Source organism: Mangifera indica, chromosome 7 (genome assembly GCF_011075055.1).
Source record: "Mangifera indica cultivar Alphonso chromosome 7, CATAS_Mindica_2.1, whole genome shotgun sequence".
Lineage (NCBI taxonomy): Eukaryota > Viridiplantae > Streptophyta > Magnoliopsida > Sapindales > Anacardiaceae > Mangifera > Mangifera indica.
This window is the reverse complement of record NC_058143.1, coordinates 2,762,711-2,829,567: the sequence shown is the minus strand read 5'-3', so window position 1 is coordinate 2,829,567 and position 66,857 is coordinate 2,762,711. Positions and strand designations below refer to the sequence as shown.

The window sequence follows — 66,857 nt, the reverse complement described above, 5'->3', positions numbered from 1 at the left end:
TATGCTGTTTTCTTTTAGTGTTTTCCTTTACACTTGGAACAAAACAATCTTCAATGTTAAATGGAAAGGTGACGTGAGTGCCAAAAATTGACCCATATTCATCCTAAGGGGACGTATTTGGGTACACAATTTGGTTAAAGTGTGAAATATTTTTATTAAATATAGAGTTAAGGGACCTAGATTCAACTCTAGATTTGTATACACATAACATCTTCCTTTGGTGGAGGTCTTAACAGTAAATTATTAGACCATTCTTTTTAGGACTAAATTCAAACCGAGTCTATTCGAGATCGAATTCAAACTCAGTTCGAATAAACCTGAAATGAGCCAATCTAGCCCTATACGAGCTCAAGCTACTTGCTAGATTTTTTAATTAAAAAATTTGATACAAAACGACGTTTTTTTGACTAATATGTATTAGAACGACGTCGTTTTAATAACGAAAAACAAATCAAACTAAATTCGAACTTGACTTTCATGAATTCGAGCTTAGCTATATATATACTGAATTGAACTGGAGATCAAATGAGCTCGAGCTCAATTCGATTCGAACTTAACCTTAATTCTTTTCAAAGTTTACCAATCTGGTGTCCCAAATGAGTTATTAAGCTCCATCAAAATGTTGGCGGCACCTTTATATTGCCTCGAAAAAGAACATGCTAACAGAAATGACTTTGTCAATTTACCACATATCCATCAAACTCCACAAACTTTAAACTTTAGTTTATATGTACAACCATTTAACATACTGTATGAAATGCCGAAGAAATAGAAACTCCGATTTTTCTATATTCTTAAATTGCTATTCATACCGAAACTTCAAATATTTTACATTTTAATTCAGTTTTTAAATATTAATTCAATCCGATTATTAGATAATTTTGCATGCCTCTAAATCTAACACCCATTCAATAAGATCTAACAAACCTAGATTTGTCATTAAATAATAATCGAATAATTGGTCTTTCATATCCGGAAAGCTCATAATATGATATGAGCTTGAGAAAGAATCAACTCAAGATCAAGATTAACAAGTTAAAATTCAAATCTAATCACAATAATTTAATTTTGAATTTAATCCAAATCATTTATAACTTAAATATTTGAGTCTAATACTTGAACTTGACTCGTTTGATTTATACCGAGAGTAGACTCAAAACAACTTGATCATATCTAATCTTAATAAACAGTATTATATACTATGGAATGTAGAATCTCATTAATATTGGAAACTCATGCAGGCTCCAGCAAAACACAGTAAAGTTTATGCACAACTCAAGCTCAAGAGTAAAAGACCCAAGATAAAAACAACTCACTTGATTTCGATTCAAAAAATTAAATTAAACCCAACAACTTACGTGTCTATCAATTACACTCCCTTTCACAATCAAGGATTAAGATTTTAAGAATGTAAATTCGATATTATACACTTTTAGAAGTTTTTAACATTATACTCAATCAAAACCACAATATGATAACTCAGTAAACCACACAACAATGAGCTTAAACTTAAACTCAAATCAACAATAAACAAGCCGAGCATAACTCAACATGAGCCAAGCTGCGAATAACTCACAAAGGACTCACTTGTTTGCAACCTACTTTTGAGCTTTATAGTGAGCTCATTGAGCTATAATAACAAGCTCATTGAGCCACACGATACTGAGCTCGACTTAAAAACCAAACTTGAACTGCTTGCCCTCAAGCTTAACTTGACGATAATCATGCCAAACTCACTCAACACAAGCCACAAGTAACTTGTGAACAGCTCAGTTCATTTGCAGTCATAATTTTTCCCTAATTTGGGCTATAATCAGCAAGGCTATTTAAACAAATTTTAAAAGGATAAAATCTGCATACTGTAAATCAAGTTTAAATTTCCATGAATCAACTGCCAGAATCACCAGCTTTCTCCTAAAATAAAATTAAAAAAACACACCATGCGCATAGCCGTGACACAGTCATTTGACCATGGCAAAACACCATGAAATGTAACATCTAGTTCTCATATCCTAGTACATGATGAACAAACTTCTTGGTAAAGCCTATATTCACAGGTCTTGAACGCTCAAACCTGCATACATGAAATCCATACACAAATTACAAACAGATACGGAAAACTATAACAGAGCTTCATCACATCAAAGAACAGTCCAGAAGAAAGAATATGTAAATTAGAAAATAAATTACCTGGGGGAAGAGACTGCTTCAACTTGTCGGCCTTCTCTGAGTCAAACACACAAAGTGTGTAGAGGTACTTGGAGCAGCGAACCTTGAACTTGACTACATCTTTGCTCCTCTTGATTTTCACAGAGCGTGCGTCCTTCCTTCTTGCGGTGAGAAGGAAATCCTTGATCTCGTGGATTTGCTTAGGCTGTGTAATGTGACATAAACAAAAACTTTAACAGAAAGGTAGAAAATAAAACTTAACCGTATACTTTAATTTCAATGTTTAGATTCAGTTCGAGCCCTAAACAGTCATCTAAAGGAAACTGCACAAAACTTTAAAAATTGAGAGCATTTTAATGGCAATATGAAAATGCCATGTGATGACACTGAGATCAAAATTTAGAAACTCAAAAATATTTCAGCAAAATTAGAATGCTCTCAGATCTAAGCCACACAAAATTTTCAAGGATAATGGAAAAGAAGCAAAACTGAAATGTCTAATATGAAATTAAGCATAAAAGGCATCAGAAATCTGTCACCAACTTTGACAGGCAACTAGTCAGAAATCTAAATACTGAAATCTGCAGTCACAGAATTCCCAATAGCCCTGTGTTTCCATCTCATCCGAAACAAGAAAAAATTTGCATCTTATCTAAATCATATCTGCTTACTGTAGATTTTATTCAATTCTAGATTCCCTTCAGAATCTTAACTCTCTATGAAACTTTCCAAGACCTAAGCAGGCCAATGAGAAAATCTGGCATAAAATAACATAATTTAACAAACCCACATATGCTCTCTTCCCAACTCTGAGATTAAACTTATTTCTTAGCTAGCTTAAGTTAATTTTAATTATAACAAGTGGAAATCCCGATCGGCTGCAACTTCACATTTTCAAAATCATTTTCTCATCATAAAACACAATATCCCTCTTCTAATCAAATTTTAGGTATCACTCAGACATCCTTTAAGCTACAAACAACTCTCCAATTGCTTCATCAACACTAAAAGTCCACCAAAACTTTATCCCAATAAACAAAATAGATAATTTAACCAAAAATAAACAAAACCAGACGATAAAACAAATCCAAGAGATGCAAAACAACACCAACCCTAAAATCACTCCAATAACACTATAAATACACACACATAAACTATTCAAAAAAAAAAAAAAAAGAAAAAATAAAAAATAAAACAAACCCAGATGAAAAAACAACCAAAACAGAGATAAAAATTCATCACCGCTACTTAACAAAAAACAGACGACACTGAATCAATCTTAAACGTTTAAAGGATCTCAATAAAGTCTTTAACTAAAAAAATAGCAAAGGCAGTAGATAAATAACGAAGTGAAATGAAAGAAAGTACCATTCTTGGCTGAGGATTTTGCTACTTCAAGTTACGAAGAAGAGCACGCCCAACACCCCCTGGAGCTTCGTTTTAACTTTTAACAATTTATATGCGCTGATTACAAACCCTAGAAATGTTATTACCTGATTTTCCGATTTTAACCCTGTTAAAAATTTTAGATGGCGTTTTTGTTCTTTTGATGGGCTGAATGGAATTTATGGGCTTTGGCCCAATAAGCTTGAATTTCAACCCAAAAGTAATTTAATATGACTTTTGAGAAGCGGTATGTTTTGAATATAAAAATAATTAAGATTTATTTTAATAAAGAAAATTTAAAAAGGGAAAATATAGTTAAATGAGTTTATTTTATTTTTATCATAATTAAAGGGAAAAAAAAAGCATATGTAGTAATGAAAATTTTGTATAATATAAAACAATAAGGACTAAGAATTTAAGCTTTTACAATTGTGTGTAATGTTGAATTCAATATGAGTTATTTGAGCTTGAATTCAAGTATAGATTAAACGAATTGAGTTTGGGATAAAAATTGAATTTATTTTCATAAAACTAGTTGAGTTTAAGTCAGTTTAGATTAAATCCAAAGTAAAATTATTTTCGGTCAAATTTGAGCATTGAGTTATCAATTTCAAGTTGACTCTTTTAAATTTAAATCGATTTAAAACGTAGCCTCATTCCATCTTGATCTGAATCAAATCTAACCCTAATTATATTTTTGTAATTGGGTTTTGTTTTTTGTGTGTGTGTGTGTGTGGATGCAATAATGCATTTGAATGGAAATAGGAATAGTAATGTTATGATCTTCAACCTACAATTCTATTTAATTGTCAATAAATTTAGTATCATTAGAATCATTCTTAAGCATCACTTGCTAAGTGAGTTGAGATAGTATCGTATAAATGGACTTTTTACGGTTAGAATTGAGTCAAGTTGGTTTGATCTTATTTTTTGGCTTGACTTAAATGAGTGCAAAATGAGTTTAGTTTCGGCAAGCTTAAGCCTAACACTTTTTTAGGGGCAAGCTTGAGCTCAAGCTTAACAGGTATGTGACTTTAAGCCTAAAATTTTTCTACTTGAATAAATTAAAATGACATTATTTTGATCAATATACATAAAAATCATATCGCTTTGGTTGATTATTTACTTGGATTGGTATTATAGATAAACTTGAGTCGAATTCAAGTTTCACTCCCCTTAAGCCAAGTCAAGCTCAAACTTTGGTTTAAGTTTGATTTTCAAGTCCAACAGAACTTGAATTGACCCAAGCTCAAACTCGATTAAATTGTAATATAATCCTAGGACCTTAATGCCTTTCATACTTCACACTAAACAACTCAAATTAGTATTATCAAAGTTGTCGTTCATTCCTATGTTAGGTTTGGATTTGATACAAGTTGCTCAAGTTTGAATTAAAGTGCAAATCGAATGAGTTGAGTGAGCAAACTATAATATTCGAATATGAGTCAGCTTGATCAAATTTCGAGTAAATCAAAATTGTTTTTTAGTTGTTCGAACATCAGCTTTTTAATCTTAAGTTGATTTCAAGTTGGACTTGATTTAAATTCGATTCAAATCTAATCTAACCCTACTTACAATGAACTAAGTAAATCAAACATTCACTTTGACTTAACTATGTAAATCAAAATAACATCAAAACAATACAGTCAAACTTGGCCTCTTCTCTTTTTAAAACTAATTAGGTTAATCAAAATAATACCATACTTCACAAGAAAATGTAAACCTTCGTATACTCAAAGTATGCGATTAAATGATTTTAAATTAAAAATAAAATAATATCTAATCACATAATGACACATTATAATTTATATCTATATTGATACTTATATTATGTGTACAACATTGGTTATACAAAAATATTGCTTGCATAAGAAAACATTTACAAGTCTATAAAACCATATGTATGTAGTTTTAAGTACTCAATATAGTATCCAGATGATAAGTTATCATGTGATTGAATGTTATTTATTCATATGATAACATCTCATCTGAGTACTCAATCAAATACCCTAACCTGGGTATACATAATATTACTTTATACGAGTCTCTATATATAGTTGCAAGAATTTTGTGTATGCATACAAATATAAATTGAAAAGCTATTGTTCTTTTTAACTACTTAAGTAAATCAAATCAATGAAAGACAAAAAGACAAAGAAAACACATTTATATTCAAATTGTCGCTAGTCAAATATTGTGCTTTTAATTTATATATCTATTTATTTATCTATATATTTCATATTCGCGTACTGAAATACTAAACTAAAGTAAATTGATTTGGTGAGTAAATCAAAATAATACCAAAACATGAAAAAAAAAGAAAAAAGAAAGAAAGAAAAACACAATCCTATGCATGTTATTGTTAGTAAAAACAAAGTATAAGCAAAAACAAAGTATAAGCAAATATCTATACGAAGTTTGTTCCATGAATTTCATCAATTATTCAACTTCTGGGAGATTAGCGTAACATTCCATCATCAAAATCTCTCAATTCAAAACTTGAATCTTCTTACTCTACACTTGAGATTCGGTATCTTAATCAACGATTTTACTCGTGGGTGAACTTCATTTGTATCCAATTAGTTAAGTAAATCGTAACAATATCAAAACATTAAAAGGGAAAAAAGAAGAAAATACAATCATAAAAAACTTCCCTAGTAAAATAAAGCATTTGCAAGTGCCAACATGCAGTAGTTCCTTGAATTTGGCATACATATATAAAAGATTTCCGTAACTATAACATGCAAGAAATATTAAAGAACATAAAGGAAAAATGCTCAAAGGATGTAAACTTGGTTTAGATTTCTTAAATGAAATCCTATAATTAAGATAGAGGAGATCCTCCAATCAAATCCACTTGGAAAGCAAATATTACAATTTGCCACTCTAGAGCCATTTTGGTCTATATAGTTAATAAATCTAGCACATGAGCTTCAACACAGGGAAATACTCTAAAATACAACAAGATTCTTCCCGGAAACTCACTCAAAACCGAAGAAATTAGAGGGATTTCTCAAAACACAACAAACCTTAGCAGAGAAAAAAGAGATGAATAGTATGTAGAATTCTCTTGAATTCTATCGACTGAGATAACTTGGTTTTTACTCTCAAAGTGTGTTTGGTTTGGATAATTTTCTATTATAAAAATAAAGATTACAACAAAAATAGATTATCTGAAAAATTGTTGGGTATATAATATACTATGTTTGATAAAATGGGTTAGGTGTAATAAAAAATTACTAAGATGTTATTTTATTTAAATATTATTGTGTATAATTATTTTGAAATATTTTTCATATTACTTGTTATATTATAAATAAGTAAATATAGATATATAATAAAATAAATATTACTTTAATAATATTTTAATATTTAAAGTAAAGGTGATAATAAAATTACCTATTATACTATCATTAATAATAGAAGATTACCGAATTTTTTTTTTACTTATTAACCAAATAAATTAGTGTAAACAATAAAAAAGAGATTATCATAATAATGTTTTTGTCCCTTGAGCCAAACCCTCCCTCGGGTTATTAAAATATCTCAACACAGCCAATAGGTTACTTAGGAAATAACTCATAATCCCTGCTATAGAGAATTACAGTTATACCCTTCGTTTAAAAGTTGAAGGCACTTAAATCTATGTGAACATAAAATCAAAATTGATGTTCATTCCTTTTCCTACTGTGTTGTCAAAAGGACCTTCGTTCTTTTTAAAATAATGAAGTAAATTCTAAATAATATCAAACCAGAAATATTAAAAAGAAAAATAAAAAAAAAGGAAGAAGGAATCAAATCATACACAAAATTATTGGCAGCAAAGTAAACCTATTGCAAGTATCTATTTGCAGTTGTGTGAAATTCATGCATGCATATGAACGTATTATGCATACATATAGATATATACAAGTGTTTGAAATATAAATTATTAGAAATTGCATACGCACATGATGATGTAAGCAAAACCTAGAAATTGCATAATTGTAAATGCTTTATAAAACGAGCATTTCTATACGCGCACATTTTTTAATATATAATTGAATAAATTAATTATATATTATTATACGATTAAATATTATTTTATTTTTAATTTAAAATCACTCAATTATATGATAATAAATTATATGAATATCTAATTAGATACTAAAAATAAATGCTTACACAGGTATAATTATAGTATAACCAGTGTGACCCTAATGAAATTTAAGATTTATAACTTTTCTATTAATATTTTATTTTAATTAGTAATTATACTCACTGAATATAAATGTGGGAAAAATCGAATATGAAATCGAATGAAAGATTAATTGTTGAATGATTGTTTTGTTACATATATTGAGAGATATATAGTTCATACTACTCTTAATGAACCAATTAGGCAATATTTTCAGAATATAAAGGATCGTCCACGACAATTATAGAAATAATAATCATATATAATCTTAAAGTTAAACTTTATTAAGTTAATTGTTTGGCCTTCACAAAGTGCACAAGGTTTCCCTCACACCAAAGGATAGTTCAAGTGGTGAGACTTTTCCTTGTGTGCACTTATATACTCATTCCTAATTCCATTCACTCATTGGGTCATTGAATCAACATCACTCACAACATACCTACACTCCCACAAATCAAACAAAGATCAAACCTAAGTTTACACACCCCAAGACGAGTGAAACCTCCCCTCAACTAGGCCTTGGGGATGAGCAAGGTTGGAGCTTACGTTTAGATGAACCGAAAACCTCATAAACTTCGAACTCTAATACCGTTTGTTAGACTTCTAAAAAGTACTATTGGGTCTCTTCTACTTTAAAAGTTAGGGTAAGACTTTTCCTCATACTTATACTGTGGATGTATGTAAAAAAATAATAAACTCAAACAAGAACAATCACGACAACAACAGTAGAGTCTTATCTAAATCAATTAGAAAAGCAGTATTTCCACTAGATAATGTTGGAGAAAAGTGAGAACAGTATTCATAAAAATGCTATTCAAATCGGTAGACATAAAGGCAAACTTGGGATCTAGTTGGTACTCTTATGTTTGCCACCAAGGTCTCTTTTTCGCCTCCATTTTCTTTCCTTCTTTATGTCAAATTATTTGATTCAGTGAGAATAAAAAAATATATATTATGTTTATGGTTGACATGCGTGTTCAGAGTTGAAAGCCAAAAGTCTTTGGAACTTTGAAAATGAAACAAGATAAAAAATTATTTTTTGATCACATAATAGATATGATAAGTTATGTTTTGGTATTGTTTTATCTTTTATTTTTATGCTAGACATTGATATAAAATTTTTTAAATCTTTTTCGGTGATATTGTTACATCTAAGTTTTAAATTATATATTAATCAAACAAATGTTTTGATTCAAGAAAACAGAAAAGTTAATTCGATTTGATTAAAAAATATTTTTGTAGTGATTTTATCATGTTTAAAATTAGGGCCCGATTTGATTGAGCCCATCTTTATTTTTTTAGAAATTAAGAAATTTATAGATAAAAAATCATAGCACAAAGATACTAAGAGATATAGTTCAAACAAATGTCATGAAAGACTCAATATAAAATAAATTAAATATGCTCCACCAAAAAAACTAACTAGATAAGTGTCAAATAACATAGAACTAAGGTGAAACATGCTTGTATTCTAGCAAATCCCAAATAAGATCCAATTCGAGATCGATTTATATCAAATGAGTTAAACATGAAATTAATAAGTTGATACTGGAACTCAATTTAAAAATAATTTAACTTTGAATTTGATAAGAGTCAACTCAAATTCGAATGTTTGGATTGACCCAAACTTGATTTGTTTATGAAAATGAGTTCAAATTTTGACTTAAACTTGATAAACACAACTCATATAATTAAATATAGCATAAAATATTTTGTGTATATTTTAGTGTATTTCATACAAATCATATTATTGATCTTATCTGATACTGTATCCTAGCTTACCATATATAGCTCTTGTGCATACTATTTATTCAAGAAACAAGTATCAATAAAAGTATTACAACCTCAACATTATCTTCATTATTTCATGGTATCTGAGTTGTCATGTTGTAGTAGACACGTCAATTGGGCTGAGTCAAATGAAGGCCCAATCTAAAACACGAATTTAAAACCTAACTTGATAAGACTTGACTCGATACTATAGCGTGTCAACCCTAACCTATAGACCTTTCGAGTTAGGCCATGGGCTTTAATATTAAGCTCATAGGCCAGCTCGACTTGGTCTATTACTATTTGAAAAAAAAAAAAAAGACGATAGAAGGGTAGAAGCCTTTAAGTCTTTTTTAAAATTTATTTATTTATTTATTTTTCTCTATATAAACCAATCTACCTCTTCATCAATTTTAATTTCTCTCAATCTCAATTCTTTCATTATATTCTCAATCTAATTTTCTCTTATCAACTCTTTTTTAAAAATTATCTAAATTCACAAATAATAATTCTTTGTATTTATAATTTCATTTTCATTTCAATTTTTTCATTACAAAATATTACAAATGGATCCAATGTCAAAAAAATTCAGAGATTTGGATGTTAAAAATGATTAGATAAATACCATAGTATATATATTTTATTTATATTTGTAATTTAATCAGTATGTAAATCAATTTATTTATACTATATTATAAACTTATAATATTTTTTATCATGTAACCATAATATTCTTTTGCCACAGATGATAGATTATAAATAAAATATTTGAGTTATTATTTTCGATTTTAATAATTGAAAAATAATTTGTATTTAAAAATTTTAAAAAAATTGTTTAAATAGGCCATTGATTTAAGGTCCGACCCATTTATATAGGGTCGGGCTTTGGACTTTAAAAAATATATGGGTTGGCTCAGCCCAAAGACCCATTACTATATGGGTTTTGGGCTCGATCCGACCCATAAGCCTGATAGACTGTGTATATCAAAACTCGACTCTATTAATCTGAATAGATTAAGTACTATCCAAATTAAAATACAGGCCGATTTTATAAATTAAGATAAATAATTAAACTCCGCTAGTTTTTTATAACTTGGAAAGCCATTGTATTATGTATTTAATTATTGGTTGCTTTAATTTGCTGCTTACAAGAATTTGATAGAGAATTTATAGGTTTATTATTTATGTGATTAATGTTTCATAAATTAGAGTGAGACAAAATATTCTCCTATGGAATGTGAGGGCAAAATGGATAGCTCTGAAATGGAGATGAGTATATCCCTTGGAGATCTATTCAGTTGTGGAGTGCTCCTACCCAATGCAATTATTTAAAAAAAAAAAGCCCCAAAGACTTATTCCCACCAAGGTTTAGTGTATTTTCAAATTTTCACCTGTTAAAATTTGAAAGTTCAAATATTTATCCATCAGTTATTAAACTTAATAAAATCAGTTAAATTTAAGAGTAAAAACATTATTTAATTAATAATATTAAAAAAATAAAATTATATCTCATTTCCCTTAAGTTTAAAAAACTAACAATTTTTTTTCATGTAAAAGTTTAAAAAGTTACATTTTTCCCTGCTAAAGGTTTACTTTTCTTTCTCCCATTTTTCAGTTACCTTCTCCATCTCCGATCGACAGTCCATGCCTAGTTTCTCTCCTTTCTGACAATCTCTCTCCCTACCCTATCACCCATTAAAAACTAAAAACCAATTGGACAAATCGTCCATCGGTGCCTTGTTTTTTATGGATGATTTATTTGATTGCTCTTCATCAATCAATAATATAACGGATTTTGTTAAGTTTAATAGTTGATGGGTGAATATTTGAGTTTTTAAAATTTAATAGATGAAAGTTTGGGAATACACTAAATCTTGAGTGGGAATAAGTCTTTCGGCCCAAAAGACAAAAAAAAAAAAAAAAGTGATTGACGATAAGTTAGATATATAGACTTGACCCAAAAAACTTGTAAATTCACAACAAATGTGCCTCCAAAATGTGATATATTGTACTTTAATAATACAAAACCCTAATTGCATAATTAATTAAGGTTTTCACCGGCTTACCATTAATCATGATTAATATAGTCTAAATCCTTTTAAGCGGTGGTATATATCCAAAGAGTAGTTTTACATGTATTAATTAAAGGGTATTAGTGAATTACATTTGAATAATCAAATATCATTGTCACCTGGTCAAGGGTTTGGTTTGACTGGTTGGACCAACAATATCACAAATGAAACTTGTGGCTTGATAGTGTTACACCATGTTTTGCAAAATGCTAGGATCAACATTTGCAAAGAAAAAAATATAATACACATGCTAACTTTAGCATGATCTTGAATTGCAAATCAAACGTAATTAATCTGGTTAAACTATAATTCAAAACAATCAAATCAGATCGTATTCATCACCAAATTTTGGTCGAAATGTTTCAATTAGTTAGTCTAGTCCAAAATTTTAAATCACTGCTAATTATGATACAATTTGAGGAAAAATCTATGGAAATTAACCAACACATATTCACCAACTTAACAAAATAAAACACTCATGCATTTAACATAATTATAAATTAATAAATTGAATACAAAAATTTCATCTTGAATTCATCATATATAATATATGTTGTGAAATAATATTTTACAATAAATTGCGCAAAAGGATGAGAAGAACCAATCTAAATATGAGAAACTGAATATATATATGCATATGCATATCACTAAAACTCAAGAAGATAGAGAGAAAGGAATAAATTTCAAACACCTTCAAACAACACAACAATGCTATAAAAACAAAACAAAACCCACACAAAAACTCCCAACCAAACATAATTCATAATATAATAAAATGAAAAATAGGCATGGATCCAACACCTAATTAATTATTAAAACTACTACAAATATGCATGAAAAAAATTTATAGTAAGATCTCCAGAAAATATTCTTCTTCTTCTTCATCATCCATAAAAAAGGAAAAAAAAATCATGAAATTCTAATTAGGGTTTCCATGCTGATGCCCACACCACTGGTTCCTTCTTCCATGTCAAATAAATCCCTGCATTTTCATGGTGATTATTATTAGTATTATCATAATTTTCTCCACCTTGCTGTTGTGGTAACGTTACCAATGCCCATCCTGGTTTGTATCTCTTCAACAATGCCTTCACATCATCCAGAACATCGTCACTGAACCCAGATGGTGAAAAATTATTAGCCATGAATTTTTCACTCCATTGTCTTCCTCTTTCTCTTCTTTCACATTCTTCTCCATAATTTTCATCTTCTTCTTCGCACGCCAAAACTCTAACTATGTTCCTCGAACATTCCCTCTCTAGCGTCAATCTTTCGTTGCTCGTCATGGGGAAGCTCTCTTGGAGCATCTCGAAGTACAATGTGTAGAATCTAAGGCATTCTTCAAAACACCAAACGAAGTCGTTTTTTGAGCTTGTGAAATCAGCTTCTTCTTCGACAATTGTTACGATTTTAGGTCCGAGTGAATGGAACATTTGGATTACGAGCTCTCTTTCGTCTATGGCGACTCTCCTCATCGCGCCGATGCAATTTACAGCAATGGCTTCATCGTCCTTGACGCCTAGTGTTTCTTTTGTTAACTCTGCTATGTGATTTAGCCCGCTTATTACATTGAACTCAAACGGGACGCCCATTAAGCGAGCGAATTTCTCCATTCTTTGTCCGATTTCTTTCATCACTGATCGGACGAGGGTTTCAGTCACCACGACGGTGAGTTTCAGGTGGGGGGTCTCGTCGTTTCTGGTGGCTAAAGCTTCAAGCAACGTCGGCCATTGGGTGCAAAGCGTGTTACTGATATCGATTATGTGAAGCTTTGTTTCTCCTTCTAAAGCTTCTAAAATTGCGCCGTTTGAGGCGACATGGCCGAAGGTTGTCCATGGGCTAACCTCTTGAAACTTGAGGATTAATTTGCGAGCTGAGTCGAAGGAGTGGCTCTTTTCGGTGACGGCCGTTAGGGTTTTGTAGCAACGTTGGCCGGATTCAGTTGCCTTGCAGAAAAGGGCTTGGAGAAAATAAGAAGCCAATTTCTGATCACAATCTCCATAGGGTGAAGCCAGCTCGTTTAACATCCATAGAAGGTCATGAATTTTGCTAGAGTTTTTGTCGGAGATGGCTCTAGCGCATTCTTTAAGAAGATTTGACGCCCATTTGTCACCCGTGGCGTCTCTGTAAGGGTCAGCGGTGTATTCTGCGGCGACACCGCCTGCTGACTCAGCTGATGAACGGCTGGTGGAAGTCAGGCTATGTTGGGGATGTTGTTGATTGGTGTTGTTGAGCATGTCTAGGGCTATGTGATCACCATTGTTGTTGGGAGAGAAGAAGGTGTAGGAGAATTGAGGTCCTTTAAGATTTGTGAAGAGGGTTATGTCCATGAGACAGTGAAGAAGAAGAAAGAAGAAGAAGAATTGGAGCTCCAATTTGATAACACCGATAAACCCTGAATTCAAATTGAGCTATTAGGTTTGAGGTTCATCTCGAGTTTGGCTTATTCGAGAAGAAGATTTAAGAGAATTGAGGCTCTTTAAGAGAGGTAAAGAAAGATAGTGAAGAAGAAGAAAGAATAAGGAGGAGCTGGAGGAGAAATGAGGGAGCCCCCCAATTGAGAGTTGGGGGCAATAACAAGACTTAGCAATGGAAGAACTCAATTTTATTTCAGATTCAGAAATGGCTTTGTACTAGAAATAAATTTTGAGGTCATTTTCACGATATTATATTTAATTTGATAATGTTATATATAATAATATAAAGTTCGTAAGGGTTTTGAGTGATTTGCTATTTTCACTTGCCATAGTATGTACCTAACATGCTTCCAACAGAGAGCAATACATCTTTATATGATTTGGTGAAACACATAATTAGGGACTTCAAAAGGTTTTGTTGTGCAGCTTCTATTTTATTAGTAATGACAGGGGTGTATACAAGCCTAGTAGCTCGCAAGTTGCTCACGACTTGAGTTTGTCTCTTGAGTTTCTGTCAGTCAATTTGGTGAGTTTGAGTTAAATATTAAAAAACTCTTAAAGTTCTAAAATTAACAATTACACTCTTGGAATGTTATATCTGATTTAAAATAATTTTTTTTTTTTAAGTTAAAGGTTTTAATGTTTCTTTCTTGTGAATCATCATTTCTTGAGTTTGACCCGTGAACTTACCAATTTGGTGAACTGAGCTTGAGCTCTATTTTAATGCGATTAAACCAAGTTTGAGCCCCACATTATTTAGTTCAACTTGGGGTTTGATTATATATAAAAAATGAAAAATTTAAAGAAAAAAAATAGTTGATTATATATATGGGTCAAATTCAACTAATAGTTGAAGAAAGACAAAACATGCACAATGCTATGAAGACCCAGAAGGTAGTAAAGTTATAAAGTTTGAAGACCCACAATGAAAAGAAGAGACCAGATTAATATGTCAAATCTGATCTGATTTTAAGGCCAAAAAAAAAAAAAAAAGTTAAATCTTTGGTATAAATTATCCATGATTTACTTTAAAGTTTCTTACATGTAAGTATACCCACCTTTAGTTTGTACCATTGTTTAAAACTTAGATTAAATTGGGTGATCAGTCTAGTTCAGGTATGGCAGAACTCGACAACATAATTAAAAATGAAGTCTTTCGAATATGGGTTTGTTTACAAATACCACTAGGCTTAATATATTTACGTTTAAAGTTGTTCATTAAATATATTTAATATATACAATATTAGTTATGTCACTGATATTATGTTGACATTACTAATCAAACTGATTGATAAAAAGCAACCTTTTGATTGAATCAACCCTAATTGAAGTATGAAAATATTGGTTTGTTCAATGTAAACTTTAGAACACTTACACCAAAAATAGTGTATTATGTATATATTAAAAAAAATTTCGTGTTCAAAATGTATCATATTATAATAAAATTATATACATACATTTTTAAGTACATAATTAGATATATAAATAAATTGTCACATGTATTATTATGTAAATTAGATGATTTTGAATTAAAGATAAAATAACATAAAATTATATGATAACACATCATCTATATATCTGATTATTGTGTACTAAAAAAATATAAAAACATAGCATTGCCCATTGTGTAAATCAAGGGTTAAAACTAGTGAAAGACTTGTACAAAATAAAAAATCAAAATTAGCTTCTATACGTAGTATGCAATTTCAATGCACCCAAAAGATAACGTAAACACAATATAAAATTTAATTAAATAAAGATTTATGATAATGAAAGTTGATCTTATCACCAAATTTATTGGCAGAGTAGAAGGTTTGGCAAGGAATAAAACATTTATTCCCAAAAAATAATTAAAAAAAAGTTAATGGAATCCCCATTATTGATTAGTAACAACTTGAATCCAAATAATAACCAACAAATAACATATTTTCTTTGCATAATCAAGGCAAAGAGATGATGACAAAGGCCAATGTTTTTGGACTCGAACTAGAGACATTGACACAATTAAAAGGCCGGTTCGGATCTTGATTACCCGGATCAACCATTGGACTAGTAATTAGAATTGAATTTGAATCAAGCCAATTTGGCTTGTTATGGTGTTCAACTCAATTCAACCTAGAGCTTCAACTTGATAGCTTGGTTCAAGTTCAACTCTAATCCCTATTTGATGACAGTGTTTATTCTGTTAGTGACATTTTCAACTAGTTTGAACAAGCTCAACTTATCTATTATAGATTAATTTAAGTTAAACTTAAATCAGTCCATATTCTGGATTAAATCTAACCCTACTAGTTAATAGATTAAATAAATATTAGATAATTTTCAACCAAACAAAATTGTAACCTAATCGTATGTGGTGCATTTTCCTTATTATAAGAACTCACATTTGAGTTCCAGCAAAATTTTACCCAAAAAAAAATGATGGACATCGATGATAACATTGTCTCAAACTACGCTAGCCACCAAGGTCAATTCAGTTTGGGTTTTAAAACACAGATAAAGGCTATAATATTTGAGATAGACAAGTTCATTATTTATTATTGGATAATTAATAATTATTATTGTAAAATAATTGAATGAAATAAACTTTGTTTATGTTTTGTCTATTGATACATGTGTGAATTTATACATGATAATACCCTATATAAGGAAATAAAATAATTATACAATAGGAAAACCAACGTACACAATAAACTAAAGTAGGAAAATGTATATTCTAGAAATATTCTAACATCCCTCCAAAACTCAAGTGGGCAAAAAGTTTGCTAACTTGAGTTTGTGATATAAGTCATAAAAACGTCCTTGAGAATAAGTTTTAGTGAAAACGTCAGTTATTTGGTTAATAGATGATACGAAAGCAAGATGAATGGTCTCATTGACTAAATGATGGTGAACAAAGGAACAATTAATCTTAATATGTTTGGTATACACATGATAAACATCATTGTAAATAATTTGAATGACACTTTAATTATCACAGTAGATGTGTGCATTGTGAGTAAAAGCCTTACCAGATTTAAACTTGGGTTGATTGTATTGCCTAGTATCTTACTTAGATTGTAACTTAAAATATTCAGAGATGATGTGACCTGGTTTGTGACAATACCAACAAATCACCCTATGTTGAGGTGAAGAGGATGTAGAGTAGTCAAAACAATATGAGTGGAAAATAAAGATTGTCGGGACTTTAAGATAGCTAAACGAGTTTCTTCAACATATAATTATGTAGCCACTTTTTCAAAAACAAGAAAAATATCCCTATGTAGGAAAGAGGATCTTATTGATTTATATTTATCTTTTAATGTTATAGTAAATTGATAAACTCTAAATTCATCCCATTCTTTTACATAAAGAATTGCATCCTGAATATCATGTCATTTCGGTTTAGACAGAGATAATTGGTCCCATAGAGCAATCATCTTAGATAGAAAATCATTAATCGATTGACCTAGCTTTTTATGCAAGTGACTAAAAGCACCATAGAGCTAGAATTGATGAATGACATTAGTAGAGGAACCTTAATATCCTTTTGCACACCATTAGTTTAAAAATTGCTTATTTCACCCCGTAAATTAGGGTTTTTGATGCAAATATCATGCTTTGTCATTTAATAATAACACTTATATTTCTTCTCATATTTTTTATCTTGAGCTACTATGAGTATAATATTTTGTGATTTTTATTGATGATTATTCTTGTTTCACTTGGATATATTTTATAAAAATCACTCTTAGTTACCAGAGATTTAAGCAATCTTTACTGCCCTTGTGAAAACTAAGTTTTCTTGTGTTATTGGACCTTGCCCACCCCCAAAAAATATGATGAAACTTTTCCTCACACTTGTACCCAAAATGCATTAGACCAATAATTAACTCAAACAACAACAACGATAAAAACATGGAAGTCTTATCTAAATCAATTAGAAAAGCAGCATTATTTTCCACTAGATAATGTTGGAGAAAAGTGAGAACAGTACTTATAAAAATGCTATTCAAATCAGTAGACATAAAGGCAAACTTGGGATACAGTTGGTACTCTTATGTTTGCCACCAAGGTCTCTTCTTGGCCTCCATTTTCTTCCCTTCTTTTATTATCTTCTTTATGTCAAATGATTTGAATCAATGAGAGAAAAAAAAAAAATGTTTATGGCTAACAAAATGGGTGGGCGTGTTCAGAGCTCAAAGCCAAAGTTTTAGGGAGTTTGAAAATAAAATGAGATAAAAAATTATTTTTGGATCACATATGTATAAGAAGTATGATAAAAAATGGTCTAGATCTGCCTGGTTAAACCAATCAAATTAGGTTTCAACTAAATGTAATTTGGATTTCATATTTAATTATTAAATAATTTAAATTGTTCTGAAAAAAAATTACTATTGATAGGACTTAAATCAAATTCCTCTTGAAATATGCATTATATACAATTATACTATAATTTTGTTTGATTAAATATTATTGGAATATTTATTTTATTTATCACTAATTCAATCATTAGTTGGATAAATTAAGACTCAAATGGTTAATAGTCCTATTTGATAATATTAAGTTAGTTTTGAGCTAATTTTTTAGTCAAATCATAGAGATTTGACGAATTAATAATTGTATGCTTGCTCAGTTATATTAAAAAATAGTTATTGAAGATAAGCTAGATATGTAGAGTTAAAAATGGTAATTCTGTGCTTCCGAAATGTGATATTGTACATTAATAATACAAACCCTAATTACCCCCATTTCATAATTTTAAGGCTTTCACTGAAATCCTATTGTGTGTGTGTGTTTTTTTTTTTTTATATATACACACACACACACTCACAAACCCTAATTACCCATATTAAACTTGTGGTATGATGGTGCTGCATCATATTTTGCAAAACATTAAGACTTGGCAAGAATAGCAAATCGACGTAGTTAATCCAATCGCACCATTCTTCAAAGCAGTCTAATGGCTGAAGGAAACATTTATCATGATCAGACTAGCCATTGAGTCTGGTTGAACCAATCTTACATGGCGAGAAAAATCATTTTGAATATGGGAAATTGGATTAATAATCGCATATGACCTTAAATCGGTCAAGGGTTTGATTTGACTAGTTAGAGTGATAGTATCACAAATGAAATTTGTAGTTTGATGGTGTTGTACCCTGATTTACAAAATGCCCTCGGATTAACATTTGCAAAAAAAAAAAAAAAAAAACATATTGTCATTAGTTTGACCTTGAACTATGAATCAATGAAATTAATTTGGTTAGATTGTGGTTTAAAACAATCAAACTGGATTGGATTGGTACTAGATTTTGTTTGAAATGATCCAATTAGCCGATCTAATTCAATTTTTAAATAATTGCTAACAGGTATTAACGATTGATTTGTTATTATATGACTGAAATCTATTAGTACCCTTCAAACTATGATATAATTTGAGGAAAAATCAATCAAAATTAACCAACGCATGTTCATCAAATTAACAAAATAAAACACATGCATTTAACATAATTATACATTAATTAATAGAATACACAAATTTCATCTTGAATTCATTATATATATAATATATATTAAGAAATAATTTGTTACAATAATTCCCCACATAGGGATGAGAAGAAGCAATCCAAATATGAGAAATTGAACACACACACACACACACACACACATATATAAAATAAAATGAAAAATAAAAAATATTCACTGATCCAATACTTAAATAATTATTAAAACTACCACAAATATGCATGAAAAGATCTCCAGAAAATATTCTTCTTCTTTATCATCCATAAAAAAGAAATAATTCACGAAATTTTACTTAGGGTTTCCATGCTGATGCCCACACCACTGGTTCCTCCTTCCATGTCAAATAAATCCCCGCATTTTCATGGTGATTATCATTATTAGTACTATTATTATCTGCACCTTGCTGTTGTGGTAACGTTACCAATGCCCATCCTGCTTTGTATCTCTTCAACAAAGCCTTAACATCATCCACAACATCGTCACTGAACCCAGATGGGGAAAAATTATTAGCCATGAATTTTTCACTCCATTGTCTTCCTCTTTCTCTTCTTTCACATTCTTCTTCATAATTTTCATCTTCTTCGCACGCCAAAACCCTAACTATGTTCCTCGAACATTCCCTCTCTAGCGTTAATCTTTCATTGCTCGTCATGGGGAAGCTCTCTTGAAGCATCTCAAAGTACAATGTGTAAAATCTAAGGCATTCTTCAAAACACCAAACGAAGTCGTATTTTGAGCTTGTGAAATCAGCTTCTTCTTCAACAATTGTCACGATTTTAGGTCCGAGTGAATGGAACATTTGGATTACGAGCTCTCTTTCGTCTATGGCGACTCTCCTCATCGCCCCAATGCAATTTACAGCAACGGCTTCATCGTCTTTGACGCCCAGTGTTTCTTTTGTTAACTCTGCTATATGATTTAGCCCACTTATCGCATTGAACTCAAACGGGACGCCCATTAAGCGAGCGAATTTCGCCATTCTTTGTCCGATTTCTTTCATCACTGATCGGACGAGGGTTTCAGTCACCACGACGGTGAGTTTCAGGTGGGGGGTCTCGTCGTTTCTGGTGGCTAAAGCTTCAAGCAACGTCGGCCATTGGGTGCAAAGCGTGTTACTGATATCAATTATGTGAAGCTTTGTTTCTCCTTCTAAAGCTTCTAAAATTGCGCCGTTTGAGGCGACATGACCGAATGTTGTCCATGGGCTTACCTCTTGAAACTGGAGGATCAATTTACGAGCTGAGTCGAATGAGTGGTTCTTTTCAGTGACGGCCGTTAGGGTTTTGTAGCAACGTTGGCCGGATTCAGTGGCTTTGCAGAAAAGGGCTTGGAGAAAATAAGAAGCTAATTTCTGATTGCAATCTCCATAGGGTGAAGCTAGCTCGTTTAACATCCATAGAAGGTGATGAATTTTGCTAGAGTCCTTGTCGGAGATGGCTCTAGCGCATTCCTTTAGAAGGTTTGACGCCCATTTGTCGCCGGCGGCGTCTCCATAGGGGTCAGCGGTGTGTTCTGCGGCAACACCGCCTGCTGACTCAGCTGATGAACGGCTGGTGGAAGTATGGCTATGTTGGGGAAGTTGTTGATTGTTTTTGCTGTGCATGTCTAGGGCTACGTGATCACCATTATTGTTGGGACAGAAGAAGGTGTAGGAGAATTGAGGTTCTTTAGGATTTGTGAAGAGGCTTATGTCCATGAGATAGCGAAAACAAAGAAAGAAAAGAACAATAGCTCTTGTTCAACAACACTGACAAACCCTGAACTCAAATTAAATTTTTAGGTTGGAGTTTCAGTTTGAATTTAACTCATTTAATTTGAGAATAAGACTCAAGAGAATTGAGATCTTTTAAGAAAAGTAAAGAGGGATAGTGAGGAAGAAGAAGAAAGAGGGAGGAGGAAGAGGGGGAGTGAGGGAAGCCCCCCAATTGAGAGCTGGGGGCAATAACAAGAACTTAGCGAAGGAGGAACTCAATTTCATTTTAGATTCTCAGAAATGGCCAAGTACAAGAAATAAAATTTGGGGTCATTTTCATGATATTATTTATAATTTTATAAAATAAGAATGTATCTTGTAATAAATAAATAAAATAAAATAAATATGTATGTATGTATTGTAAGGGTTTCAGGTGATTTGCTATTTTCATGTGCAAGTGTATGTACCTAACATGCTTCCAATAGTAAGCAATATATATTTATATGATTTGATTAAACACAAAATAAGGGACTTCAGAAATTTTCATGGTATAGTTCCTAGATTTCTAGTAATAATAGAGGTGGATAGTTGAGTTTGTTTTCTCAAGTTAAGCTCGAACTTGTTATTGGTCAATGAGTTTAAGTTAAATATCGATTAACCCTTAAAAGTTTTATATTTTATATTTATATTTTTAAAATTTCATCATTATTTTTTAAAATGAAAGTAATTGATAAATAGGGAAATAAATATATATAAGTTATGGGTTTAAGATAAATTTTTACATGAGCTTGAATCATCCTTACCTAAGCTCAAGCCACGAACTACCAATTTGGCGAGTTTGAGCTTGAGCTCAAGCTCTGTTGCCAATGAGTAACATTATTCGAACTACGCATTATTTAGTTCAACTTGTCTTGATTACACCCCTAAATACTACTAAATACACTAATAATATGTACAAACACTTACGTGTCATGACGTGATTGATTGTTATTTTATTTTTAAATTAAAGTTATTTACTTGTATAATGACATATTAGTATTTATACTTATTTTAGTACTTATTGGTAGAGCATGAATATTATTATTATTTTTAATCAACTTAGGCAAATTATATATGTATGCAGTGGAAGAATAGAAACACTAGCTTGGTCTATTTTAATTTATAAAAAAAAAAATTGAAAATTTAAAGAAGAAAAAAGTTGATTATAAGTGTGGTAGATCAAATTCAATTAATAGTTGAAGAATGACAAAACATGCACAATGCTATGAAGTCCCAGAAGGCAGTAAAGTTGCAAAGTTTTAAGACCCACAATGAAAAGAAGACACCTCATTCATATGTCAAATCTGATCTGATTTATGGAAAAATGAAAAAAAAGAAGAAGATGTTAAATCTTCAGTGTAAATTTTCCATGTTTTGCTTCCAAGTTTCATTGTTTTTTTAACTTAAGGGTGAGTTTTGTCTTGGTAATTCCTAATCATTAAAAATAAAAATTATTATAAAAATAGGTTATATGAAAGTTATTGAATATAAATTATTATTATTATTATATTTGATAAAAATTAATAATAATATAAATAGATATAAATAATTCTTGTATTTAGTTAAATGTAATAAAAAATATTAAAATATTATTTTACTTAAATATTTTTTAATATAATTATTTTTAAAATATTTTTATATTAATTGAAAGAGAAGATATTTTAGTCATAAAAAATTAATAAGTAAAGAAATAATTATAACAAAATTAAGATTGTCTTAGTAATTTTTTAATTTCTAAGGTGAAAGTGATAATCTAATTACTACTGATATTACTTATATTATTTGTTATATTATTATTGTTAATAAAAAATTACTGAAATTTTTTATTACGTATAAACTAAACAAGATAGCGCAAATATTTATGTTTACAGTTGCGCAAATATATATATATATATATATATATATATATATATATATATATATATATATATATATATATATATATATATATATATATATATATATATATATATATATATATATATATATATATATCATATTGATATTATTGGTCTGACCGATTAATCAAAATCTGAATGAACCTTTTCATCCAATTAGTCTCTATGAAAACCTCTATATGTACTATGTAAACTCTGGAACATTTACACCAAAATAAAAAAAAAAGTAGAGTTTATTATGCATATATAAATTAATTTTCATGTACAAAATGTATATTGTAAACCAAGGGTTAAAACTAGGACTTGTACAAAATGAAAAATCTTAACTATGGGCAATTTCAATGCACCCAAACATAATATAAAATTTAATTAAATAAAAATTTATGATAATGAAAGTTGATCTTATCACTAAATTCATTGGCAGGGTAGAAGGCTTGGCAAGGAATAAAACATTTATTCCCAAAAAATAATTAAAAAGTGTTGATGGAATCCCCCTTGTTGAATAGTAACAGCTTGAATCCAAATGTGACCCAACAAATAACATATTTTCTTTGCATAATCAAGACAAAGAGATCATAACAAAGGCCAATGTTTTCAAACTCAAACAAGGCATTGACATAATCAAAGGGTTGATTCGGTTCTTGATTGTTCTGATAAATTATTAAAGCACTAACTAAGACTAGATCCAAATCGAACTAATTTAACTTGTTTCGATGTTTGACTTAATTCAAGTTAAAACATTAACTTGACAACTTCTACCTTAAACTCTTTTTAAAGGTATTGTTTATCCTATCGATGACTCTCCAACAATATGTCTAGTCACCTTAATTAAGTTCATGCTTAAATGAACTATTATGGATTCAGACCGAGTTCAAGTTAATATAAAATTATGTTTGACCTAATCAAACTCTATTGGTAACAAATTAAATAAATATTAGACAATTTTCTACCAAACAAGATTGTAACCTAACGATATGTGGTGCATATTTCTTACTAGATGAACTGAGATTTGAGTTCCGGCAAAATTTTACAAAAATTAAAAAAAAAATTGATCAACATTCACAACAGCATAACATTGTCTTAAATTGCACTAGCCACCAAGGTTGATCCAACCTGGGTTTATAGGAAGACAAGGCATAACATTGTGCCTTGTCTTCCTATAAATATGAAATAGCTCATATACACCTCTAACATTATATCATGATGAAGAGAATGAAATTGATAAATGTTTGTATTGGATTGTTATCTAAAAATTTAGGATTTCAAGTTTGAATGAAAATTTTAAATGTTAGTATTGGATCGTTAGTATTAGAGCTCTTCTTTCTCTTTGATTTCTTCTCTGATAGTTATTGATTGTCATCCCTTTGCCCTAGCTAAAAAATAGGAGTAGATTTGAGTCGAGCAAGCTTAGACTTGAAACCATGTTTGGTTTGAACAAGCTAAACTTAGGTTGAAGTTATAGATCGACAACTTGACTTAAATGTAATGGTTTGCTGATATTGCTGCATCAGAGATGTTTTCTCTCAAACAATTCTTCTTTTTCTTCTTCAATGTTTTGTTATCTTCTGTTTTTATATCACTTTTCACCAATTGATTGAGCTAAACTCAAGTTGACTCTTGTCCAAACTTAGACTCGAATCCAATTAACAAAACACCCTTAATTGAATATAATTAAATGTAAGCATATACTTTAACTAAACCTCAATTTAAGAACTTCCAGAGAGTAAGAATGACAAAGTCTTTGTTTTGATATTCTTATTATTAATTGGCTAATGAAACTTTGAATTAGTTCACGTCAATTCAATCCATCACATCACTGGCTTATTAGTTATTCCATAATTTAAACTCTTAATTAACTTAATTAATCCTAAGTTATTGTCAATATAACTCAACATGATGGTAACGCATATTTTTTTCATGGTCAAGGAAATAAGAACACAATTATCAATCGATGAATAAACTTTATTTAATTATTTTGCCCGAAGACAATTTACCCTAAGATTGATTTGAAAAAAAAAAGAAAAATTTATATATTTGAAACTAATAAGAAAAAACATTCTAAGTATATTTATATGAGTTGTGTATACATTAGTGTGTAATACTACGTCAACAATACCATTGTAATTAGGGATAGATTCGAGCCTAATTGACTTGAGTTAGAATGTATGTTCAACTTGAACAAGTCGAACTCAAATTGAAAATCCAACTCAACAGCTTAACTCAAGTTTGAGTTCTTGTTGACGTTGTCACACCAGAGCTCTTTCTCTCTAACTTTTTATTCTTCTCCAACAACTCATTATCTTCTTTTTCAATGTTACTGTCTACAAATTAATCAAGTTGAACTCAAACTCGAGTTGACCGTTTTAGATTCAAATTGAGTTTGAGATGACCCTTATTTAGACTCGAATCATTTACACAAAAGTCGAGTCAACTTGAATTCGTTTAGATTAAATTCAACTCAAGTTCAATCCAAGAGGATCAACTCATTTTTTAAACCAAGTTGAGCTTGAAATCGAGAGAGTTTGACTCGATCTAACTTACAAGTAAGACTGATAACTCGATTCAATTTGAGTTTAATTCGTAATTTGTTTCAAGTCATGTCAAGTAATCATTAAAACGATATTATTTTACATATTATTAGATAAAATGATATTATTTTGTTAATATACTGTAAATTTAAACTACAAATCTAAACTGACAATTCGAGCCATGAACTAATAGTAATAATATTCCTTAAATTTTGCGTTGTTTAATTATAATTAACAAAAAGTCTTTACATTTTTTTACCCAAAAATCACTTATAGTCTTTTTCTAAATTTTGCAGTCTACATTTTAAATTCCTTTTTGATATCTTGTTTAAATTTGTCCTTTTCGATTAATAATCTTGACTGATTCACGTCGTTGTTCTTTTTATAACAATAAACGAGGTCCTTGATCAGGCCATATTAAGCAAAACCATACAAAACCCTATATGTTTGCTACTTGGGAGCCAAATTTTATGATTGTTAACGGCATATTTGCATGATTTAAGCAACAAAGCCCATTTAAGCCCTTACATTAATGTTGCATTTTGACCTTAGAAGAGAAAATGAATAATGCTACTTATTAACTCTTTTTTTAATCTTATTCTTATAGACTGACCTGTCATAACGTGATTGAATGCTCTAAATAGATTATTAATTATTTACTTTATCTATAATTTAAAATTATTTAAACGTTGAATGACACATTAATTTGTATGAATAAATTAATTAGTAAAATTAATAAGTATAATATTATTTGGAATGAATTTATACTCCAGATTTGAATTGTGAGTTGTGGCCATGGTTTAAAAAAGATCGGGCCAATTGATTGAATTGATCGAACCAAGATCCAAATGTAACAGAGGTTTTTAGTGATAGTCTAGTGACTGAAGTCATTAGATCACTTGTGAACCATAGTTAAATATAAAAAATTGCATCGAGTCACGAGTAGACATGGCAAGGGGGTTGAGTCAATCCTGTGACCTGGTCCAAGCCTCTCATTTTTGGCATGACCAAATAAGTTGTGAAATTACAGGTCGTGCTAGGCCAATGAGTCAACATATTAAAAAATAATAAAATTTTTATAATAATTTAAAAAATAGAAACTAATTGAACATTTTTAAAATATATAATAATATATAACTTTGTAGGTTGACCCGCTAAGGCTCGCAAATGCACCAACCTAGTAAACTTATCAATTGGCAATCCTAGACACAACCTGACCCTGAAGTATGATAGATTATGCCGAAGTCAGATCGACAAAATAGTTTAATCACGAGTGAATTGCTAGTTTAACCGTAGCTCTATAAATATTGTGTGAAACTTTGGGAGTGAGTCATTGAAAGCGAGAAAGCATAAATACAATTAAAAATGTTGAGACCAATATGGGATGGAGCTATTGGAAGTGAGAATGGCACGACATTTGGAAGTGAGGACTAGGAGATCAACATGAGAGGAGTTGTTGAAGAGAACATCAATGCAAGATGAAGATAAAAATGAAAAGATCAGCACTACTCAGAGTTGGAAATGATGAGATTAATATTAAAACAAGTTTTAGAGAGGAGATTAGAGACAAAAGAGAAAAAAATGAAATAACCATTGGTATGCGGTTAAGGTTTTTGTGATCTCCTTCTTACCTTTTAAAGTATTTAGATAAAAAAAATCTTTTAGGTCCTTACACAAAATAAAAATGATAAAATCACACTTAAATATATATTATTTACTCTTAAGAAAAAAACATAAAAAGACAAAATCATCCCTAACCAATTTATCAATTGGGTTGTTGGTCGACCTAAACCAATCTCTTCGTAAAGGCAACACCTACTCCAATGATGAAAACCATGGCTGAGGCTAAAGAGGCGAAAGACCAAAAATTTTTTTTTTTTATTTTAATTAATTAATTAAGAAAACTAGACAGGGATGGAGAGGAGTAATAAAAAGAAATTAAATAATTAATTAATTAAAATAAATGGGTATCTAAATGAAGCTTATTCCATTCGAATGATTGGACAAGAAGACAAGGTTAAAGATGAAGCCACTGTGTCTTCCACCCAATCATTGCAGAAAATATCACTGCTTCCGATTTCCTTCTTATCTTTCTTTAAAAGAACTAAATAAATAAATAAATAAGAAACATAGGTGATAGATACCTTTTGAATTTGATTCAATGAAGACGCCCCATAAATTTGTTGCTTGCTTTGTTTTCTTGTGCTTCCTTTTATGTAAAATTTTACTTTTTAACCGACAATACAAAAATATTAACACTCAAAGTTCAAATCGAAGCAAGGTTCATTCAACATGAATAATATTTCTGTAGTGAATATCCAACTAAATATTCAAAGAATAAAATAATATGCATATATTTTTAATACACAAATATGTATATATATAAATTTGTCATGATGTGATTAGATAATTTTAAATAAAAAATAAAATAACACCAAATTACTTAATAACATATATGTGTATACATACTTATGTATAAAAAAAATGTATACATAATATTGTTTATCATCTAGATAGGGTACACATAATATTACTTATTCAAACATTTATACCATTATTTGTATCCTATAAAATATTATTACTCAATGATATATTTGTGAATGTCCAAACAAAAAGTTTATATATTAAATAGAGTAGTATTATGTGCATAAAAAATTACATGTTATCATGTGATTTAGCGCACAAGACACATGACAGGTTTAAGTATAGAGTGTTACTACTATCCAATAGGCTTAATATTAGGGATAAGTTTAATCTGGATCAAACTCAAATAATACCCAATTTGAGATTGCTTCAAATCTAATTGAGTTAACTTGAGATCGATTCATTTATGAAAACAATAACTTAAACTCAATTCATATCGAGTCTAACCCGACTTAAAACGAAAGTTGAAGGTAATTTTTAAACAATAAAACTATATGCATATACTTTTGAATACACAATTGAGTATATAAATAATGTGTCATTATATAATGAGTAATGTTATGTATATACACTTTTGATATACAAATTGAGTATATACGATATGTTATCATGTGATTCGGTAAACATGACACAAAATTTATATACCTAAATTATGTATCAAAAGTATGTATACATAGTTTTCTTGTTATGTGATTGAAAAATTTTGAATTAAACGTAAAATAATACTTAATAATATAATGATACATCATCTGTGTACCTATAAATTAATGGATTGCAAATGATGACTACAAATTACTGTCATATGTTTAAGTTGATTACTGCCAGAGCCTATATTTATTTCTCCGAGTGAGCAGAGGTAGCACCGAAGTGCATTTACCATTGGCAATAATTGGGAATCCATCAAGAGAATGGCATCCTGACAAATAATACTTGAAATATGGGGCCTTCAATAATACTTGAAAGCTTGAAATAACAACCACCAAAATTGGTCTGAGATTTGATGCAAAATCCATGTAGATTTTGTACCAAGTCAATGCACCTAAATAAGATTAGAAGGTGAAGAAAAGACCTAAACAATTATTAAGATGTGGGATTTAAAGCAATTTCTCAAGAGCCATCCACATAAAATGATTCAACAATAGTAGAAAAAGAAGTACAACTTTGAGAGGTGATGTTACATACCTTCACTGGATTTATCAATTTTGTGTCAATATCAAAGTATGCGGCTCTGAAATTCTTTGCTAACCTCTTCTTAAAACCAAATCTAAATGATCGTTGATAACCGCCATATAGGGAAAGCCAAACCCTTAACAACAAAGAATAAACTTGCATGCTAATATTGACATTTCATAACATTACAAGCATTGACAGGATAATGAAGAATCACTGATACTAATGACAAGAAAATACTTACAATGCAATAACTGCAGTGGTGTTTATCATGTGGTGGGGTGTTGCTGATTCATTTTGTAAACCATCATAAAAAAGTTTGGGACCAAGGTCATTTCGCAATCACAGTAAGAAATTTGCAAATTCAACAAACATCACTTTTCATGAAAAAGTTTGTGTCCATGTGGGTCTGGCATGGGAAATGTCCAAAAGGAAATTATGGTCAGCAAAGACAAATGCTAGAGAATGGAGAATGAATCATCTTATGAAATTCAAGTAAAATTATCACAAATAATAATGAATCACAGCTGCCGCACTCACTTCCAAAACCTAAAAAGAGCCTCGTTTTTATTCCACATGTTCAAAAGCATGAAATAGCATAAGCATCTAGTTTGTTTCCCAAATAAAGCTGCACAGTGTTCATGCTTATATTTGTCATGCCAAAAGTAACCATTCAAATTCATGTGTTCCTTGCCTACAGATTGGAAATTATGCATTTGGCTTTTAACACAAAATATGACTGCTCTAGTGGCAATCAATAGCTTCAAACATAGAGTGAGGTGATAAAAACAACATCAAATCATAGTGACTAACTACAGAGTTCATATTTCATAATTCCAGAATATTTGGCCAGAGCAGACCCCCTAATCATGCTATTAAATTAAGACCGCAGAGAAAATAAGCCTATCTTAAAATATCAAAAGCACATGATATGGAGCTGATTAATTAAGAATGAAGAAACTGAAAATGGGAAAATGAAAAGCAATAATACCATCATGCATGATATGCAAATGATTCTATTTGTTCAATAATTAAAGAGAAGATGAAAAGGAAAACATCTTTAGCTACTACTATATGTTGCATGCCCTCAGGAATCCTTAAAGGATTAAAGTTTTGATATCAGTTGTTCTCAAGATGACTACATGCACTACATGTTAATGGCAAGTGGTCACAGATTAGCAGAAGAAGCCAGATAAACCACCTTGATGGCTACATGATGAGCCTTCAAATCTTATCCACCTGAGGGGGCAACTTCATGCATTCCCATTGCAGGCAGATTCATATGAAAGCTCCCCAGTGAAATGGCCTACAAATATATTCTTGGCTGTCCTGTGACAGTGTAAAGTTGCTGACCCTTGTGGTTATCAACATCAATGCCATCTTCAATCAAAGTATCTACATTATTTCAACAGTGAATGAACAGTTCATCACCTGTCACTTTTTCCTACCTGCAATCATTTTCTTTTTCCTGTAATTCATGAGTTTGTGCCCCAGAACAGTAAGATAAATTATGCAATGATCATTGCAATCATCAGCATGACACAGAATTATTATAATTAAAAGAAAAGAGCTGGTCAAGAATGGATAGCCATAGCCCAATACAAAACCCTTTATTTCTCACAAATTATGGTGGTAGAAGTAAATTCAATGCTGCTTAACCTACAGAAAAAGATTTCTGCACAGACAACTACTTATACTGCCACTATCACTGCCAAAGAACCACTATTACCAGCCACCTTAACTTAGAAATTCTCTAGTTCTTTTTCCTTGCGTGATCCTTTGTCTTGTATGTAACTGTAATATTACTGAGGTTTTCAATTAAAAGGTAGCAGTGTTCAGTTGAAATATGTAAAGAGTGGCAAAAGGAATCATGTCCTAGAACAGAAGCAGCATACAAAAAGCCTCACCAATGTGTATACACAAGTATTCAACTTTCAATAGTGTGCATGTATAGTTCCTAATTCAGATATGAAATCTATATGGTCACTACAATGAGAAAAGTAAAAAAATCACAACACAATTTAATTATGGGTATATGTGGAAGTTTTATTGTCTTATGTAACATGTACAAGGCTGAATATTTTCTACTTTCATCACTTTGCTATATTTATGTCCTTTGAAGTGATTTATTGTTATTTCCACTACTTATAACCTTAAAATCGTTTACTGAGTTCAAATGAACATGTAAGGTAATCAAATCAACTGTCAAACAAAGAGTTATTTGTATAACCCAAGTCTTGCCAGTTTTGCTAAAGAAAATTCATAATTTGTTGTAACTATTGACCATCCATATGCGTTCTAATACTTCTTTTATCATTGAGCAACTATTTCATATGGAGACTTTTACATCAAGTTGCTTGAAATTAATTAATTTCATTAACATTTATTGTGCCTTATTTCATGAACACTACATCAAAATGGAATCTACAGTACTTCAAAAGTGATACAATGATTTGGACATTGAAATTGTAGTATTCTTGCTGATATATTAGAAGAAATATGTATAACTTAACAAATTAGATTTCCAACATTATGAGATGAGACTATATCAATAAGCAAATTTTATAAACTGCAGTTCATAAGATTTCATTTCATTCTAATTAATCATTTATCATAGTAATAAAACAGGTTTGAGACGGGTAAATTACATGCTCCCTCCCCCATATTCACCACCATTGGAAAAGGAACACAGGTCGACTATTTGAGCTCAAATTACACATCATTATCATTCTCCCACATCTAGGGTTGAGCTTGAGCTCGACTCAGTTCACATAGAGTTGGCTCGAGTTCGAGCTCGAGCTTGACCGAGCACGGCTAAGGTCGGCTCGTTTCGGGCTCAACCAAGCCGAGCTCGAGCTCGGCTCATTTTTCGTTATCAAAACGACGTCATTTTAATATATATTGATCAAAACGACGTCATTTTGTATAAAAAATTTTAATTGGAAAATCTGACGAGTAGCTCAAGCTCGGCTAAGACCGGCTCGTTTCGGGCTCGACCGAGCCGAGCTCGAGCTCGAGTTGGCTCGGTTCGAATCCAGCCTTACCCACATCGGTGGTGACAAGTATGAATGGACTAAAGATAAAGGTACCAGTGGTGGAGGCAACACATCATTAAAATTATTGTAGCCACAATAACTTGTAAATAATGTAAACTGGGACTTTGTTTGAATAGCATATTTAGAGCCATTTGCTCTTCCCAAACAATCACAAGAAATTATTCCATCATTTCTAATGTGTCTGCACTTTTAAACAATTTATCAACATTAGATCACTTTGAAAACATATTTAACACTTGCTGCAAGTATCAGAAAGACACAGTTGAAATTATTATGAGACAAAGAACAAGAAGCATTTTTCATGTGGAATTCTTCTGGATCATTGGCTACATAATTTCATCTACAAAGTAAAATATTATCATAATGAATATATAAGTCTGTTTGTCACGTTTGTCTGCAAATATTGTGACTTTTATGCTAACATATCTGTCCCATCTTATCCATGAATTTACTTTGGCCTAAAGATCAAATAACACAGCACAGCATAAAAACAAAGCAAATGGACAATGACGGTGCAGTACAACACCCAAGCATCCTCATCTTATAAATCTGAGCCTCCAAGAAAAGAAATTCTACTAGTTTAAAGTGATTAGAACACGAGGAGACAAAAGAAGCATGGATCCAAATTAAATTAAGGAACCATATTAAGGGTCAAGTACTATGATGTATGAGAAATCGTTACTCAAAAGTCAAAACCAAAATCCAAATACGAACCATTAAGCAGCGCTGATTTTTCCCAATCACTACAACAGGACGGGGACTGATGCAAAAACAAGCATATGAGGGATAAAGTGCAATCTAAAGCTATACACGGCATATTTCTCATCATAAAGAAATGAAAGAAAAAACTACAGCAGAAATAAGTTACCTTAGAAGGCTTACATCAATAAAAGAAATCACTACAGAACTATCCAATGTCAATCTAATGCTTCCATCCCTTGGAGTGACCATCTTCCATGTATGGCTCAAGAAATCCTATGAACTGAAAAGACAGAAATGCACATGAATATTAAGTTCTTAGGTTTGCCAGTTGCCAAAGGTAATTTATATACTCCAATCATAGAAAAAACTATTTCCAAAAGGTTGATATTATGCCCAGAGAAATCCTCATTTAGAATTAAAGTCATGGGGTCTTGAAATAGAAATCGCAGCAAGCCAAAGATTTGAACCTTCATGCTTCCCAAGTTTAGAAGCAAAAATGTTTTTACTAAAATGCTCTGCGGCAAAATCAGCAGTAGTTTTTTAATAAAAAATAATGACTGTCATTTAATAAATGTACTCACTTATTCTAGCTTTCATATTAACTGAAGCATTCTATGGTCCATGTTGTATATAATCAAAAGCGGATGTGCTTTTTGCTACTAACAAGACTAATGAAAATTAAGATACAGGTAGCAGAACTGTAACAATAAATTTGTTCTTTACAGTGCCAAAGTCACAGAAAAGACTCCACCAAAATGAAAACCTATTATACCTTGCATCAAATCTGTTTCTTGCAGACGACCTAAACATGTTTGGTAAGAAATTCAAATAGAAAATAAACAGAAAGAGCAATAGAATTAACTAAAAACCCAAACTCAAAATAATTCTCCGACATATATCCTTTCATACACATTCTTTAAAAGAAAAAATAAGTACCAGGAACCTTTCAAATACACAGGACAGTTAACACAAATATAAGTTGCACGCACGCTAGTAATACTAATCATATACCTTGGTTCCATCTTTGGACCACCGTGCACCATAACCATCAGCTACTCTTATCTCAAAGACAATCCCCTGAGGTTGAACAATGTGCACATTCAACCAGCAACAATGGGCTATCAAACGGTAAATGACATCCATTGCAAACCTATTTTTGTCAGAATCTGGAATGTAAATAAAAAAAGGTAAATAATGCAGAAATTAGATTCTAAAACTAATAAATAAATTCATATTTATTTTTTCGTGCCAAGGAAAAATCAGTGTCAATTAGACATTGAATGAGATAAATGAAAGGGGCTAGAGGGTAACTTGCAATAAAGGATACCCATCATCCTAAGCTATTTCACCAAAATCCCCAAACTACACATTGACTATTTCCTACAATAATACATAAGTTCTTTTCATTGAAATTGGATCCTCAATCAAAGGAAGATGCCTAGACTTAAGACTAATGTACTGGAATGCCAATTGATGTCCCAAACCTCCCTTACTATCTTTCAATGTGCAATCCAAAACCTCAAGAGTGAACTCCAAAGAAGAACTGCATACTTCAGCCTCTTAGTTGGGTTGTTTTAAATTTGACAACAAGACGATTGGTGCAACAGGCTATGATATCATCTTAAGTAACCATTAATCTCAAATGGCTATGTTCATAGAAAAGGGCTCAACAATATTATATAAAGTCAAAAAGTACCAAAGTAAAATTCAAGTTCACATTGGTACTAACCACTTCCATTAAAAATACCCCAGTATTTGTTGCTGCTCCTATTAACATGCTTTGCCAAGGCCCTCGCTCCTTGAGTTAAGGTACTACCTTTGACCTCAACCAATTAAACAGATAGTTCAATAATTGCAACACACACGTGAAAAGTATCTTGAGCTAGATACTACAAATATTTCTCTTCAACCAATATTACAATAAAGGCATACAGATATTCCTTCACAAATCATAATCTTACATTTGGTTTAAATGGCAACAAAAATGATGACAGAAGAGTTGATCTTGGTGGGGGGAGAGCATCCAAAATCGTTCCAGGAGTATGTGCAAGACCCAAAAGACTTTGAACACCTTCAAAACCCACTCACTGAATCAAAAAAATGAAATTAACCTACCAACAGATGAAACATAAGACAAAAGACCACAGTAATTAAGCAGCTCACAGAGAGTATAGTGGCCAGTGTAATGTAAGGCTGAGTAGCCAGTTTAGAAACACATATTGCAAGGACACCATTGAGCATTTCCTTCTCCTCCGCATAAAGATTCCTATAAATTTGCATGCCTGAAACAGCCATTCATCCATTACTCCTGAATGATTATGAAATTAATGAAAAGATAGAAGTTTTCCCAAATTCTTAGGCTCTTATTGAACCAGCCATCTACTAGAACAAAACAGAGTATTTGTCTTCCCAGAATGTTAAACTAAGAATGTCTATTTGATTGCTTAAATAGACTATGTAATACCTTCTTCAACAGTTTTAACTCCTGGAAGGATTTTCACAAGACTCTCTGCTTCTAACAACTCCGAAAATGAAGCATAATGGCGAACAGACTGCCAATTAATGAAATTAAATAGGTGAAACTGCAAAATAATGCAAGAACAAATAAGTAATAGATAATATCACCTCAACTTGAAGCATCATGCATTTATTTAACAGAATCGTCAAGCCTGGTTCAAGTCTGTGCCAGATATATAACAAATTAATTAAATATAGTAGGGGAGAAGAATGATTATCATTCATATAATTTAAGACAACAATCCCCCTTCCAAGAAAAGAAAAGTGCATTTTAAAGCTTCATTCAAATCAATAAGCTACACCTATTGTAATCACCAATTGCACATCTTCCCTCAACTGTTTTCAGGCCATCTACAATTAATTTGTAACAAAAAAATTAACTACTTAATTATAATCAAATAATAAGAGATCAATAACAAAATATATAAAACATAAATCAAACTACCTTTTATCATTGAAAAGAAGGGTTCCTGAACATCAAGTTCAGAGTCTACTGTATTCAAAATCTACCACAAACCATTAAAAATATTAGAATAAATCTCACAGACCTCCATCAAAGTTTAACCAAATTACAGGTGACCAATTGGTCAAAAAAATATGCAATTTTTTGTGAAATTTCATAAAACTTCATGGGACTCTTCTCTTCAATGTTAGAAGAGGTTTATGCCAATCTTGGAACAAAAAGAGTAGAATCTGTTCTGCTCAACTTCTCTAAATCAATGAAAATTTCCCATCACCTCAATCAAAAATTTCCTCTATTGAAGTTTCGCTATATTGCAGAAGAAAACCATTTTAGTTCTAATATTCATCGGGAACCCGTCCTTAAATTTTTTAAAATATCTTCTTAAACGGTAAAAAGCCTCCCCTAGAGTTCCATTAAGTTTATCGAAAAGTTTCATAAGTCTACCATACAACAAAATTACAACATCACCCATACAATTTATATCGAAATATATTCAAGTCACATATTTAAATTAAAATTTTGATGTACGAATCTATAATTCTGAACTCAGTGTGACTCAAGAAAAGTTAGGCTCAGCCAGTTATTCATTTCCTAACCAAACTGCTAGGGGTGGATTTGGTCTGAACCGAGCTGAACTAGGGGCTGGCTTGAGCTTGAGCTCCTTCAAGCTGGTGGACAACCGAACCAATCTTAAAATGAGCTACTAAGCTGTAGCTCCTGCTCAAAATTGACTCATTCAAGACATGCCGTGGAAGTGAACTAAGCCAACTTGGATTGGATCCACCCCTACAAACTATAATGAACAGATCATCTTTAATTTCGTCAAACTGAACGAGAAAAATGAAATTCCTTCTCAGATAAATCATTTACTAATAATGTATCAACTAAACTACAAGCAATTACGACTTACATTGACCAATTCAGCTCCTTTATTTAAAACCAATTCACTCCACGCTTCTTCTCTCTCTTTCAGCAAACCATCTTCACGAACCAGAACGACACCGTCATTATACGTCCGACAAAACGCCCCGCAACTCACCGAACGAACCAGAGCTAAAGCTAGTCGTTTGTATAGAGGATATAACGGAACTCCTTGAAGTAAATCTTGGTCGAGATCAACATCTGAAACGAATCGATCAATGGATTACGAAATTACAAGATAATTAACAAATGGAGTAGGCGTATTAATTTTATACCGGCGGCGACTGAAACGGCGTTGTTCTCTTCACGGAGAAGATCGGAGCAAAACTGACTGGAGAGGCTGAGGTCGGAGCCTAGAGTTTGGTTTCCGTGAGAGTTTAGAGTGAAGCTCAGTAGCTCTTCTATGCCCTCTTTGAGTCGCTCCATTGTTTATTTGCTTCGTCTTTCTTTAGCTGATTTTGGATTTGTTTTTTTAAATTGGAGAGGAAACTGACAACGCCCTGGGTTTAATAAATGTCAAATACACCCCCTTTTTAAAGAAATGGCTAGATTTTCTAATTTACATCATAACGGAAGTCACCCTTCTGAAATTTATAATAAAACTAGTTTTAGATTCGATATGTGCAATCCAAGCTAGATTTTGAGTTTGAATTGAATGAGTTAAGTTTAAGTTAAAAATCAGACCATTTTTATAAAAATGAGTCAACTTTAAGCAAATCCAAATATTCGAGTTCAAATTGATTAAGACTGAATTTAGAATTAAATTGTTTTTGAATTAAGTTCAAGCTTTAACTTATCGATTTTGAACTATATTTTTTAAATTTGAGCTAATCTCGAATTAGGACTTATTCAATCTTGATCTAGATTAGAGCTACAATTAAGCTAAGTCAAGTATTGCTTGACTCGAGCTACAATTAAGATAGGAATGATTAGTTTGAGTTCGACTCAATAAATTATAGTTAATCCTCATAACTTATATATTTATCAATAAAAAAGTAGTGATCCACCTTAGCCAAATTGCTACTTGTTTTGGACCGAACCAATTCCATCGAGTAAGACAAACCTTAATTTAGAGATTAATCCCACGATCACTAAATCAAGTAAGTTAGAATCAAGAGTTTGATATTAATATGTCGTTAGAGAATACTTAAATTTATACTCTTTCATACATGAAGTCTATTCTTTTATCACTCAGACTATTATTTGGGAGTTAGAAGGCACATGTTATTACCAATGTTTTCAGACACATTAGATTTTGATCTGATCAAGTGGGCGACTTGGGTCTTGATCGAATTGATAAATTGCGTAAATAAATATTAGATAATATTGATCCAAACAGAGATAAAGTTTGGTGATATATGTTACTCAAGTTTAGTCACGTAATTTGGTATGATGATTATATGAGCGATATAATGATTTATTAATAAATACATTTATTATGATAAGAAAGATGAGTAGATATTAACATAATATTGACTATTGTGGACATCAATATGTTTTGGGTGAATAATGACTATTATAACATAATATTGACTATTATAATAAGAAAAATGAGTAGATAATAATTGAGTTATATTATATCACCTCAGTTTTAAGTATTAAATTGAATATCTAAATTATATTTATGATTAATATTAATTTATTCTTAATTAAAAATCATTGAATTAATATATTATTTAAATATATAATTAAATATTCAAAATTATGTGCATATAATTTTATCGATGACACAATAATATTCCTTTGTGACTTAATGGATGGATGCTTATAGTCAGAAATTAAATAAAGAAATAAAAAAAAATTCTGACTCATAGTTTGAAACATTGGGTTGGCTATCCGAGTCCGGACACAGCAAATTTGTTTTCAAATGGTCAATCTTTGTTCATTGTCAACAGGCGCAGAAACCGGGAAGCCAATTTTCGGACTCGGATCGAATATCCGACCATTCAATATGAAGCTCATGCAAGTTTGCCTCACTTTCCTTATATTTTAATGTGATAATGACATTTGGAGGGATCAAACCTTTTTTTTTTTTTAGGGAATTAAATTTTATTTTATTTTTGAAACGATTGAATTTTTAAATTTTTTTATTGTTGAAAATATTAAATTTTCATTATTTTTTATAACAAAAATCAAATTAAACATCTTGTTTAAAAAAAAAAAAACTTTAATTGTGTTTATTCATTACATTCTAAAAGTTTGGTCTAGTAAAATCCCAAAGTTAGGTTAATAAAAAAAAATGTAAGAGTTCAATATGGTAATGGTAAAAAAATAAAAAATTTATTGGATATCTGCAGGTGCTGGAATCCTTAATATTTTTATTTATTCATTTTTTTCTTCCAGATGTGAACTTCTCAGAAGCAGAGGAAATTGAAAGACGCCAATTATTTTTTATTTTCGAATTCAATATCCGACTATTGGAATCCTCGTATAGTCAAAACTCCTCTGTCAATTGTCTTTCTTTCTTTTTGGAACTCCAGCTTAACGGATATCACATATCCGATATCCGGCAATGAACTTTATAAATAAACGTTAACCTCAAGTCTTGTCTCACACAACCAAACAATGGCCATTTCAGAGACTATCAAAGCATTTTTCTCTTCGATTATCAGCTTCATAATCTCCCAAATCCGTCAGAGAATGAACTCGCCTCCATCGTCACAGGCAGTTGTTCCTCAACAAAATTACAACCACTTTCTGGACCAATGGAAAACTGTTGTCATGGCGTTCTGCTTCGAAGCAGCTTTTCAAATTGCTCTGCTGTCTGCCCAAACCCAACTCGCCGTTTCTTTTCATATCCTCTCTTTCGCTATCTTGTTAATCTTTCTTTCTCTCTTTGTTTCAAGCTTCATCGGCAGCAATGTTACTTCAGGCGCTCCGGTTTTTGAGCTAGCATTAGGGCTCCTGGTTATCATCACCGTGGTTTTCGCCATTACAGTTCCATTTCCTCTGAGCCTCAAGTGCGTTACGTGGACTCTGTTTGCAATCTCCCTCATCACTATTTTGATATGCCGAGCCTCAAGTTTTCGTTCTGTTCCTGCTCATTGATGAAATTAAACTGCCTTCTGGTTGTTTTAAAGGTGCTGTACTTGTCCAATTTCCTCTGTTTTTGTATTTGTAATAAGATGGTGTAACATTTCTCGGGCTTTATGTTTGTCTAATGTCCTCTGTTTTTGTTTTCGTATCAAATTAAAGTCATAATGCACAACTCGAGTTTGGGAGCATACTTGTTGAAGTTGGTGTATAATGTTATTCAAGGACTTTCGATGAGATGAACAATCTCGTCGACAAGATAAAGTATGTCATGGTTGCTCTTGAACTAGGTTGTCAAACAGTGTCTTCGTCTAATTTCTTTTGTTTTTTGTATTTGTGATAAGATGGTGCAACATTTCTCTGGTTTTATGGGTGTCATGGTGTAATATTTACTTTTGCACATAACACTAATCTTAACGTAAACCTTAGCAATATTACGCGAAGACCCAATGTTTGAAATGGAAAATAACCCAGGATTGAATCAAAATTCTGAAATTTGGATAGACCTTAACCCGATTGATGTGAAAACAACCTTAGTATAATTAGGGGATTGAATGCCACAAGAACGAATTATTGATAAGTTCTTTGAAGACTGAATCAAGAATGATGAAATCTTGAATCAAGACAACAAGCGCACGAATTTTGGTGTAAAAACGCCATCTATCCTACATTACGAGAAAAAGATATTTATATAATAAATGATCCTAAACCTAAAAGGACTAACCTAACCTATTACCTAATGAACTTCCATATTTTCTAAGCCCATTACCTATTTAATTACCCAAATACTCTAATTAAAATTAACATAACAATTGGGCTTGTAACAAATATTAACTTAGCCTATTAAACACACATAGCCCAACAAATAAGGTTTGGGCTTTAGTAACAATTCTAGCCCAATACAAATTAAGCAGTCTTGGACGCCACCCTTGAAACTTCTTTGGATCGAAATTACAAGAACTCTTGGACTTTGGCTTGAATTAGATTAATTTCTCTTTTAAATCTTTTAAGTACCCAATCCTTTTAAAACAAATTTGCCTTGACCTCCTAGTCTTCAATAAGCCCAATTAAGGCATGTTGCATCTTCTTAACTTTTGACCTCATGATTGGTCCAATCGAAATGTGCAAAGGATCCTTATGGGACTTGTTCGACTCTTTGGGTTTATTCCAAGCTTCCAAATGTGGTAGTTGCTCCTCCTTGCTGCTATCAAATATATATATATATATTTATTTATTTATTAGACAAGTTAAAAAACATAAATATTTTCAATATAATGATATTTGTGCCTAATCAACATGACAGTTTAATTGAATTGACTCAATAGTTGAACCAACTTTAATGCAAAGGCTAAAATGAGCTTTAGCTTTAACCCAGATAAGAGTAACCATCGTGTCTTGGTTAGATCAGCTAAAAAAAACTATACAAGTCCCTTGATTAATTTAAGGTAAATGACTATTTCCCACCCAAGGTTTGATGAAATGCTAAATTTTCACTTTTAAGTTTGAAATGTCATTTTTTTTTTACCTGTTTGTTAAATTTGTTGAAAAAATCTATTAATTATTTTTAAATTGTTGTAAAGCCAAAAATCCTTTAAGCTAAATAACACAATGCCCCTAATATTTTATTAAATAATCTCTTTACTCCTAATTTATATTAATGTTAATTAAAATAATAAAAAAAATTACTAATACAAATATAAATATGAGTGTCAATGATGTATAATTGTATGTTTAGGGGAAACATAATTTTTAAAATTGTTAGGGGTGTTAATAAAATTTTTAAAGGGGTTTAAACTTTAAAAATTCAAAAAAGTTTGGAGTGCTTTTTTAATTATTATATTTCAATATACCCTTTGGTAGTTACAAAAATGACAATCACACACCCAAAAAATTGGACAAAATGCAACACATTTGGGGTGTAAATTTTATATTACAAACTATTAGGGTCATCATATATTTTAAAATTATATGGGCTGGATATGATTATTTTTTGAAATAAGATAAAAGAAAATATCTATTTTCCCAAATAAATTTTGAAAAATGACTTTACAACCCACATACTATACATAGTTCAATCTGACAATGATGTTATTATAATATTTTAAATCTTAGGGATATAATAACAATTATTATATTTTTATTATAATATTTAGATAAAATATCTCAAATAGCCTCTAACTATTAAAAGCTAGTAGCTGACATTGACAAATAGGTAGGAAAATGATTTTTCTCAAATATAAAGGTGGGAATATGTTGTTTTATCAAACCTTGGGTGGAAAATAGTATTCACCATTAAGTTATCATATTTACTTATATTTTCAAATCATTAAAGTGAATTGGTCATTTAACATAATCATATCTCAAAAATTTTTATCTTATACTATATCATTTGCTTTAACTGCAAAAAACTTTAACTCCTAATGATTTTGTTATAAACTAAGATAAAGCTTGTACATATTTTCTTTATGGAACAATATTAGGCTTTAATACCAAATGATAGAGATAAAAAAGATTTATTAGACAACTATCAATCAAGTTCAAATTTTCAATGTGAATTGTTGTTTCCAAGTATCAACAAATTGGAAGATAAAATTATGAGTCGATGGTGGGAAATAAAAATAAAAAAGAAAAACAATATATGATTGTAAGAGATTTTCCATTTTGAAATAATAAGAACGCAACTTATATATTTTATGTAAAACGACATTATTTTGTGTCTTACAAAATGACGTTGTTTTATTTTTTGTCAAAGAAAAAAATTAAAAAAATACAACAATGTATAATACAAGCATTTAGTAAGAGTTTAATACGACAAATATATAAAATATGCATTTTATGCGTTTTACGTTCAAAGATACAACTAAATGTTTTTAAAACGATAAATGTGTATAATACGTGAATTTATTAACTAAACTATAAGATATAATAGACGTAAGTTTCCTTACCTAGCTAGTGTGTAGGGGGCTCATTTCCCAATGAGTTGGTGGGAGATAGGGGCAACACCCTCGGACCTGGAAACAGTTTGGACTTAACCCATGAAGAGTCAATTTAGGATTTCTCTTAGAAATAAAATTCTGATAGAGTTTCTTTTGTCTAAACATATTATTCTCTTGTATGAATGATATAATAATTCATTATTTAATTTATTGATTACACAAACACTATAATTTGATCAATTTTTTATCATTTGGCCCTGTTATGATTTGGCCTAGCACTTTCTATATAATTTGTAATGTATGCAATTCTTGTAACACAACATCAAATATTTAGTGTAATACCTCTTTGGGATTAGAATGTATTAGATAATCTATGTGTTTATTTATTTTTAATTAAAAATCATTCAAATACACTAGCTATGAGTAAGCCTACGTCATTTTCTTCTTCAACGGACCAACTTATTAAGAGTAGAAGAAATTGAATAAAGGCACTTTGTCTTTTATGGAATTCAATATCCGACTATTCGAATCCTCATGCTCATTTAGTCAAAAACCCTCTTTCAATTTTCCTTTCTTTCTCTCCAGCTTAACGGATATCAAATATTCGATATCCGACAGTTAAGCTTTATAAATCATATGCTAACCTCAAATCCTCACACACTCCGTAAAACAATGGCCTTTTCAGAAACTATCAAAGCATTTTTCTCTTGGATTGTCAACTTCATCATCTCCCAAATCCGTCAGAGAATGTACCCGCCTTCATCGTCACAACCACCGTCTTCCTCTTCTACTGACACAGAATCTCATGCAGTTGTTCCTCAACAAAATTACAACCGCTTTCTGCACCAATGGAAACATGTTGTCATGGCATTTTGCTTTGAATCAGCTTTTAAAATAGCTCTGGTGTCTGCCCAAATCCAATCCCAACTCCCTGTTTCTTTTCATATCCTCTCTTTCGCGATCTTGTTCATCTTCCTTTCTCTGTTTGTTTCAAGCTTCATGGGCAGCAATTTCACTTCACGAGGCCCAGTTTTTGAGCTAGCATTAGTCCTTCTGATTACCACCACTGTGGTTTTCGCCATTACAATTCCATTTCCTCTGAGCCTCAAGTGCGTTACATGGACTCTGTTTGCAATCTCCCTCATCACCATTTTGATATGCAGAGCCTCAAGTTTTCGATCTGTTCCTACTCATTAGCGAAATTAAACTGCCTTCTTGCTGTTTTTCATGTTCTGTACCAGTTTGATTTCCTCTGCTTTTTGTATTTGTAACAAGATGCTGTAACATTTCTCTGGTTTTATGTTTGTCTTGTATCCTCTGTTTTTGTTTTTGTACTGGGTACTCTTTGTTATCTCCTCGCTCTCTATTGTCATATCTTCAAGTTCTTCAAAATCAGTTGCTTGTAAAAATGGTTGATGATTATTATGCATGTAGCAGGAAATAGAAAGCGGATATCTGTGTCCGAATATGAAATCAAGTGATGAGTCAAAGTTTAAGATCAGGGATAGAAAATTAGATTACTTTTAAAGTCGGATATCCGGATGGAATTTTGACATTACATTAAATGTACCAAAAATAAATAAATAGATAAAACAAGTGTAACATGTGACAGACAAACTGAGATCTTGGAGCAAATATTATGATAAATAGGAAATTATTGTTATTGGAACAAAAGTGCAAAATAACATTTTGAATCCGTACTTCCTAAATTTGGATAACCCTTAACTAAATTCAAGTCGTATACAACACAAAATATGTAGGAAAGAGAGTGATTTGAAGTCTGCCACAATTCTGATATTCATATATGAGTCATTTATATGATTTGACTTCTCTCTGAGGATGTATCCATGGCGTATTGTTTATGAATTTATGTGGAGGATCTGAAAATACAAGAAAATATATTATAGATTACAATTGAATTTTAGAGGATACCCTTTTAAGAATTGGAAAAGGAGCTCAAGTGTAAACCCTTTGCAAATTAGATGAATTAGTTAATACTATTTTCTATCTAGGTTGAATAGAACGACAGATTCTCTTTCCTTATCCACTTAGTGGGGTCACTTGACCTCACTAAAATTCTAAAATTTGTAAAATTTTAAAAGTTTTACTCTTATTAAAATTTATCAACTTAAATCGTTTAATCCCACTGAATAGAATATTACAAATTATTAATCTGTCTTAATTTGATTTTGATGATTTAAGTGTTATGTCAATACTCTTGAAATCGCTCTCTTGTTTGAGGAAATTTAGTCCTAACTCCCCTAATTTTTTCATGTGCTTTCTTTTGCTATCTTTCTTATATATCATTTACTATTTCTTTTGAGCTTTATGTCAAAGTTCCTTCCATTCTTTTCCATTTTATGTCAAAGATTCTATCGACATTAATAAATAAACATTTTTCTCTATTATATATTTTGCTGTTTTTGCAATAAAAACTATCAGATTTGTGTTGAAGTTGTCAACCACTTCATCTATAAGAAGCGACCCACAAAAGTTTCCCATACAAAGTTTGGGCGTGATCCATGAAAAGTCACTTTATGGTTTTTCTTATAAATAATAATTTTAACAGAATTTCTCTTATATAAACATATTATTCTCTTAAAAAAACAAGCCACTAATAAATACATTCATTATAATAATAATTTATATAATAATAATAATAATAATTTATATATAGTCTATCTTTGTGACAATATTTCATCTTTAAAAACTCTAAGTTACTCTTTCCATAAGCATAACCATTAGAAGATATTCACTCCATTATAAGATTACATTACATTACTGTTTTAAATCAATCCCACAAGGTACGAGGCCAAGAAAAGACACCGCAAATCAGAGAGGGTAAAGCCCACAAGGTGGTGGGGAGTCCCTGGTGCATGTTTGTGGCCAAGTTTGGGTGGACCCGACCAGCCCATGGCTGGAGTAGGAGGTGCAGGGCAGGAAGGAAATTCGGGCATTTTAGCTAACAATGTTTTCTTTAATTAGACACGCACAATTGTTTTCTTTAATGTCACTTAAACTTTGAAAACAATGCTTACTTTCCCATTGTTAGTTTATAATAAAACTATGCGTATATATTTTTGATTATTTAAATGAGTATATATACGATATGTTATCATACGATTGGGTGATTTTGAATTAATGATAAAATAACACTCAATAATCTAATAACACATCATATGTGTACCTCATTTATGTATTCAACTGTGTGTACGTATAACATTATTTTATTAAAATTTTCAAATAAAGCATTCCATACAGATATCCGAATTAAATCTTAAAGCTGATGACTCGCAATGTTTTTTATCTCTTTATTTTTTTTTTTTTATGTTTGCTCTCTATTTAATATTTGCTTAAAAATCGAATTCGGATTATTAGCCGACCAAGATTAGAAAAGCTTATGTCAAAAATGTCGAATGTTTTATTCCTAACTTTCCTTTTTATCTCACGTGCCTTAGCCTATTCTTCTGGTTTCAAAGTAGTCAAAAGTGGGGTATACACATATTCACATTTGTATGGTGATCTGAATTCCTAAAAGGGGTTATTTGAATTTAGAACATGCGGATTTGATTGATAGATTTTGCAAAGAGATATGTGGTGGTAGCGGGTGATAAATAAAATAACTGAGACCTGCAGACATGCAACCTGGACCAAGTATACACTCATGTCAAGTATTGGCTAGCTAGTGTTAGTAATTTAAGAGCTGTATTAAAGTTTATGTAAAGAGAGTGGGTGTGCCAGAAAACAGAGAGAACAATATAATTTCTTCTTCATCTTATAGTGAAATTTTCTGCGTGATTGGCCTGTGGCTTTTTTCTTGTATTGGGTTTTCACATAAACACTTGTGTTCCTGTATTGAGTATTGGTGCAATTTATTGCTTGTTTTTCATTGGGTTACATTACCCTATAATTTGCTCATTTTTAAGGTCTTCTGTTTATTTATCTTTCAAATTTTTATATATATATTGAACATACAGAAGAGGAACTTGACTTGGAGGGATGAAGAATTCAGATTGCCTGGGCTCATAATAGTCCCTCCAGAAAAATAAATGAAAATGGATTCAGTAAGATCCAAATAATTATCCAATTCATTAAAATAGAACCTGACATTATCCAACTCCAAAGTTCAAAGATTATGTTGACATTAATAATAAATGTATTCCCTTCTCTTATATTTTATTGTTTTATAGAGTCAATCAGATTTTGGTTATTTGTTGTCATGATTGATAGCATAAATCACACTTTTTAATCAAAAATTAAACTCCGTTTATTCAAAAAAAAAAAAAAAGTAAAACCAAAATAGTAATTTCACCGTTCATAAATTATGAAAAAGATTAAAAAAATAACACTTTCACATTTAAACATGACAATTTAATCTTTTTACAAGTCTGAAAACTTGTTTTTAAATCCCTAAAATCCTAGCTACCATTGATTGGAATCTCACCATTGTTGCCAGCTAAGCAATGGCGTGAAGACTATTGAGAATGGAAATGCCATCTGATATAGACCAGAGAGATCAAGCTATATTATGGAGGCAGATCATAAAATAAAGTGGCGCTGTCATGTTTCGAGTGTATATGAGTAACTGATGGTGAAAATGCCATAAGATGGAGCAAGATGAGTCATTGGAAGTCACAATCAGCACTGTATGTATGGAGTTGGAAATGGGGAGAGAGACATGTGAGATGGCTGCCGAATGTTTTGGTCGGCATGACTCATTGTTTTGAAACATCGGTAGGATATCCGAGCCGTGACAGTGTTTAGTTTTTGTTTTCAATTGGTCATTCTTTGTTGATGACATGCAACGTTTAATTCTCAACAAGCAAAGAAAGTGGGATGCCAATTTTCGGACTCGGATCAAATACTCGACCATTGAATCATTGAGTAAGCCTCTGTCGTTTTCCAGGACATGAAGCAGGTTTGGCTTTCTTGCATAATATTTTTATTTATTCTTTTTCTTCTTCCACGTGCCAACTTCTCAGAAGCAGAGGAAACTGAACACTTTATATACTTAATGTTTTAAGCGTTCTATACTTGTCTAATTTCCTCTGTTTTTGTATTTGTAATAAGATGGTTAACATAAGCCTGGTTTTATTTTTGTCACATGTCCTCTGTTTTTGTTTTTGTAATCAATACATGGGAATTCTTTGAAATCTCCTGGCACTCCATTAATAATCAGTTGCTTGTAAAATAATGATTGATGATGATTATTATTATGCATGTAGCAGGAAACAGAAAACTGATATCTGATCCAAATGTGAAATCAAGTGATGAGTGGATCAATGATTTGGAACAAGCGTTGAGATGGTTAAGAGTTCGGTCCAGGTTTGACCGATCTGACTAACTGGTTGAATTGTTTTATTAGGCTGACATCAATGATAAATATAATTATGTATGTTAGATATATTTACTGGACAAGTTATAAAACATATATATTTTCAGTCTAATGAATTTTGAAGCAGCTCCAATGAAAAGGTTAAAACGAGTTTTAGCTTTAATTTGGATCAGACTAATCATTGAATCTCAATTGGATCAATTGATGGATTACTGATAACAAAGCTAAAGAAAGGATTAGATTTTTTGAAGTCAAATGGAATTTTGCCATTACTTGTATTAAAAATAAATAAATAAAACAAGTACAACATATTAACATGTGACAAATTGAGATCTTGAACTAATTCATTAATATTTAATTGCAACTCATGATGGCCTTAAAAATTGATTTGGCAAAACGGGTGAGTCACTTGCAGAACCTGTGGGTAAACCATCTAAAAACGAATACGCAAAATAAATTTTCTTTCCTTCACATAGTATTTGTGTACTTAAAGAAAAAATATTGAAATTTAAAAAATGAATACAATAAAATAATAAAAAGCAAAAGAGAAATAATAAGAAATTAATATTAGTAAGTAACCCGCGGGTTAACTTGTACTCGTAGAGTCTGATACGGGTTTTAGATATCATTTTTTATATAATTTGACTATTTTTCGAATCGCATCTATATTGACCTGACTAATTTGCCCATTTGCCAAGTCTACTTAAAAACTCTACATATTCCTCAACTAATTTAGGCCAAATGACTATTTCTAAACCAAGTTTTAATGAAATAATATTTTCCACTCTTTAAGTTTAAAAAAGTCGTTTTCCCAATTGATCTGTTAAATTTTTTATAAAATTGTTGAAAAAGCAAAAAAAAAAAAAAAAACCCTCAAGCTAAATAACACTTTACCCTTCAAATTTATATTAATTTCAATTAAAAATAATAAAAAAATTACTAATAAAAGTATGAATATGAGTGTTAATGATGCATAATAATATATTTGTGGGAAAACTATAATTTTTTAAAATGTTAGGGCTGTGAATGAATTTTTTCAAGGGTTTTGGAAAGTTGAAAAAGCTTTGGAGTTTTTGTTTGTAATAAGTTTTTAAAAATGACATTTTCAACCCTACAATACTATACATAGTTCAATCATATAAAGGTATTATTGTAATATTTTAAATCTCTAGGATAAAATGACAATTATTACACTCTTATTGTAATATTTGGACAAATTGACATGAATAGTTATTTACTATTAATAACAAATAACTAACTTTGACAAAAGAGTAAAATGATATGAGTAATGTCATGTGTACATATTTATGAGTATTCAGTTATATATAATATGTCATCATATAATTTGATACAACTTTATCTTAATTCAAAGTCAGTTAATCATATGCTTTTGCAAGGGAAAATAATTAGATTAGTAATGTGCTTTTGCAAAATAGGTTTGAATAAATACACAAAGTAAAGAAAATGTCAACCAGACTTTCATAAATAATGTAAAAAAAATATAGAAAGAGCTATATATATATATTTTTTATTTTTTCAGTTAAATTATTTAAATTTTGATGTAGCATTTCGAAGGGATGTGGAAGTGAATAAAAAAAGAAAAAAATGAACAACAATCAAGATGTAAACATCACGTGGCAATTGACAATAAAGCTTGAGAAGTATAATATTTTGTCAATTTTTATACAACAAAATGTTAATCCTTTCTGTATTAAAAGGATAAAAAACATATCACACATTCAACAACTTAATTAATTATTTTCAAAAAAATTCATCCAATATTTAGTACATGCCCATTTGAATTTGAAGTCATCATAAGCATAAGCATAAGTACCTTCAATTTCATCCACAAAGGAAGAAGGTAAAGAAGGAATTTCACCTGGCATTGATAAGAAATCACGTGCCATCCTAGATAATGTTGGATAGACTGGAGATTTGTGACGCCACCATTGTAGAATGTCAAACATTTCATCTTGAAGGAAACTCGTCTCTCAAATAGCAGTCAAGTTCTGATTTTGAAGTAACATTATAGTCATGGCTTGAAGAGGATGATGACATGCCTTCCATATATTCATTGAAAATATTTGTAACATCATCAATCGCTTTTTGAAGGTGTATCTCAAAATTATTATCATAAATCATTTTGTAGATATTTTCTACCATATCCAATTTACACCGTGGATCCAAAATGACCTCGACTTCTAAAATTGACCTAAAATTCTTCCAATATTCTGCAATATGTTTTATGCTCAGTGATGCAAAGTGGCAAATGTAATAATTATTACTTTTCCTCAACTGAACCAATTTGAAAAAGATGTCACGGATTACTTTGAAATTCACAGTTACGGTTATATATTTAGGATCTACCAACTTCAAAATTTCCTTTTTGTAATCACGTAGCACTTGCCAACCACTATAGAGTAAAGTTGCGTCATCCCAATCCTCTTTTGTAAAATTGATAAACTTGAAATCAGGATCTATATGCTCTAGTTCATTAAATGCTTCTTTACATCCCATTACCCACTCCAGCACTCTAATATCCTTATACCAATAAGGAGGAACACTTTGAGAAATTACTATTTTGCCCATGGACAGAGCTTGATGTACTGCACATTCAAACTTTTGATCATTGGATGGTGTGCAAACGTAGTCCCTAAGCTTAGACACTTTAGCAATAATATCATGTTGCGAAATTTTTATCAAATCATCAAAAAAATCCCAATCCAACATATTTAATAAAGCATAATCCGAAATAATTGTACCAATAAAAGGAAGTGAACCTCGTTTGTTGAACCAACTGTTCAAATTCTTGGTAACTTCCTCATATACTTTTCCATCGCTGATAAATATAGAACATATTTTTGTGTGTATGTTCCAATCCACAAACAAAGACTTCATAATTTCATAGTAATCATTTTCAACTACATCTTCATCCTCATCTTCACATTTTGCCACAAAAATAATCATGTTTCTCAATTCCCAACTATCATCAACAAACCAGATTCTCATGACCCAAAAACCCACCCAATTCCACCTTTCAATTGTTATACTAAAACGAGAAGGAAGCTTATCTATATATCCACGAAATTTGCACTTCGCTTGTTCATAAACAACAAGAATACCATCCTTGAAGCCGTTTAGCCCATACTTAATAATCTTTCGCACAAAATTAAAACCATTTGAATCTGGACCAATTATACTTTTCTCTTTTACTTTATCTGCAACTGCACTTAGATTTCTTAAACCAGGGCAACTTTGTAAATGATTTTTGAGATGTGTGATTCCACTCTTACTTGATCCTACAAACTCTTTCTTACAATGTTGACACTTAGCCCATTCATTTCCATCTTGGCCTACATGCTTTGTGAAGTCCTCCCAAACCTTTGACCACCTTTTTCGTTTTGAAGATGATAAACTTTGTGCATTTGGACCCATCACCACATCACTTTCTTGATTTAGAGTAGGCCCAAAATAAACATTTTGTTGAGTGATCTCTTGTTAATACACAAACAACTCTATCATCTAATAAACCATAGAAACTGAACAAAAATTGAGTTTAAGGAGAGAAACTGAATCTTTGAAACATATTTAAGACAACCAAGCCAATTTGTATAGTTTGCTAGCAAATACATAGACATTGGCTAAGAATTCCAAAGATGACTGAATATATATTTTTCTTTATTAATTGAGGCATTTATGACTTTAATTTCTTTCAAATATATGATATAAAGAGAGAGAAAATGAACCTGTCCATGGTGCTGATCTGTTCCATTGATGTTGGAAGATAGAGGTGGCTCTTCACATTGCACTGAAGATTCAATATCCTTCCCATTTTCAATGACAATAATAAAATAAGAAACTTTATCATTTTGGATTGGATAATCATGCTCTTGTATAAAATATAAATTTTGTTTTTGAAAAAAAGGCTATTTAATGTTATTAAACTAAATAGAAATTTTAAACTATTCTTGGTATGAATTTTTTTTCTATTAGAATGAAAGTTGAATTTTGTGTAATTTGTTTTTTCTCTGAAATACTCTAAAAGCGAAAACCAATTCATTCCCTTCTATTAAAATTTCTCCTTTTCAAATTTTCAATACTATAAATAAAATTATACAAAAGCAAGTATTCCTTGAATCGAAAAGTTATAGGACCGAATTTTTTTTTTTAAAGATTGGTTCAATAATTGGATTTTTGTTAATTGAAAAAAGAATCATATACTTCTATTACAAGACAATTTTTCCTTTACATGAAAAAGAGATTCTAGTTATAACATAGTAAAAAATATATGTAATATAAAAATGTCAGTAAAGCACCTTTCAACTTTTGTTCTATAAAAGATAAAATTATTTCAATGAAATGAGAGAGTTTTAGTGACCATTTTTCTGCCATAACTTCTTTTTCATGTCAAACTCTATGCAATCAATAAAGTTTCATGAAGTAATTATAGAAAGTGATCCATAACTGCACTCATCCTTCAGTTTTATCCTTGATGGAAGGATGTAGATAAGGATGTGCATAATTCAATTAAAACCATAAAATTAAACCGAATCACTTAAAAATTATAGTTTAATATAGTTTAGATTGTAAAATGATTTAGTTTGTGTTGAAAATTTTTGAAGCTATTTTTTTCAGCTTAGGTTATGTTTTGGGCAATTTTCAAATTAAATCAAACCATATTTTCTTTAAAATAAATATATATAATTATATTTTGACAGAATTTTCAACAAACAATCAGGTGTACAACTTTTTTTTTTATATTTATTTTGTCATTTTCTTTACATTTGTATTGTATATATATATATTTCATACTTATTTTACATTTTATATTATGTTCTAGAAAGCTATAGTTTGATTAAATTTATTAAATAATATGCATTTAGAAGTAAATTATTTTAATAGGTTTACACTGTAATCCAAACCATATTTTTTTAATTTGATTTAGTTTGGTGTGAAACTTAAAATGGTTTGAGTACATTTGAAAATTTTTTAAATTATTTTTTTCAATTTGGTTAGATAAATCTCTTAAACCCGACCATGCATACTCCTAGATATAGAAAATGTTTACGTGTTAAGGTCCTTAGGTAATCAATTTAAAAAAAATTAAATATACCATTGTTTTGCAAAATTGGAGCTCCTAGAAGGTTTTACATTTAAGAAAGTTTTCTCATCTTGCAGTGGCTGGAGATCGGTCCTAATATTACGCAAATTTTATATCATATTATATTATATGTAATTTCAATTTATGCAGAGAAATATAGACACTTATTTATTTCTCTAACATTCAGATCTATAAATATATATTTATTTAAAAAACTTTTAACTTAGGAATATTATGTAAGGTTACCTGTAGATCTCCCCGAAGAAATTGAAGATAGACCATGATTTTATTCTTCATTTCTGTGACACTTTTATATTGTTGTACAAAATCTTTCAATAGGTTGATTTCTTCACTTATTTTTGACTTTCGTAACTACATATATTATATAGAGACATCAGAAAGAGAAAACACGAAAACATTGAAATTTATTTAACATGAAAGATAAAAGTACTACTTACTAGAAAATAATCTTCAGGACTAAGTTGAGTGGTTATAAGAGCCATCTCTTTCCTTACAAATGAGCCTAAATTATTTGATATACGTAAGCTTTTGAATGAGAGAAACTGATGAAGCTTGCAATGTATAAATAGAAATTAGGGTCATCATCAGTGGTGGCCTCTTTGCCCTTTCATTGTTTGTCTCTATCTTCTTTTTGTCAAAGGGAAAAACGGAGTGGTTGGCAAAGTCTTAAATTAATTCTAAAAAATTACTTTTTATATTTAATCAACAATCATCCTGCCCTTGACAATAAGACGATTGGTGGGTGGGTCTAATTCTGTCATTTTCCTTCACATTAAGAAATAATTTCTGCTCGACAACTGTTTGAACAGAACATAAAATTCTGGAAATTCCTCAAATTTCATTTTGAGTTACATGAATCTATTTATAGAAGTAATCGTTGCCATGTTGGCAATCTCCGCCAAATTACATCTCAAACCATTCAATAAAAGCAGAAGAAACACAAAATTACTTATCTGTAGCCGTCCATTTGACAGAAGCATTTCCAGTTGACTACATCAATAAGCTAACCACTGCCGGTTGTCTTCTTCCCTCCCCACTTTCTTTTCCTCCACGTGGTATAGTATATATGTGACTTCTAACAGACTACTACATCAATAAGCAAATTTCATAAACTGCAATTCATAAGATTTCATCTCATTCCATCCAATTAATCATTTATCATAGAAACAAGTTGTTTAGATTTAAAAATGAATATAATAATAAACTCCATCCTGCTCTTTCATTGTTTGCCTTACTCTTCTTTCAGTCAGGAAGAAAAGAGTAGTGGTGGTTAAGTTATTGACAACCATCCTGCATTTACAACATTGTTAGCATATAATATATGAACTTTAATTGTAAGTAGTATGAACAAGGGCAAACTTCCCATGCTGCTTCACCCGACCTTGAATCCACTATGGACCAAGATTGGGAATTTTCTCTTCACGACATTAGTCCCTGTATTTAATCCTAGTCATAATAGCAAATTGCAAACATTCACTTTTGATGATATTCTGTTCATCAATACATGAATCGTATTCATGAAATAACTGGATGGATTAATACAGAGCTTCAGAAGCCTGGCACTACCATTAACTAGGTGTTGACTGGCTCCCTGATGGATAGCTCTTGCTTAATATTGTCAAATCCAACCGTTACAATTCCCTAATGTTGACCAATTTATGTACTACATTTATATGAAATTCTTAGGTAGCCCCACTCATCTTGAAGATCAAGCACGAGAAGAGTTCTTTAAATTAAAATGTTGTTCTTTTGATCCGAAGCATTTAGAGCAATATTTTAAGAAAGTACGTGCAAGATTCTATATTCTCAAAGGTGTTGATGATCCAAATCTCAAACATGCATATCTGAATCAACTTCTTGAGCCTTTGGGAAATGAAACTCTCAAATATTTGGAGTTTCAAGGCAGATCTTTAGCACAAACTACTTTTGGAGATCTATACTAGATGATGTTAGCTTAACTCCAACTTCTTTGTAATAAGTCTAAATTTCTCTCTAATGTTGAACAATTGGGAAAAACATTGGGGAAGACTTGTGACCGACTCGACTTGAAGATTAAATGTTCTCACAAAAGTGACTAGAGCTACTGCAAAACTTCAAAGAAAAAGCATCATCGCAAATTTAATTGTAAATATGGGCGTAGACACTTGCCACCAATCAAGAAGTCTTGTCGCGGATTTTTCAGAAAGAAGCACACCCAAGTCAAACATGATCAATGCTTTATGTGTCATAAGTGAGGCCATTTTTACAAAGATTGTCCAAAAAAGAAAGGGAAAAAGCTTGTTTCACAAATCTCTCAGGTCACTAGCCTCCAAGATTATGATGTTGAATCTCTCTTTTCAGAAACTGCATTTGAACATTCAAACTTAGATTTTATTATTCAAGAATCAAATATAGATACTTCCGAGGATGAAATTCTCGACTCTTACAGTGTCTTTTTGATGTTAGTACAATAGTCTCCTTCTCAGCCGTTGGCCAAAGTTCGACTCCTTCTCTACAAATATGTCAAACCCTTTAAGATAATTGCTCTTATTGACATTGGTGCTGTTTTTTCAATCCTCAAACCCAATATGTTGCCATCCTCTTTTTGGACACCTCATTAATAACATTTCAGAGCTGCCAATAGCCAAATCTTCTCAACTAATTTTTTCAGCAAAATCATCATTTTGCAACCCTTCCCTTTAGTCAGTATTTTCCATAAATTCCTTCTTTAGACCTCCCTGGTAGAGATGCTATCCTTGGGTTCAATATTATTCAAAAACTTTTTGCAAAGAAAGTTTTTATATCCACCCACGACCTACAACATTATCAATAACTTTTACCATGAAGTACTACCCTTAATTATTTCACTATTTCACCTTTGTTTGCACTTCAATAAGAAATTATTAAACTTTCATGTGCAAATAGTCCCTAAGAATTCTTGCTCAAATGTGTACACCCTCTTTGGCAGAATCTAGACTTTTTTGTTGCTCTTCCCTTTAAGAACACTGAACATGTTATCCCTACCAAAGCTAGTCATAAGGGTATGAATCCTGACCATCTCCGTCAAGCCTAAGAAGAACTCACCGAACTCTAGAAAGAAGGTCTTATTGAACCAACACAGTCTCCATGGGCATGTGAAGCTTTTTATGTTTAAAAAAACAGAACAAGTTCGAGGAAAAATGAGATTGGTAATAAATTATAAATCTCTCAATGATATCCTTTAAGATGATAAATTCCCTGTCTCGAACAAACAACTTTTTTTTTTATCAACCTTGCTTTTGGCAACTCGACATTCATCTTTTTGATAAACCAAAGATAACTTTCACTGTCCTAGGCTAACATTTTTAATGGACAGTCATGCCTTTTGGCTTGAAAACAATTCCTTCTCTTTTCCAGAAAGCTATGACTAAGATCTTTACTCCTCTGGGCAAATAAGCTCTTGTGTATATTGATGACATTATTTTGTTCTTAGAAGCTGAAGCTAAACACGTCAAGCTCCTCCAATAGTTCTACCAAATTGTCTACAAGTATGGAATTATGCTTTTAGAAAAGAATATGTTGATTGGGAAAAAATCCATTGAATTTCTTAGTATGAAGATCACTAATGGTACTTATGTTCCACAGCCTCACATCATCGTCTATTTAGTAGATTTTCTGATGAAAATTTGACCATAAAGTAAGTTCAACAGTTCCTTGACATAGTCAATTATGTTTCAAAATTTTTTCCAAAGCTCGGTCAAATTACAAAGCCTTTATGCTTAATGCTCAAAAAGTAGCCTCCCAATTGGGCTAAGGCCAAATAAAAGTGGTCCAAACCCTTAAACAACTTATCCCCACTTTGTCACTCTTATCCATTCCTTCTAAAGGAAAAAGAATCTTACAGACGGATGCAAGTAATGAATTTTGGTCTATCATTCTTCTTGAAGACCGAGATAGGAAAAGAAATATTTGTGGTTATAAAAACGACTAATTTTCACCCGTTGAGAGTAATTATCATTCTATATTCAAAGAGATCTTAGCCGTCAAACGAGGAATTAAAAAAATTGAATTTCATCTAGCTCGACACCACTTCACTATTAAGATTTATATGGCTTCTTTTCCAGTTATGGTTATCCTAAAAGCCAAAAGACTTCCAAATCTCCAGCTAATTCGATGGAGTTAATGGTTCTCTCAATACTTTTTTGACGTAAGGCATGTCAACGAAAAAGACAACATTCTTCCTAATTTTTTCACTCGACCTCCTCACCAAAAGGCCTTTATAATCTCATCCAATCCCTTTATTATTCACCCTCGCCTTCCTATCCCAATTCTTTGCATCATGGATCCCATTCCCACAATTATGCAATCTTTATCTCTAGGTATCTTTGACTTACCCTAGAATTTCTTGATCACTTTTGTCATCTACCTCCAGATAACGTTAAAACCCTTCACCAAATGATGTTCACTTACCAAACCTTACCCATTGCGTACATTCTGATTTTCTTTATTTTACCCTTTTTTCCATTTCTGATGTACCCAAAACCTTCACTTGGAATGCACTTTGGTTCCTATGGTATCTTTTACCTTGTTACACAATTGCTATTGAGTTCCCTGTTTCTACCATGCTAAAATGGCTCAAAGATCTCGAGCATGGCTCTTACAACCCTAAATTTACCCTTTTCTAGATTTTTCTCCAATGGTTTTACCATATCCCTTCGTGGACATGTACTTTCACCTAGTATCATCTTGAACATCAAAGTTTTTGTAGTAGTTCACAAGATCAATACTCTATCCTTTTCCTCAGTTGAAAGGCCCAAATCCTCAAATACCATAAAAAGGTATTATTGAGACCAATATATGAAAGTATGCACATCTTCTGTATAACCTTCAAAAATACCACAAACATTATACTCATGAATATCTAAATTTTGAAAGAATGGTTTTTGAAGCCAACTCAGTCATCCCCTATCAGATATGACTCGCACCAGAAGAGGATGTACCATGGGAACAATTTTCTATTGAGTACATCTGTCAGATCAATCAAGCAAAAAAAAAGTTTTTTGAAAAGACCAATGCCTGACACAAGAACACCTGACAAGCATCTTTACAGTCATTTGATCACAATGACGACATGGACATCTCCCCAAGCCTATCTTTTAATAGCTAGAGATATGGTCCCCCTTTTCCATACTATCTAGAAAAGGTCACATCCTTATATCCTGCAGATGATTTGATATAAAGAAGACATTCAATGGATTTTTTTTTCAGTCAGTATTTTCTTTTCTGAAAGCATAATTCCATATTTTTGGACAATCTAATGGAACTGTTAGAGGAGCTTGATGTGTTCAACTTTAGTTTCTAAGAACAAAAGAATGTCATTAATATACACAAGAGCTTGTTTGCCTAAAGGAGCAAAGATCTTGGTCATACCTTTCTGGAAAAGAAAATAAGTTATTTTCAAGCCAAAAGGCATGACTGTCCATTAAAACTGTTGGCTTGGGATAGTGATACTTGTCTTCGATCTATTAGTAGGATGAATGTCAAGTTGCCACAAACCTATTTTTAAATCAAACTTGGAAGGAATGGTTACAGTAGCAAGGTTGGAAAAAAAAATTTGTTTGTTCATGATAGGGAATTTATCATCTTAGAGGAAATCATTGAGAGGTTTATAATTTATTACCAATCTTATTTTCCCTCGAACTTATTTTGCTCTTTTGTTAACATAAAAAGCTTCACATGCCCATAGGGACTGTGTGGGTTTAATTAGACCTTCTTTTAGAGTTCAATGAGTTCTTTTTGGGTTTGGAGGAGATTGTCGGGATTCATACCCTTGTGATTGGTTTTGGTAGGGTTAACATGTTCAGTGTTCTTAAAGGAAAGAGTAACAAAAAAGTCTGGATTCTGCCAAAGAGGGTGTGCACATTTGAGCAAGAATTCTAAGTGACTATTTGCATATAAAAGGTTAATAATTTCTTGTTGAAATGCAGATAAGGGTGAAATAATTAGGGGTAGTACTCCATGTCAAAAGTTGTTGATAATGTTATAAGTCGTAGATGGATATAAAAACTTTCTTTGCAAAAAGTTTTTGAATAATATCGAACCCAAGGATAGCATCTTTACCAAAGAGGTCTGAAGAAAGGAATTTATGGGAAATATTGACTAAAAGGAAGGGTTGCAAAATGATGGTTTTGTTGATAAAATTAGTTGAGAAGATTTGGCTATTGGCCTCTGAAATGTTGTTGATAGGATTTCCAAAAAGATGATGGCAACACATTAGGCTTGAGGACTGAAGAAACAACACCAATGTCCACAAGAGCAATTATCTTAAAGGGTTTGGCATATTTGCAAAGAAGGAGTCAAACTTCGGCTAATGGCTGAGAAGAAGACTATTATACTGGCATCAAAGAGGCACTACAAGAGTTGAAAATTTCATCCTCAAAAGTATCTGTATCTAACTATTGAATAATAAAATCTAAGTCCAAATATTCAAATGCAGTTTCTTAAAAGAGAAATTCAACATCATGACGTTGGAGGTTAGTGACTTGAGAGATTTGTGAAACAAGCTTTTTCCCCTTCTTTTTTGGAAAATCTTTGGAAAAATGGTCTTGCTTATGACATATAAAGCATCAATCATGTTTGACTCGGGTGCTTTTTTTTCTAAAAAATCTACGATGGGACTACTTGATTGGTAGGAAGTGTCTATGCCCATACTTAGGATTAAATTTGCGATGATGTTTTTTCTTTGAAGTTTTGCAATAACACTGGTTACTTTTGTGAGAACATTTAATCTTTAAATCGGATCGATCATAAGTTCTCCCTAATGTTTTTCCCAATTATTCAACATTAGAGAGGAATTTAGACTTATTGCAAAGAAGTTGGAGTTAAGCTAACACTATCTGGTATAGATCTCTAAGAGTACTTTGTACTAAAGATTTACCCTAAAACTCCAAATATTTGAAAGTTTCATTTCCCAAAGACTTGGAAAGTTGATTCAGTTATGCCTGTTTGAGATTTAGATCATCAACACCTTTGAAAATATATAATCTTGCATGTACTTTCTTAAAATGTTGCTTTAAATACTTCAGATTGAAAAAACAACATTTTAATTTAAAGAACTCTTCTCGTACCTGATCTTTAAGATAAGTGGGGTTGCCTAAGAATTCCACATAAATGTTGTATATGAACTGATCAACATCAATGAGTTATAATAGTTGGATTTGACGGTATTGAGCAAGAGTTATCCACCATTCCCCTAGATCACTAGTGAAATGTGAAACAAAACTGGTCAGCACCTGGTTTATGGTAGCACCAGGCTTTTAAAGCTTGATATTAATCCATCCAGTTATTTTATAAATACGATTCCTATATTAATGAACATGAATATCATCAAAAGGTAAATGTTTGGAATTTGCCATTGTGACTAGGATTAAATACAAGAACCTATTGACGTGAACCTTGATGATTTGACACAAGAGTCAATGCCCAAGAAGATAATTTCCTCATGATTGAATCAGTTTCATCACTAAATGACCTTTGACCTGAATCGATATAGAATCAAACGAACCTTGGAATCGTAATGGTGAATGCCACAAGACAAAGCTTGATAAGTTCAAAGGATTGATAGTTTCAACAATAAGCAAAACTATGCAAAGGTCGGCCAAAGATCTATTCATTATGAAAATTTTAGTTTCATATAGTACAAGGCCAACTTAACCCGAAACTACCCATGATCCAATGGACTTCCAAACTTCCCAAGCCCATTACCTAATTAGCTACCCAAAATACTAATTAAATTAAAAGAAAATATATCAATTGGACTCAATAAAGTCTAGCCCAGTCAAAAACAAGATTACAATCATAAAAACCGAAAATCCTAAATTTGGTAAAACAAAAACTACATAATACACACTGAAATATTTTTTATTTGGGGCTTCAAATTGGGCACAACCAAAAAAGTGAGTTGTTGTTATAGACCTCGAAATGAGCTTCGCGTTGATATATTATAGGCCTTGTAACTCCTTTCAGATCAAAAGTTATGATCATTCAAAGTCTATATACGCATAGGCTTGGGCCTGAATCAAGTCAACCTCTTTGTTGGCTCCTTCAAGCATCCAATCGTCCTTGAGTGAGCTGATTTTAGTCTTTAAGCCTTTCATGACCCCAACTAAGGCCTATTGCATCTTCTTAGCTCTGCTCCTCGTAATTAGCCTAACCAGAATATGTAGCGGATCTCTTTGATGGCTCAATGCTCTTACAATGCCTCCATCACCTATTGTCATGAAAGAGAAAATTTCAGATCTTGGTACATAGTGGATTCAAGGTCGAGTGCAATAGCATAGAAAGTTTGACCTTGTTCATATGTAAGAACATGAGGATTATTACCAAGTTCACTATGATAAGAACTTGTATTTGAATTGGATGAATTTGATGACAAGCTTGATTGTGTTTGAGACATCAAGTAATGTTGAATAGGATTGTCAATCATTAATTATGGAGGTACATTTTCATTAATGGAAGTGTCTATTATTACAATAAGTACACCAGTAGTTATAATGACTTTGCCCTTATCTTTGGAAGGAGTTGAAGGTACTAAGGCTAGAGCTATTATAGATCAGTAAGTATGAATGAGTGTTGAATCTTTAACAAAACTTTTGTATTTTTCGAATCCTTGTTAGTATCGATTTGTATGCACCTATTGGGACTCTTTAAGCAACAAAGAAGGTGGTGTGTTGTTGTAAGGTCATATTTTCCATGTGAGCAAGTTAAGCTTTCAGGGAATTCATCTCTTATTGTTGCAAATGGAAAAGAACTCGTTGGTCAATGCAAGTCACAATATCAGCATGGACTTGTTGAATTTTCATTCTCAAGGCATCAATGGGTTTCATCATCGTATGAGTGTAAGCATCAATTTTATGTTAAATGCAAAGAATGGTTTATCGAATGTCTATCAAAACTTTGTTCTGGACAGCTGCATTTTGAGATTGCCAATTTAATACAGATTCTACAGGGTTAACTTGCTCCATACTACCATTAGGCTTGACAGTCTGGGGATTCTTGACTTTCCAAGAATAAGTAATTTGATAAGCTGTATCAGTGGTTTTCTCAAAAGGAGGAAAATCACAAGGTTCAAACATTTAGATTGTAGGTAAAAGATTAATTGTGGTTGTAACTTTCCTAGGTTTCCACCAAAAAAGCCTTTTAGGTTTCCAAATCAAAGGATTGAAGTGTGAATGTTTGGCTGAGTGTTTACAGTAGGCAACTCTGATAACTAGAATGTGTTATTTGGGTTGTGGGATAGGATAGAGGATTATGATCAGAATCACTGTTTGAGTTTTCAGAGTCTTATGAGGAAGACCAGCCTATTGGTGGCAATTTAGGAGTAGGAGCAAAAGGATCTCTTTTTCTATAATAAACCACATAATCAAATTTGCTAGAGGGATCATCGAGTAGATCATATCCAAGAACACCATCTTTGTATCGTTGCTAAAAAATATCTTGGGAGAAAGATTTCCTTGGTGAAACTTCTTGTGGTTGAGAATGACGCCGAGATAGTCAGGCTCAATTTCATGGATGATATGGATCAAATCGTTCCACATAAGAGACATAACTACAAATTGGAAGAGTAGAATCATGAGGATATAATAAATGTATGGTTTGGCCCTGAGGGGTGAAACCATATACTTCAGGTTGATTGTCATCCTGAATTTCTTCATAGGAAAACTGAATAGGAAAACACGAAGGAGTTGTGCTGCTACTGGCTTCTTGTGACGAGGGGAAAGAGATAGACAATTGTCCACTTGAAGAACGATAAAAAGTTGGATCAGTAGATGATACAGGAATAGTTACAGATGCACTATAAGACTGGAGTTGTTCATATGCAGTATACCACTTTTTAGGAATAAGTTCTTCCAATTTTTCTTTTGGCATCTGCTTGGGGACCAAAGTGCAATAAGGGTTTTGATATGTATCCACATTAAGAAATATGACATCATGAGTGTTTTCTGGTGTAGTAATATCCATAGAATGATTTTGGACTCGATATGTCATCTAATAATGAATGGTAGCCATAAGAGTATATCCTTGAGGAATGGCACCAGTAACCTGTACTTAAAACTTGAGAGCCAAGCAAACCAGAGGATCTTGTAACGACATGCAAAATACATGTTATGAAAAAGTGGTTCTCCACCGAAGGCAATATAGGGTCAAGTACTGTATCTAGATATATTGAAAATTATGAAATAAATATATTAAAATAATAAAAACAAGGGAAATAATGAGAAATTAATATTAGCGGGTAACTCACAAGGTCAATTGAACCTACAAAAGTAAAGTTGTCCCAATCATTTGAACACTTTTTTTGTTTAGAACACTTAGGTTTTTTCATTATCACAGTATTTTTTTAAAAAAAAATTAAGAAAACAAAATAAAAACTACATCAATAAGCCAATTTCGTAAACTGCAATTCATAAGATTTCATCTTATTCCAATTAATCATTTATCATAGGAACAAGTTGTTTAGATTAAAAAATAATAATAATAAAAAAAAATCTCCAACTTATAAGAGTAATTGGCATATATATTAATGGCCTAAAAACCTGAATAAATGGACAATGACGGTATTCAGCCCCTATTGAAAGAAGAGAAATTTCAGCGTGTCATTCTTGGACTATGCATTTGTTAATAATAAATAAAGAAGAATAAAAACGTAATTTTAAAAGTCCTCACTTCCCTTTTTAAGCCGTAGACAGTAACGTGAGCTTATGAAAGCTTTGTCTTGATCAGTCAAGCCATAGACACTAACAAAAAGGATAAGGAGTTGAACCTTTTTCCTGAGAGGAACTTTAGCATCAAACAGTTTGGCTGCCAATGTAGCTGATTTACGATTATTTCCATTTTTCACAGCTTTTACGACCTCAGTGGAACTCAAAACCAGCTTTTCAGCAGTGGATGTCAAAACCTGCTTTTTAGCAGTAGATGTCAAGACCAGCTTCCTAGCGCTAGATGTCAAAGCACCAACCGAAGGAATTTACCCTAAGAAAAACATAAAACATTCAAAAATCAACAAGACATAATATCCAGAACCCACACAAGCACAAAAGAAAAAAAAAATGATGAATAACATCATAGACCCTCCGTCTATTTCATTATACCTAACATCTCCAACATCTTAGATATTTATATTAGTGTGAAACAAAGGTTTCTAGTTTGAATAATTTCTTCCACACATTATACCTTGGGACACAATCAGATGCATATACAATACAAATCGTCAGGGAATTTTTGTTCTGGAAATCCGTGTGAGCTAAGTAGCTCTCTCTCATTCTTGCTCCACAGCAAGGCACAAACTTAAGAGCCGGTGTCTACCGAATTCAAACGAGCACCCGTGTGAGTATTCCAGAGCTTAATGCACCTGTCATCTTCACTTGCCCTGGAATGGGTCCCAGGCAAGGCCTGTGACTGTAGAAGTGTGCTGCTCCAGCCTGTGCAGCCACTGCTAGGGTGAATTTGAAGAAGCCATCGACCTGTCCCATATGTGGAGAAGATTATCATTGCGCTGACTTGCTAATTGCTGCCCTGATTGTGACCATTTCAGGCCACAAACCTCTTGATTGTGACCTCTATAAGTCTCAACGATGTGATCTCTAATTCTCACATAATTGTTAATAATCTGACAATCCAGTCCTCCAGTTGTCAGAATATGATCGTTCCAAGCCAATGATCCAACTCTTGATCTGTGGCCACCCCTCATGGTTCTTAGCAGTCTGTTGGAAGCAGAATCCCACAGCCGTACTTCAGAGTTTGTCAACCCAACTGCAATGTGGCGCCGGACACTTGTGACAGGGCCATTTTCCTCATCAACTGTGACAAGTTCTGAGGTTGAACCATCCAAAGCATCCATAACTTTGACAATAAAGAAATTACAAACGAGAAAACACAAATTAAACCCGCAAAAAGAAAATAAAGGTAGAGAAATCCTGGAAACAGATAATGAAATCAAAGAAAGCAAGAACAGATGAAATATGAAAGTAAATTCACAAAAAGAGAGCTAGAGAAGAAAATGTTGCTAGGAGCTTGTTGTTCTGAGGTTGAACCAGCCGAAGCATTCCACAAATACACAGTGCTTCCAATAGCTATTGCAAGAACATTGCCGCTTCCCCAATCCAATAAGTTCAAGTAGTAATCATCCACAAGATCAGGAGCATCCAATGTCCTCTCAGAAGTCTGTATAATCAAATAAATCAAGGTTGAGAGGAGATTGGAGTTGCCGAATCAAGAACCAAGATCAAGAATTGGAGAGAAAATATTAAAGAAAATTTTGAACACAAGAGAGAGAAAAATGCACAGTGAATGTATTTTCATTACTTCAGTTCATTAACAACTAAACTAACTTATAGTTGAGTTACATATTCTCATTCATCATTGTATTATAAGCCACGTGTTGCACATGGCAATTTACATCTTTGCCTTAGCTTATTACATCAATCAGTAACCAAAACAAAAAATTTAGTTTTGTTATATTCTTGAACTAATATTCAAATCGGTTTTTTAAATAGTTTATTTTTTAATTTAATTTTCGGTTTATATACTAATCTGATTCGATTATCAAGTAATTTTAAACACCTTCAGCACAGGATGGTACATGCAATTGTGTGCAGTGGAGTGCGGACAATGTGAAATATGGAGCAACACAATGACAGTAAAGACAAGGATGATCTGGGTATGTCATGAGGGTAGATTGAATTGATTATATCAGTCAAAATCATAGTCATTCTAGTGTCATGAATGAAGACAGCCCAACCAAGGTGATGACAACATGCTGAGGGAGCGTTGCATCAAGAATGATGAAATTAGGGGATTGAATGTCATAAGAACAAATTATTGATAAGTTCTTTGAAGATTGAATCAAGAATGATGAAATCTTGAATCAAGATAGCAAGCACACGAATTTTGGTGTAAAAACGTCATCCATCCTTCATTATGAGAAAAAGATATTTATATAATAAATGATCCTAACCCTAAAAGGACTAACCTAACCTATTAACTAATGGACTTCCATATTTTCTAAGCCCATTATCTATTTAATTACCCAAACACTCTAATTAAAATTAACATAACAATTGGGCTTGTAACAAATATTAACTTCCTATTAAACACACGTAGCTCAACTAATAAGGTTTGGGCTTTAGTAACAATTCTAGCCCAATACAAATTAAGCAGTACCCTTAAAACTTCTTTGGATCGAAATTACAAGAACTCTTGGACTTGGGCTTGAATTAGATTAATTTCTCTTTTAAATCTTTTAAGTACCCAATCCTTTTAAAGCAAATTTACCTTGACCTCTTAGTCTTCAATAAGCCCAATTAAGGTCTGATGCATCTTCTTAGCTTTTGACCTCGTGATTGATCCAATCGGAATGTGCAAAGGATCCTTATGGGACTTGTTCGACTCCTCGGGTTTATTCCAAGCTTTCGAATGTGGTAGTTGCTCCTCCTTGCTGCTATCAAATCTATATATATATATATATATATATATATATATATATATATATATATATATATATAT

At 31.5% G+C, this 66,857-nt stretch overlaps 5 protein-coding genes and 1 pseudogene across 7 annotated transcripts; all 6 read right to left on the bottom strand.

The window, feature by feature from the left end:
* Window positions 1-1,758: 1,758 nt before the first annotated feature.
* LOC123220287 (60S ribosomal protein L38) lies at window positions 1,759-3,672 on the bottom strand. The gene is made up of 3 exons (XM_044642398.1): window positions 3,538-3,672; window positions 2,191-2,374; window positions 1,759-2,074 (listed from the first exon to the last, which is right to left on the bottom strand). The coding sequence occupies exons 1-3, from the start codon at window positions 3,538-3,540 to the stop codon at window positions 2,052-2,054; spliced, it is 210 nt and encodes a 69-aa protein (XP_044498333.1). The 5' UTR covers window positions 3,541-3,672; the 3' UTR covers window positions 1,759-2,051.
* Window positions 3,673-12,408: 8,736 nt separating this feature from the next.
* On the bottom strand, window positions 12,409-14,195 carry LOC123221722 (protein SHORT-ROOT-like). Its single transcript, XM_044644626.1, has one exon. The coding sequence runs from the start codon at window positions 13,902-13,904 to the stop codon at window positions 12,498-12,500; it is 1,407 nt and encodes a 468-aa protein (XP_044500561.1). The 5' UTR covers window positions 13,905-14,195; the 3' UTR covers window positions 12,409-12,497.
* A 5,317-nt stretch (window positions 14,196-19,512) lies between these two features.
* On the bottom strand, window positions 19,513-21,479 carry LOC123221713 (protein SHORT-ROOT-like). Its single transcript, XM_044644614.1, has one exon. The coding sequence runs from the start codon at window positions 21,193-21,195 to the stop codon at window positions 19,792-19,794; it is 1,404 nt and encodes a 467-aa protein (XP_044500549.1). The 5' UTR covers window positions 21,196-21,479; the 3' UTR covers window positions 19,513-19,791.
* Window positions 21,480-32,951: 11,472 nt separating this feature from the next.
* On the bottom strand, window positions 32,952-37,411 carry LOC123221253. 3 transcript variants are annotated; one of them, XM_044644045.1, is made up of 12 exons: window positions 37,186-37,411; window positions 36,900-37,111; window positions 35,972-36,032; window positions 35,829-35,877; window positions 35,635-35,689; window positions 35,474-35,561; window positions 35,173-35,291; window positions 34,971-35,080; window positions 34,739-34,821; window positions 34,021-34,175; window positions 33,591-33,665; window positions 32,952-33,289 (listed from the first exon to the last, which is right to left on the bottom strand). In XM_044644045.1, the coding sequence occupies exons 1-11, from the start codon at window positions 37,334-37,336 to the stop codon at window positions 33,603-33,605; spliced, it is 1,146 nt and encodes a 381-aa protein (XP_044499980.1). In that variant the 5' UTR covers window positions 37,337-37,411; the 3' UTR covers window positions 32,952-33,289; window positions 33,591-33,602. The 3 variants fall into 3 exon arrangements, 1 of the variants encoding a protein (XP_044499980.1); XR_006503243.1 differs by lacking the exon at window positions 33,591-33,665 and having other exon boundaries at window positions 34,739-34,825; window positions 37,186-37,408; XR_006503242.1 differs by lacking the exons at window positions 33,591-33,665; window positions 34,739-34,821 and having other exon boundaries at window positions 37,186-37,409.
* Window positions 37,412-50,182: 12,771 nt separating this feature from the next.
* On the bottom strand, window positions 50,183-51,223 carry LOC123220877 (zinc finger BED domain-containing protein RICESLEEPER 1-like). Its single transcript, XM_044643463.1, has one exon. It carries the CDS (start codon window positions 51,221-51,223, stop codon window positions 50,183-50,185), a length of 1,041 nt encoding a protein of 346 aa, XP_044499398.1.
* Window positions 51,224-64,106: 12,883 nt separating this feature from the next.
* Window positions 64,107-65,604, bottom strand: LOC123220384 (annotated as a pseudogene).
* Window positions 65,605-66,857: the final 1,253 nt, after the last annotated feature.

Coding starts and splice junctions, on each gene's coding strand:
- LOC123220877 (XM_044643463.1), bottom strand. CDS start 51,223: ATGAGAATCTGGTTTGTTGATGATAGTTGGGAATTGAGAAACATGATT.
- LOC123221722 (XM_044644626.1), bottom strand. CDS start 13,904: ATGGACATAACCCTCTTCACAAATCTTAAAGGACCTCAATTCTCCTAC.
- LOC123220287 (XM_044642398.1), bottom strand. Junction 2,075..2,190: donor GAAGCAGTCTCTTCCCCCAG/GTAATTTATTTT, acceptor TCATGTATGCAG/GTTTGAGCGTTCAAGACCTG.
- LOC123221713 (XM_044644614.1), bottom strand. CDS start 21,195: ATGGACATAAGCCTCTTCACAAATCCTAAAGAACCTCAATTCTCCTAC.
- LOC123221253 (XM_044644045.1), bottom strand. CDS start 37,336: ATGGAGCGACTCAAAGAGGGCATAGAAGAGCTACTGAGCTTCACTCTA. Junction 35,562..35,634: donor GCATGATGCTTCAAGTTGAG/GTGATATTATCT, acceptor ATTAATTGGCAG/TCTGTTCGCCATTATGCTTC. Junction 34,176..34,738: donor GGGTATTTTTAATGGAAGTG/GTTAGTACCAAT, acceptor TTTACATTCCAG/ATTCTGACAAAAATAGGTTT.